This window comes from Vigna angularis, chromosome 5, assembly GCF_016808095.1.
Source record: "Vigna angularis cultivar LongXiaoDou No.4 chromosome 5, ASM1680809v1, whole genome shotgun sequence".
Lineage (NCBI taxonomy): Eukaryota > Viridiplantae > Streptophyta > Magnoliopsida > Fabales > Fabaceae > Vigna > Vigna angularis.
The window spans coordinates 16,445,493-16,517,581 of record NC_068974.1 but is presented as its reverse complement, the minus strand read 5'-3'; the positions used below and the strand labels follow the sequence as shown (position 1 = coordinate 16,517,581).

The 72,089-nt window shown below is 35.5% G+C and overlaps 2 protein-coding genes across 3 annotated transcripts in view; both read right to left on the bottom strand.

The window, feature by feature from the left end:
• Positions 1-30,720: 30,720 nt before the first annotated feature.
• Positions 30,721-56,604, bottom strand: LOC108319562 (uncharacterized). Of its 2 annotated transcripts, XM_017550725.2 has the most exons (11): positions 56,255-56,604; positions 47,679-47,867; positions 47,482-47,535; positions 46,918-47,028; positions 46,611-46,673; positions 46,264-46,518; positions 32,906-33,052; positions 32,735-32,762; positions 32,325-32,395; positions 31,873-31,932; positions 30,721-31,140 (listed from the first exon to the last, which is right to left on the bottom strand). In XM_017550725.2, exons 1-11 carry the CDS (start codon positions 56,465-56,467, stop codon positions 31,072-31,074), a joined length of 1,260 nt encoding a protein of 419 aa, XP_017406214.1. In that variant the 5' UTR covers positions 56,468-56,604; the 3' UTR covers positions 30,721-31,071. The 2 variants fall into 2 exon arrangements, with proteins under 2 accessions (XP_017406214.1, XP_017406215.1); XM_017550726.2 differs by lacking the exon at positions 47,679-47,867.
• Positions 56,605-68,991: 12,387 nt separating this feature from the next.
• Positions 68,992-72,089, bottom strand: part of LOC108319561 (protein PAT1 homolog) — a 13,721-nt gene continuing 10,623 nt past the window's right edge. The window contains exon 5 of the mRNA XM_017550723.2: positions 68,992-71,874. Within this exon, the coding sequence (XP_017406212.1) occupies positions 69,572-71,874 (2,303 nt within the window). The 3' untranslated portion in view covers positions 68,992-69,571. The remainder of the gene's footprint in view (positions 71,875-72,089) is intronic.

Below are 72,089 nucleotides of genomic sequence, written 5' to 3'. Positions count from 1 at the left end.
TTGGTGCATGACATGGATACTCCAAGATAACATTTAAGATAAGAAGAGTCAGTATTCTGACATGTATTTAAAATGTGCTATTTCGCAAAGATGTTTTTGTTTCTATGTTCTAAATATCTTTATGGTTTCATCAAATATAGAAACTGGGAGCCATGACATTAATGTCCCACAGGAATGGACCCTTGACTAGGCTCTCTGTCTTGTGTGGCAGATGCTTAAGGTTGTCCCAAAACATCTCACTTTCTTTATTTCTGACTTTAGGGCCTTCTTTGTTTTTGGTTTCAATTAGAACACTGTAATTGTTCCAACCAAAGATGGTAGGAGTAAACAATGGGTTGCAGTAGTTCAATAATTATTTCATTGTTCAACTTGCAGGCACAACTCATCCAAAGCTTACGCTAACACTAAATTTTGTCCAGTTCTAAAACCCATATCTAAATGGTTCTTTGTCTTTTAACATTATTTATACTTTTCAATATTTGAAGCATAAAGATAGGCTTAATTACTTAATTTTAGTGAACCATGTATGAGATCAAATGTTTGCTCTATGCTGTGAAGTATCATTTTAATCAATGAAAGCTCAACTTCTTGAAAAGTAGTATATCTCTTCATTTAACTATTTGAGATAACAAATATCCATCTTCACCTTATGCTAAATTCAATGAAAGCCTTCAAGATTTAAATTCTAATAAGTAACTAGTTGACTATTCAAATTGTGTCGAAAATCTTGTATCAATTAGATATTTTATAAGTTGATTTGATAAAAGTGAATTAAATTTAAAGTTCACTTATTAATTAAGATGGTATTAGAGTTATAAGAATTTACCTTAGTTGAAATTTGGATCTATATAATTTTCTCGATTCTCACCTTCGAGTAAAGAGGTATGTTGGAGAAAAATCTTACTTTACAAAACTAATTTTATGAAAATGAGTTAAGTTTAAACCTTTATCTTAATAAGTTGTTTATATGATTATGCAGATTGGATTTAGTTATCTCTTGGTAACTTCAACTTTAAATGAAGATAAAGATATTTACAGTTTCTTCCCTATCAACACAAGATGATGCACTTCCCTTAACAATAAAACATGAGCATCCTCTACAATTTGTGATGACAACCAAATGGTTTCACTTGTTTTAGATTCTTTAAAAAATGTAAGAATTCCCAACTGATTTCATCTTACATAATGCATAGAAAGCTTCACAAATTAGATATTGATTAAAGACATGTAAAGAATACTTGGTTTAATTTATAATTGGCACAAGAATAGGTGCAAAATGCATAATCAATTAGGTGGATAAAGGTATAGTTGCCAGGTAAGTTTCACATAACAGAACAAGTTTATGAATGACAGAAGCAATGGAATTTATGATAGGAAGCATTTTGAAATGGAGTCAAAGAAGTAATGAGATAAGTGGGACACCTTTGGTGTAATCCATGGCTTTCCACATTTGGTATCTAGTTGATATTGAGCCAGCTAAGGATTGACACAACACAAATACAACAAAGGTTTTATCATTATCAAATATCTTCAACAATAGAAAATCTCTCTCTCAAGGAACTTCAATTTAAACACCAATAATTTATGTAGATTTCCAACTCATTATTGATTAAAAACTTCTAAGGTACTAATAATCCTTATGCAAGTTGCCACAAATTTTTCAATTATTGATGTTTCTTGCTTTTTCCCAATTTTTAGAATACTTTTTTTTTCTTTTTTTTTTATATATAAAGTTGTGTTAGACCCATCTAATCTAAGTCCAGTCAAGTGGAATTGTTTAAAATGTTTATTTCTTTTTTCTTATTAGATTCTCAATTTCATATTAAGGATAAAAAAAACTCACGTAGGGTACAAGTAGCAATTATCTCATATTTATCTTGTGAGGAAAAATATATATGTCTTATTATTTCTTTTATTTGTCTGTTTACTTGTGAGGTAGGTACCTATGAATTGTTTTATACTATGGATATTTATAAATCATTTTAAATTTTTTATTTTAAATAATATTTTTTAAATTTTTCTTTAAAATACAAATGTAAATAGTTTTTTGTTTATCCTAAAATATAATCCAAATAAAATAGCATCATAAAATACTGGTGTAAATAAATTTTTCCTTTCTACGAAAAATAAATAAAAAAAAGTTATATATACAACAAAGTATGAAGTTAAATGAAATTAATCTCTTTAAAAACAATTTTGATTCAATAAATCTAGATAAAAATATGAATCTATAAAGTTAAATTCTAAACAATTTTTCAGTTGCTAATATTTTTTTCTTATAAATAACTTTATTACGATAGTTCGATTTAACAAAATTCAAATAAAAATTATTAACTACTTCATTGTTAAGATTAAAATTAATAATAAATAAGATTTTATTAGTTGATATAAAATGAAAATTATAAATAAATATATATGGGTGAGTATTTGTGAGTATGGATAAACACAACTTGTGTCTACCTTATCAAAAGATAATTAAAATAGTCATAGAGATGTGCTATTAATGGATATCCATTATAAATATCTACTTTTATATTTATTGTGAAGTCTACGTGCAAATAACAACAAGAATGATTTTTTGTTGTTGTGATCTCTACTTGAGATCTTGTTTAAAGAAAATCAAACTCAAAGAAATACTAATATTTTTAAAAATAATTTATTTCCTTGAGATTTTATATGGTTCAATGAACTATGCTTTTTGATGGTTAGATGTGTCATTTTGACTGAAATGTTTGGTCAAAAAAGAGAGAAAGAAAGCTGTAAATTTCTTGCAATCGTTTTCTAGCAAGAAAATGTACTGAAATGTTCTCTATGATTGCACCATGAAAATGATATCTCATCTTTAGTTTGATGCACAAAAACTATCACATGACAATCCAAAATGACAAGAAGATGATACATTAATTTCCTTTCAAACAAGTTATTTTTCACCCTTTTAGTCCAACCACTTAATTTGTTAGTAATCTAACACAAACTTGTTCTATTCAAGTCAATGAAAAATACAAAATTTTTAGCTTAAAATCTTCCTTCAAACTAGTGCCTTATATTGCACACTAAATCACTATAATTGATGAAGTTTATGCTTTAAAGTTTGGACAAAAATTGAACATGTGTACCACACTCAACTCATTTCAGAAAATTGAAGCTTAATTAGAAATGTTTTGGTACACTCATTATTATGACCCTCATTTGTGCCAAACCATTTCAATTCTTTTGTTAGCATAAGAAACAACATGGAGAAGTAGGGTCAATTAGTATTAATAGTTTACCTAATCATCATCTTTAGATAATGATTAAGAAGTCCATCACTAACGACTTAATAATAAACAAATATTAAAAGTCACTTGCTGGTGACTATATATTTTTTAATAATTTTCCCTTGTTTGTAACTCCTTACTAATGGTTCTTAAGTTAATATTTTATTATGTTATAAATTTGGGTTTGGAGAGTTTTCAAATTGTGATGAAAAAAAATTTTAATTATTTTTTGGAAAATCATATTTGGTTCTCAAGTGTAATGTGTGTTTTTTTATCAAATTAAATCAAGATTTTTCTCTCTTGATCGATTATTCGTAAAAGGATCCTTTTTTATTAATACTTAATTTTTTCAAAGATAAAATATAATAAGATATTTATAACTGTTATCACTAAAATTATGATTTCACTAACTGCATAATTTGAAGAAGAAGAAAAATTAAATCCCTATAAACATCACTCCATTTAGTTTAAATGTTAAAAACTCATATAGCTTTAAATCCTTGATCTTTTTCAAATATTTTTTTAAATCGTCATCTTTAATTATAGTGAATTTTAACACTTCAAATAAAAAAAATTAAAAGTTTAAATTTAAACAATTATATTTTATATTTATATTAAAAATTAATTATCAAACAATATCATATTTTAGTTATAGTATATATGATGGATCTTTGATTTTAATTTCAAAATTAAAATAAAGTAAAAATTAATAAAATATGTTTTATTGAAGTTGTAAGAACCTAAAAAATAGAGTATTATAGTAGATAGGTGTATTAAAATAATGAGACCGAGTATTTTATTATAAAATAATCTTATAATAGAAATAGGATTTTCTAGAGCTCGGTTCATTATCTAAAATACCTCTATCTCTCTAAAACATTATCTTCTTCATTTTCTCTCACTTCTCTCTAACCTTTCTCACTCTTGGATCATCGGTTCAATGATCAGGAGGTGTCTAAATGATCCTTACGTCAAGGGCTACCAATCTGACTGATCAATTTGTTGAGTCGAGCAGGTAAGCGGTAAATCCCTTTCTTTGGTGTTTAAGATTATTGATACTGTGAAGAAGTTCTGTTTGCATGGATCAAGAGTTTCTCTTCTTCAATTCTTGACTCAATTTAGGTTCTAAGATTTCTCTTCTATCACCATTTGGTGATTTGTAGGTTTTTCTAGATTTTCCTTCTGGTACAAGCAACTATCAGGGTTTCTTTAAGCTGTACAAATTTTAGTTGAGGTAAGGGAAGCTAGATTCTTACTTTGATTGGTGATTGATTGTGTATGTGTGAAGACTATGTGACTATTATATGTATTGAAGTGAAATTAGGTTTTTGATGGTAGACGTAATGTATGCAATTGTGGTTGTTTGGAGTGTGAATGGATGAACCTTGAGTATGAACTGCACTGAATGATGTTTGGACTGTTTTGGATTATAGAATGTGATAAATCTGTGTTAACATTGGATGGGTGTGAATAGATGCAAATTGTCTTGGTTTAGGGCTATTTTAGATGAAGTGGATAATGAAAATTTGATTTAGAAGTTGGGTACTGAATTGGTCAGTTGGGGTAGGCTAGGTAGGTCATTTGAGACTTGTTAGGGTCCTTAAGTTTCTTAAAAATGTGCCAAAAGTGATAGAATTCAAATTGGGTTCATAGGTTGAGATTTGTTAGTTTTAGAAGCATAAATTAGTCATTAAACACTTTAGAATGAAGTTAACAGGGTTTAAACACTCTTGGTTGAGTATAATTAGGTGTATAACACAATCTAGGAAGGTTAGAAGTTGGGAAAAATTAATTACAATTGATCATTTTTTAGTGCATGTTCATAATTCTGCAGTTAGTGCTATAGAATTATGCAGACTCGTTGAGCGAGAGGAGTCGCTCAACGAGTGGCTAAGAGGTGCGACACACTATATGAACATTCACACAACGAGTAGAGTCGTTGAGCGAGAGATTAAAGTTTGGGAGCATTGTGTGTTTTATTCGATCAGCGAATGGGTTCGCTGAGTGAGTGAGTTAGGGGTCTGGACCACTGTCTCAGATCCCGATCAGCGAGATGGGTCGCTGAGCGAGGGTTTGGAGAGTTTGAACTACTGTTTGGAGGATTCGCCTTGCGAGTTGTGTTGTTGAGCGAGAGGTTGAAGTCTGGGAGCACTGTGAGTTTTATTCGATCAACAAATTAGGTCGCTGAGTGAGTGGTTTGGAGTCTGGAGATACCAGTTGTGGATTCACACAACAAGCACAATCGTTGAGCGAGAGAAATTTGGGGTCACTTAGCAAGGGTTCACTGAGAGACTAGTCCAGGTTTTAGTTTAGTCTTTTCTGTTTTATTTTTTTTATTGATGTGAGAGGTGTTTTGATTCAATTGAGAATGATGTATGAGTATATTTATTATTTAATATATTAAGTAATTCTTGTGAGTTAATATTTCTTTACTTATGAAACATGATTAGTGAACGTAACTCCATGGCTCAAGGTGAGATTTCATGGTAGTACCTTGGTTAATGATGTTGTTGTTGTATGAATTTATGGAGCTTTGAAATGGTGGTCTATTCCGACACTCTAATGATCATTCATTCTCAAGTAGAGAGGAATGATGCATGTGGTGAGAGTAGCGGGAGGTTCTTGTCTTTAGGCTTTGAGTTTAGCCTTGGCAATTGAAATGGACTAACCTTGTATGGTGTTGGGGAGTGCCAACTGTACCATACAAGTGAACAGACTACCAATAGTTCGACATTCATATAAAATCCATATGAGTTAGGTTGAGTATAAAAAGAATGGAGTGATTGGTGTGTATTGTATCCTCTTGAATTGAGGTTTGCATTGTGTATATAATTATATAAATATGAATCTCTCTTGTTGATCTAGCTTACCCTTCTGTTTGTTGTTTTATTTGTATGCTCTTATACTATTTTCTTAGTTATGATCATCTGGTGGGTATGGACAGAAAATAAATATGAATCTATTAGTGACTTATAATAGGAATCATGGATAAATCTTCAAATATTTAAACTTAATCATGATAAAATATGGTGATTTATGTGAGTATAATTTGCACACTTAGAGATCATAATTTTCCATATCAATTTTCTATATAAATATGCAGGCATTCAACTTTTCTCTTTACTTCTTTATTTCATAAGACAAAACCTTCTCTCCCATGAAAAATAAGTCCTTTTCTCATGAAGAGTTATTTTTTGTCTTCAGTTCAATGTAGTAAGACACACATGTGAAAGTTTGCATCTATGAATAGAACAAAAATAAAGGAACTTTAACAACACAAAATGAATAAGGAAATAATAAAGTACACAAAAGGAATGAGAAGAGTTAGGAGATGAAGAATGGCGTGAAACTTGAAGAAGACAACGAAAATTCTATATTTCCAAGAAAAGTTCAAAGTGAAGAATCAACACAAAACTCTTAAGAATCAAGACAAGATTAAAAAAACTTCCTTCACACATTGTCCAAAATTCTCTTTCAAAATCCAATATGTCAAAAAGTTCGTTTACAAATAATAGAGTGAGCTATTTATAACCTTTATGTTATGAAATTCTAAGTTTAAGTGAACTATAAAGGTGTTAAAATAACAACTAAATTCAAATTTAAAAACCTACTCTAGTTGACTAAAAATTGAAAAGGTAGAAAGATGGGAGAACTTGAATTTTAAAAATTCAAATATATCTTTAGATCAATGACTTATATTAGTCCATGCTTGAGTCACACTTTCCAAGATTATTTTGCATTTGTCATGTATAAATTTCTTGACTTTTCTATTTTGGTCAAAATTCACAATAGGCTTGTGAAGAATGGTTTGTTAAAATCTTGATCCAAGGTTTCTACTCATTGAGGAATTTAAAATCTCAACAATCTCCATTTAAAGGGTGAGTCCTTCTACATTGATACACTTTTAATCATAAGTACTTTTTTTATATTGTTAACAATATTTTTGATCTCCAGAAACGAAACCAAAAACTTGTTGATGGATCGACAAGTGTACCGAATCGCACAAGTAATATAAAATGGTAAGACCAAGTATTGTATCCCTGAAGACTCTCGGCACTAAATAGTTGTGTGATAACTCAATTAATTAAGACTTAAATAAAAAGAGATCATTGGTTTCAAATGCAAAGACAGAAAATTAAATATGAATGCAATTGATCAATAGTAGAGTAACACAGAGATGGACGGAGGTTGTTTATAAAATGAGATGATTATGTTGTTAGGGTTTGATTTCGCCAAGTTTACTCTCATGTATATAAGAATTCTTCTTTTTACATTAATATTAACGTCACTCACTAAATTACTTAGAACCCGATCCCTCGGCGCAATAAGTCTGCCTTAATTCCTAGTTCGTGCAATTCCTAGCGTTCCTAGAAAATTAAGTCTAAAGATCAAGAGCTTAAGACGACCAAGTACTCATACCCTCATCCTTGAGAAATATTACCCTTAGGAGAATTCAACAAGAACCTGAATTGTAAGGAACTTTCCGACACTCATGCAATTCATAAATCATGCTACTAAATGAGTTAAATAGAGCAAGCATTGAAACAGATGAATTCCCTAATAATTAATGAAAAAGTATATAAATTAAGAATCAATTCAAATACATGAGAGTTCACTAGGTTACATCATTCCCCAACAACAAATAGAGTTTAGTTCCCCATAGACATGGAGAAACTATATGAATAACGGAAAAGCATGAGATAGTGAAACCCTAAGAGTAGAAGAGGAAGCTTTCACCTCCAGATCCGCCTTCAAAGAGTAGAAGAGTGTGCTATTGTGTTGCTCCAGCTAGAGACACAAAACCTAGAGCGCCTGGGTCCTTTAAATAAAGTTTGAAAAGAGTAGAAATAGGGCCTGGTCCAAAAGAGTCGAAACAGAGCAAAAATTGGGTCGGATCAGCAACGCGCGACGCTCGGGTGGCCAATTTGGCCGCTCGGGCAATGGACGTCGATTTCCGTAGGGCTTGAGCCTTCAATTTCGCCCGAGCTTCGGGGGTCCGACGCTTGGGCAGCCTAGCCAGCCCGGGCGGCGGACGTCGATTTTTCCACGCCCAAGCCTCCTGCAGGTCGCCCAAGCTTCGTGCGGTTCCCTCTTCTGGTGCTTTTCTAGGCCTTTTTGAGCTCTATATCCTTAGCACTTCATCTCTGCTTCCTGTATTAACTCATTTTCTATCAAAACAAAGAGAATTAGTCATAAAATCATCAAATTCAACCTCAACTCTCTTATTCACACAACTTAATGAAAAAGCATAAGTCCAAGCAAGTTTCTAAGTCAAAAAGAGTGTATTTAGTATCAAAATTACATCATAGATAACGGTATTTTAAATCGTTATCATGTACCATCATTCATCTTAATCACTTTTAACCCAAAACATTAAGGTAATGATTTTATGGGCTTTCTACCTTATATATTGCTTAACTTTCTCTTTTTTACTTAATGTGAGACTTGAACTCACTTGGATTTCTAACAATCTCTTCCTCAAAGGTGAGTTTCTCATATATTGGTACACTCCCCTCGTAAGTATTCCCAACCACTGATCACTAAGATTAATCAAGCTTTGATACCATTTATGGATCTACCGAAGGAGGAGATTCACTAGAGACAAACAACACAAATGAAACATAAGTTCAATCACATAAAGAAATGATATCACTTTCAACCCAAAACTTTAAGACAATAGATTTATAAATCTTCCTTCTTATAAAGTTCTCAATTTTCTCATCACTATCTAACGTGAAACTTAGATTCACACTTAGAATCTCATCACTCCAAAAACTAAAAACCAGATCTTTTATTTTCTTCAAATATTTCGTTCAAATTGGCAAATTGTTTTTGAAAAGAAAAAATGTATTAAGATATAAATATTTTTAATATTTTCAAGAGATAGAAAATTCAAAAAAAAAACTGAAATTGTTTTTTAAACAAGGAGTTAATAGTAGGTTTGAACTGCTTTAAATTGATTATTTATTCTATCACTTTCATCGTTTATTTGATTTAGAAATATTTGTATCGTTATATATAAAGGGATATATTATTTAATAACTTTTTTGGTGTTATATTTTAAAGCGATAATTTTACTTTTTAATAAATAACAAATAATTTCTTTATTTAATAAAATAATTTATTGAATATATATATATATATATATATATATATATATATATATTAAATTGTATTATTTTAATATCATTGTCAAAATTATATATATTTTAAATTATAGGGTAAATTTAAATTATATGTTTACTTATCTTTCTTTAATTATTAAACATATTCACTTAAATGAAAGCTCGAAACTATTAAATTATTGAAAGACTAATTTATATATGTTTAAACATATAATAAAATAATTTATTGAATATATATATATATATTAACATGAACTTTTTTTTATTCTGATAATATCATAAGTTAAGTAATCTTTTGAATATATAATAGGTTTAATCCTTTTCGACATCCCTATTTATGTACGAATGTCTCAATTGGGTCCTCGTTTTTTAAAGTGTATCAAAATGGTCCCTAATTTTGAAATTTGATATCAATTGAGTCCTTTCCGTTAAGTTGGCTGGACGGCGTTAAAAAAATTGATGAGTGGATGCTGAGATGACGAACGAACGCTCGTCCACCAGCGAACGAACGCTCGTCCACCAGAGAACGAACGCTCGTCGACCTCTTATTGCTGGACGACCGTTCGTTCCACAATGGACGACCGTTCGTTCGGTGGTCGACGAGCGTTCGTTCGCTGATGGACGAGCGTTCGTTCGCTGGTGGACGAGCGTTCGTTCGCTGGTGGACGAGCGTTCGTTCGCTGGTGGACGAGCGTTCATTCGTCATCTCAGCATCCACTCATCAATTTTTTTAACGCCGTCCAGCCAACTTAACGGAAAGGACTCAATTGATATCATTTTTCAAAATTAGGGACCATTTTGATACACTTTAAAAAATGAGGACCCAATTGAGACATTCGTACATAAATAAGGATGTCGAAAAAGATTAAACCTATATAATAAAACAAATTGATCAAACATCATATAGGCTAGGTCATACATTAAAAAAGTTACGACATTTAGATTTTTTTTAAGGAAAGTTAGATGCAAACCTTCTAAACTTTGCCTACTTCCACCCCTCTTCTCAATAACTATAGAAAAAAAAAAGACACTTTTAGCCACCATTAATACCAGATACCTAAATTATGTCACCGCTTTTCTTAATCTTAGAAAGAAAAAAGCCGTAATTGTTCATGTAAAGTTGTTATAATGATAGATAATTATCCTTATTAATGTTGACATAAAACATGGAAACATAATCTGATGTTTAAGCATGAAGACACACAGAAATACCTTTGATTTTAAGTACGCATGGCTTTCTCTTTGATGGCATACAATGATACTGGTAATAGATCATTAGTGTCACAAGTTTGTTTATCTTTACACAAAGGTGTTATACCAAGTTGGATTGGATTTGTCTTTTTATTTTATCATCACTTCAACTTTCTGATATATGTTGACGATTGACGATATTTGTTTAATTAGTTTTTAATTTTTTTTTTAAAAATAATATATTTATTTAAAGATAAATATACATTTATTTATTATTTAAATTTAGGAAATCAAAATGGAGAGATATTGAAAATATTTTATATTCTATCACATGTTGCTTTAGATACAGAGTACATCAATGAAATAGAATGACAAGTTCTTCCTTATAACATATATTTATAATTTATTATATTTATGATATTTTCAAAAATCTTGAAAATTCAACCATGGTATTAAGAATTCACTACAAGAAATGCAGTAATTACCGAAGGATAAATACCGAAGACTTTTGACCGTCGGTAATATCGATTTACAGAAGGCTTTACCGAAGAGTATGTGAGGTGGTAATTACCGAATGATTGTGACCATTGATAATGGCTGAGTGATTTTACCGAAGGCTTACGACCGTCGGTATAAGCATCGACTTAATGAAATACGAATTTGGGATTTCCCTCTCCCATTCTCTCGAATTGTTTTCGCACAAGTCTTCCTTTCTCCCTTTACCCGAACTTTCTTTCTTCGAGCACTACTCCCTTTCTTCATTCGCCAATCCATTTGAGTCCGAGAAAATTGTTTCTCCTTTGCTCCCAATCAACATTGGCTTCCTTCTTCGGTTGGTGGTGGTGAGGTGAGGCTTGGAGTTGGTTTGGTGTTGTCGCTACGAGAGGTTGGGTGGTGCGTTTCTCTCATCTTCGTTAGGGGTTTTCGTTGACGGCTATTCTACGGTAGAGGCTTACTTGCTGTCTTTTTGTGCCTCTGTCGAGGAGGCTATGTCAGAGGGAGGGTGTGCACAATCCCTGTGGTGGAGGTTTTGTGTTGCGTGAGTGAGGTTGTCTAAAGCATATTGGTGGAGGTTTTGTGTTGTGTTACTTCCCCTACCGTCAAGGTAAGTAGGTTTCTTATTGAACCTGAATGTGTTGAGCCCCTATTCTTCGTAAGAGGGTGTTTGATGATTAATATTTGTTGGTGTTACGTTTTGCTAATGTAATTTGTCCATTATTCTACAAGATTTTAGGGTTTCGATAAGGGGCTGAGTCACAGAATGTGTGGAAGGTTCCAACACAATGGGTTAAAGCTGGTTGCAAAAGGGCTGTACTCAAGTGTCCAACAGTTCATCATTTTCAGGTAGGTAAAGTTCATCCTGTTGTGTTTTCCATGCTCATTGTGTTGTGTTAATTGCCTTATGAACTGAGAGCGAATTATAATTGAATTTGGATTGTAAAGTTTGCAATTTGAGCAATTTGAGCATGTATGAATTGTCTATTTTAATGATAGCCTTGATGGGAAATAAATTGTGCAATTTGAGGATAGAAACTTATGTTGTTGTTGTTTTAGTTTGCTGCTGATTGATCTATCTAAAAGACTATAGCCTTGATGGGAATCAGCCTTTTTCCCTAAACCTAAACTTAAAATAACTCACAAAATTGAATAACAGTACACAATGAGCATATAGTAGGAGAGGTTTATTGTTTGGTTACGTCTAAATCTTCTGACCTCATAAAGTATATTTGAACATTTCATGACTTTAGAAGCTAACATCTCCTCCTTAAACTTGCATTGCATAAATAACCATGTTGCCCCTCTTTTTGACCAGTACACACTTGTTAAGTAACCCTACCATTCAACCTTTCCAAAATAACTTTCTATCAAAGTTATTCACTATTTCCCCCTGAAATTCCCTTCCATAATACTCCCACATCTGAAATAAGGAAAGAGTGAGTAGTGGAACTGCACATTATTGCAATTTAGATGTCGTGATTGCACCTGCTCAATGATAGAAGTGAATGTTAATGAGCCTATTTGGAAATAGAAGCCCAGCCTATAAATATGGCAACCTCATTAAATTCATACACACAGATCTTACCTTCTATCTCTCTCTTTCTTCTCTCTTATGTGCTCTTTGTTTCATATTGATCTTATATATAACCTCTAGACCTTCTTCCCCACTCTTCCACCCCAAATGGCCTCTTTGAAGAAGACTATCACAACACTCATCCAAAAAGCTTGCACTTTTTTCAACCACCAGCTGCTAAGGAATCAAATTAAGTCTCAACTCGATCTATCTTCAACCTTTTTCATAATATACATAATTCTTTCCTTACTTTCTATCTTCTGATATAATTCCCGTTCTCATTCTTCTTTGTTTGTGTCATTTGTAGCTTTATTTTTTTAGTTTCAGTTCTGTCTTAGTCATGTGCATTTGTTGATGCAGTGTTAGCTTTATTAATTATTACTAATGTATTCAACTATGCTTAGTTCGGTTTGTGTGAGTTTAAGGTGCTAGAAAAGCTATATATCTACCAATAAAGGAAATAAGAACTTGTTCTAGCCTTGGTGATGATACAAGCTGAAGCACTAGTTTTCAACTCTAATTTCATTTTTGTTTTAATGCTGTTGTAGAATTTTTATTCTGGTTTCAAATTGTTAAATCTGTTTTAGTTATTTTCCTTTGATTCTGAAGCTTTGTACAACATTTTTTAGTGTTGTTGAAGGTTGCTTAAGGTGTAGCCAACCATAATAAGCAATGGAATGCAATATGCATAGCTTGGTTGTTCAAAATCCTTACCATTTCACTGTTTCAGAATTTAATTGTAGCTTTTCACCTTGCTCAACTTCTTTGAATTGTTCATTCTGAGTTTGGTCATGCTAAGCCTTTTAATTGTAGCTTAGTTTAGTACAATTACACTTTCTTGAGTCAATTAAATTGTTGTCCAACCTTTGCTTCTCTGGAAATCTGATTTTGGTGTTATAATGGTGTAATTTACTGCATAAATTGGCTATGGTAGGGGTGATTTTCGAATTTTGTTGTTTTTATGGTATTGGAAAGCTTGAACAAGCTTAAATTGGTGTTATAAAGTTGATAGTACTGTTCAATTGGTCATATTTTAGGTTATATGCCGATTTGGTCTTTACACCATCACTTTTTGAGTTAAAATGGAAGTGGAGTGGTGATTTTGAATTGGAAGTTGTTTATAACTCATTTCAGAGTTTAAACACAATTAAAATAATCAAATAAAGTTGGTTGAACTATCAGTTGAGTGTTTATCATGCTTTGTGATTGTGTGTTTTGTTAAACTGCAATGTTTATGATGTTGGTATTTAAAGATTATTATATGTTGCAAATGTTGGCTTTTGGAGGAAGACCCAGTATAGCAGACCTATAATTTGAGTCTTAGGTTCATCTTTTTGCATGAACTTTGTTCGTTTCTTTGTATGAAAATGGTTTTTAATTTCTGCCTCTAGGTTCCTCTCTTGTGTTGGTTGGTTCCATACCCTTTGTTGAGCTAGGATTGTCTGTAATAGCCCTCCTTAATAAACTTTCAAAAACAGAGTGTGTGTGAGACCCAATGACAATGCTCCAAATCTGAACAAGCTCTCTCCCTCTCTATCCAACATCCAAGCACATATAAAATAAGTCTTATTGTTTGACCAAAAAACACATAATACTAAAGTAGCCTAAGAAACTCCAAAGACACTGTTCTAACAAGTTTAGAACGGTAAAATCTAGCTAATAAAAAAATGACACTACAAAAAGTACCTAAAACTCAAAATATGACAACCTAGAACCTAAAACTAAGTAGAATAGGCTAAAAGTGCTAACAATGAAAATTGTTTTGAAATACTTATTGAAACTTTCAAATAACTATCTAAACACGTATTAAAAGATAAAAGAAAGATAAATATGAAGTCTAATTAAGAGGTAAGAAATTGGCAATTCACCTAAAGTAGACGAACAATAAGTAATGTTAATATCCTAACAAGTCTAAAGTAGTGAAATTAAGGTAGGAAACTACTCTAATTAGAACAACTATCTTAAACTCAATGTTCGAGTACTTATATTCTAAAAAAGTGTACTAAAACCTCAAAAGGTCTACTAAAAATGCAGAAGAATGGTCAAATTTTGCAAACTGCACTAAACTAGCCTAAGAAACTTCAAACAAACTGTCCTAACAAGTTTAGAATGGTAAAACAATGCTAATTAGAAATACACACTACAAAAACAACTTGGAACTCAAAATATGACACCCTAGAACATAAAACTAGTTAGTAGAATACACTAAAAGTGGTCATAATGCATATTGTATTAATGTAGTAACCAAAACAGTAAAACAACTATCTACACAAGTTTTAAACATAAAAGAAAGATAGAAATTGAGGGCACAATTCGAAAATACAAAGAAATACAAGATTTGACTATTTATGGACCTAAAATTACACTACACCATGGTAAATTTGGTAAGAATGATGATGTGCAATCTGTAAAAGACGCCTAAAAGTGTCTACACAAGTTGTTACCTCCTAGAAATGACTAAGAATGGACTCAAGAATTGATTCCTAACACACTTTCTTGAAATCACTACTAAAACCTCAAAAGGTCTACTAGAAATGCACTAGAAATGTCAAATTTTGATGATTGCACTAAACTAGCCTAAGAAACTTAAAAAAAAATTGTCCTAACAAGTTTAGGATGGTAAAACAATGCTAATTAGAAACTTACACTACAAAAACAACTTAGAACTCAAAATATGACACCCTAGAACCTAAAACTAGTTAGTAGAATACGCTAAAAGTGGTCATAATGCATAGTGTATTAAAGTACTAACCAAAATAGTAAAACAAATATGTATACAAGTTTTAAAATATAAAAGAAAGATAGAAATGAGGGCACAATTCGAAAATACAAAGAAATACAAGATTTTACTATTTATGGACCTAAAATTACACTACACCATGATAAATGTGATAAGAATGATGATGTGCAATCTGTAAAAGACGCCTAAAAGTGTGTACACAAGTTGTTACCTCCTAGAAATGACTAGGAATGGACTCAAGAATTGATTCCTAACACACTTTCTTGAAATCACTACTAAAACCTCAAAAGGTCTACTAGAAATGCACTAGAATGGTCAAATTTTGATGACTGCACTAAACTAGCCTAAGAATCTTCAAACAAATTGTCCTAACAAGTTTGAGATGGTAAAACAATGCTAATTAGAAACTCACACTACAAAAACAACTTAGAACTCAGAATATGACACCCTAGAACCTAAAACTAGTTAGTAGAATACGCTAAAAGTGATCATAATGCATAGTGTATTAAAGTACTAACCAAAATAGTAAAACAAATATGTATACAAGTTTTAAAATATAAAAGAAAGATAGAAATGAGGGCACAATTCGAAAATACAAAGAAATACAAGATTTTACTATTTATGGACCTAAAATTACACTACACCATGATAAATGTGATAAGAATGATGATGTGCAATCTGTAAAATACGCCTAAAAGTGTGTACACAAGTTGTTACCTCCTAGAAATGACTAGGAATGGACTCAAGAATTGATTCCTAACACACTTTCTTGAAATCACTACTAAAACCTCAAAAGGTCTACTAGAAATGCACTAGAATGGTCAAATTTTGATGACTGCACTAAACTAGCCTAAGAATCTTCAAACAAACTGTCCTAACAAGTTTGAGATGGTAAAACAATGCTAATTAGAAACTCACACTACAAAAACAACTTAGAACTCAAAATATGACACCCTAGAACCTAAAACTAGTTAGTAGAATACGCTAAAAGTGGTAATAATGCATAGTGCATTAAAGTAGTAACCAAAACAGTAAAACAAATATGTACACAAGTTTTAAAACATAAAAGAAAGATAGAAATAAGGGCACAATTCGAAAATACAAAGTGTACAAAATCAAACAGCACTAAAAATGAAAACTACACTAGAAAAATGGCTTTAAAAGTATGCTTTCAAACCCATAAATGAGTGGCAGTGTTTCTAAAGCTTAAGTGATGATTTAAGAAACTTTATATCATCAATTTAAAGGTGTTTAAACATTGAAACAACAACGAATCACACTACACTTGAAAATCACTAATTCACTTCCAAATTTAAGCAAAATTGATGGTTTAGGAAGTGATTCTGCATGTAGGCTCAAATTTGACCAAATGAACAGTGCACACAGGTTTGAAATGGTAAAATAAACTTGTTCAAACATTCACAATGCACAGAAACAACCAGATGCTTCAAATCACACCTGTTATAGCCAATTATGCAGCACTTTTAAACCAAAATTAGCACTACAAGTTTGAGTATTTAGTACCTAAAAAGTGTACTTCTAAGGTGAAAAATTGTCATTTCACCTAATATAGACTTATTCGAAGGTATGTAAACATCCTAACAAGTCTAACTTAGTGAAATCAAGGTAGGAAAGTAGTGAAAAACAAAGAATAACCTAAAACTAAAAGTTTTAGTATTTACCACCTAAAAAGTGTGTTCAAAGGGTGAAAATTGCAAATAGACCTAATGTAGACTAAATTTAAGTAATGTGAACATCCTAACATGTCTAAAGTAGAGAAATGAACCTAGGAAACTATTCAAAAGCAAAGAATTAGGTACAACTCAAATTTTGAGTAGTTGGAAGCTATAAAAGTGTGCTTAAAAGGTGAGAATTTGCAACCAAACCTAATGTACACTTATGTTAAGTAATGTGAACATCCTACCATGTCTAAACTACTGGAATGAAGTTAGGAAACTTGTCAAAAGCAAAGAATTACCTCAAACTCAAAGTTTGAGTATTTAGAACCTAAAACGTTTGAGTATTTTAACTAATGTGATTGTCAGTAGATACTTTTATAGCTATTTGATTGCCTAAATTATGTTAATATGTATTATATATCCATGCTTTTATAGATATTCGATTTCCTAAATTATGTTGATCTATATATTGTATGTTCATGTATATTGTATTTCATATATTAGGCTACAACTTGATTAAGTTAAGTAGTCATTTAAAATCCTATGATACTACACACATTCTCAATGCAATGAGAAGGGTAAAAATACTATAAACACTTAGAACCTACAAAATATTTGGAAGTACTCTATACAAGAGAACTTCAGTAGTAATACGTTGTCTCCTCCAACTTTAATACACAACTCCTTAGGATGTCTAAGGCATTTCAATACTGAGGACTTCTCTTTGCATGCCCTTATTGAATGCCTATGACAATAGTGTTCAAATTTCCTTCCATGTTCGACTTGAGTAGTAATAGGTTTATTACTTATGTCACATGGAGTGTTGTTGTTTTGGCTAAGTTTTTATTTGTTTGGCTTGTCACAGAACATGGCCCATTTTCCCAATCATCGTGGATGGATGTACGACCGTTGTTATAGTGGAAGGAGAGGTTTGAAGGAATCTTTTTTCATCGGAGTTGAAGAGTTTGTGGAGACAGTCCGACGATATCAATATTATGCCCTTGATGGAGGGATTCGATGTCCATGCATCAAGTGCGAATGTACAAGGATTTTGAAAGATGAAGTCGTCAAACTTCACCTTTACCAAAAAGGGTTCATGCCTAATTACACGGTTTGGACATATCATGGTGAAGAAATTCCTTCGACCTCCACTGCAGCTGAAAATCGGCTTGCATCAGGTTCGAATACTATTGTACATACATCTAAGATAGATCAATTTGCCTATATGCAAGAGATGGTCGATAATGTTCTTCGTCGTCATGCTGAACAAGAAGCAAACGATAGTCATGATGAAGAGTCTCCAAATGAAACCACTCAGAGGTTTTACAATTTACTGACAGAGGCAAATCTACCTGTATTTGAAGGTTCATCTGAGTCAAAATTGTCAGTGTGCATTAGACTCATGGCTGGCAAATCTAATTGGAACGTTCCCATTCAAGTAGTGAACTTCTATACAAAATTGATGTTAGATTTGACACCACCAAACAATTTTATGCCGAAGAATTATTACCAAGCCCAAAAATGTGTTTCAAAGTTGGGATTGGAAGTCAAGAAGATTGATTGTTGTGTTAATGGATGTATGTTATTCTATGACAATGATAGTGGCAAAAATGATGCATTGTTGGTTGAATGCAAGTTTTGTGGCTCACCTCGATATCATACGATGCATGCTGGACGGAGGCAAAAAAAACCAATTCCCTTAAAGTCCATGTTCTACTTTCCTATAATTCCAAGACTACAAAGAATGTTTACTTCAATGCAAACATCAGAACACATGACATGGCATGATGGTAACAAAACTGAAGGATTTTTGCGTCATCCTTCTGATGGTGAAGCTTAGAAGCACTTCAATCGTAAACATCCATCCTTTGCTAGTGAACCGCGTAACGCCAGACTTGGTCTATGCTCTAATGGGTTTACCCCGTACATTCAGGCGTCTGGATCACCATATTCATGCTGGCCCGTGATAGTTACCCCATACAATCTACCACCTGAGATGTGTATGACAAAGCCTTATATGTTTTTATCGTGTATAATACCAGGTCCATCTAATCCCAAATCATTGATTGATGTTTATTTGGAGCCTTTGATTGATGATTTGAAGAAGTTCTGGAATGGTGTTTGGACGTATGACGTTTCAAGGAAGCAAAATTTCCTTATGAGGGCAGCCTTGATGTGGACTATTAATGACTTCCCAGCGTATGGCATGTTATCTGGTTGGAGCACGCATGGTCGATTAGCTTGTCCACATTGCATGGAACATACAAAGTCATTCCAATTGAGTTATGGTCGGAAAAGTAGTTGGTTTGACTGCCATCGACGGTTCTTGCCCATTGATCACCCCTTTAGAAGAAACAAAAAGGCATTTCGCAAAGGGTAAGTTGAAAGGATATGCCCTCGCCGAAGTTAACTGGATCACACGTTTGGAGAAGAGTGAAAGACTATCCAAAAGTCACTGAATCTGGTCAGAATAGGATAGAAGGGTTTGAAGAATGGCATAATTGGACTAAAAGAAGCATATTTTGGGAACTTCCCTATTGGAAAGACAACTTGCTAAGACACAACCTCGATGTCATGCACACAGAAAAAAATTTCTTTGATAATGTCTTCAACACAGTTATGAATGTTATAGGTAAGACAAAAGATAATGAGAAAACAAGAAAAGATTTACCTTTGTATTATGGACGAAAAGACTTAGAGTTGAAGGCGCAAGGTAACGGCCGATTATTTAAACCAAAAGCAAATTATACCGTGTCAAAAGACGAGGCAAGAATAGTGTGTGGATGGATCAAGGAGCTTAGAATGCCAGATGGATATGCCTCTAACTTGTCCAGATGTGCCAATGTTCAGAACGGTACTATTCAAGGGTTGAAGAGTCATGATTGTCATGTATTCATGGAGACTTTCATCCCTCTTGCGTTTAGTTGTTTGCCAATGCACATGTTAAATCCACTGATAGAAATCAGTAACTTATTTAAAGATTTGTGTTGCACGACACTAAACGAGAATTCCCATAAAAAGATGGATGAAAATATCCCAATTATTCTCTGCAAATTAGAAAGAATATTCCCTCCTGCATTCTTTGATTCAATGGAGCATATTCCAATTCATCTTGCATATGAAGCTTGGCTTGGGGGACCTGTGCAATATAGGTGGATGTATCCATTTGAAAGGTTTATGGGAGAATCCAAACGTTTAGTTAAAAATAAAGCTAGAGTAGAAGGCTCAATTTGTGCAACTTACTTGCACAGAGAGACAACGTATTTTTGTTCACATTATTTCAAAAACTTCATGTTGTCCCCCCCTCATGTCAGAAATGAAATGCAATGGCAAGTTGAACCACGTGAAGGTGCATTATAAGTTTTCCAACAATCAGGCCGTCACGCAGGGAAAGAATTCACTCATTGGTTAACTGATGCTGAATTCAACTCTGCTCATGTCCATGTCTTAATCAATTGTAGTGAAGTAAAGTCGTACCTTGAGTATGTCATCATCCATCTCTTATCTTTCCAACGGTACAATTGTTATACACTAATGAATTTCATTTGTACCAGCTCATTTGTTGTGGCTGAGCAAGTTGCAGAAGGAAATACTTCTGCTAGAATACACTCAGAGTTTCCTCATTGGTTTAGAAATCAGGTCCGTACTTTTTCCTATGTTTAGAGCAAGGTTAATTTGACTCTTGCTTTTATAATTTTTTTAGTATCTTTGTAGGTTTTTAATCAGGCATTAACTCCCATGGTTCAAGAGTTAAGACATCTCTCGAATTGGCCAATGAGATGTGTCAAAGAATGGCACACTTACTTCACCAATGGTTACAAATTCCATACACATGAATGGTATAAAGGAAAGAAAACATCAAATTGTGGTGTGTATGTCAAGGGCCTAACAGAGGGTTGTTATGATGATTTCTACGGCATCATTCATAAAATATATGAGCTAGAGTACAACAACATTACTTCTCGAAACAGAGTAGTACTTTTTTATTGTGAATGGTTTGATCCTTCTAGAGCTAGTACTAGAGTGGATCCACACTTTAATATTGTCAAACTCAACTAGAGATTGAGATATAGACCGTTTGATCCTTTCATTCTACCAACTAATGTCAGACAGGTTTATTATGTGCCATTTCCACCATTCCGCAATATTGACAAGCGTGGTTGGGTCGTAGCAATACAAACCAAGCCTAGAGGTCGCATTGACTCAAATGAGGTTGAGGAAGATGTTGCCTACCAACTTGACCAAAATTCACAACCACAAGAAATTATTGAAGTTGAACGTATAACCGCATTGGTCGACCCTGATGGTGATGGAGATGAATTAGAAGTAGCAATACAAGGTGATGATGAAGAAGAAGAAGATGATGATGATGATGATGATGACGAAGAAGAAGAAGAAGAAGAAGAAGAAGAAGAAGAAGAAGAAGAAGAAGAAGAAGAAGAAGAAGAAGATGATGATGATGATGATGATGACGACGAAGAAGAAGAAGAAGATGATGATGATAATAACGATGATGAAGAAGAAGAAGATGAAGATGAAGATCATGATGACGACGATTGAATGTTGGACATCTATTGTAGCAAATTGAACTATCATTTGAATAGAGTTATCTATAATACCATCTTAAAAGTTGTATGCAATTATTTATACATTGACTTTAAAAACCATTGATCCTTCCTTATTCATTTCTATTTTTTCGCTTTGTTTGTAACCATTTCAATGCAGTAATGACAGGACAAGGTTCAGAACGTCCTGATAAAGGAAAGGAGGTAGCAAGGCCTAAAAAGAGGCAACGGCAGACACCAAAGTATGTACTTAGGGTGCCTGCTAAACTACCTACCATTGCTGCCCGCAGTACATCATATGTGGGGTCTCCTCCTACCCCTACAATACAGCCTCCTACCCCTGTAGTAGACCCTACTCCTAGCTCTGCAATACACCCTTATCCTACCCCTGCAGTACACCCTTCTCCTACCCTTGCAGCACACCCTTCTACTACCCCTGCAACACACCCTTCTACTACCCCTACAGCATACCCTCTTCCTCCTCATGTGATTATAAACCCCACTCCTCCCCCTATGGTTATTACCCCCACTTCTCTCCCTGACCCTACTTCTATACCTTCCTCATCTTGTATATCGCCTTCTGAGACTGTCACACCATCTGCTGATCCAGATTCAAGTGGTGATGGTGAAGGTCTTGACCCGCCCCTCCATGATCGACCATGGATTGAGCCGTATGGTAAAGGGTAAGATTTTAATCCCTTGTTTAACCATTTTGATGTTTAAACCCTACTGTAATTCAAATGACTTTTATTATGCAGGTTTATTCCATCTAGGGTTGCTTCCCAGGCCATCACACATTCAATTAAGCAACAGTTTTTAAGTCCATGACCTACTTGGGGAGCAATACCTGATGACGACAAAAAACCATTCTGGGAGCGCTTTCAGGTGAACAATCCATTAAACTAATTGTCCCTTTTATTTTAGTATGTTCATTAATCAATGTTTGTTCTGTTTAATGTCACAGATGAAGGTGCAGTGGAAACATGAACATGAAACACAGATACAAAGAAATTTCCACATGAAAGCATCTCATCGGTTGTCAGAGATGTTTAAGGATGCACGCAATGCAGGAGAACGCCCTTACTGGCTGGGCGAACAAATTTGGAACTCTTTACTAGCTCATTGGAATACAGTAGAGTTTCGCAATAAGTGTGCCAAAGCCCAGAGGAACAGAGCATCTGAAAAGGGTGGCACCCTGCATACTGGTGGGTCGATAACCATTCATGAGCATGTCATTCGTATGGTAAAATTTCATTACATAACTTTTTCTTTCATATATAAGTTATGTATTTTCTATTTAATATGTACACTTTTAATTCTAAATTATGTTACAGGCACAAGCTTTGGGACGGGCGATCCATATTGATGAGGTCTTTGCACAAACTCATGTAAGAAAGGGCACTAATCAATTCGTTGATGAAAGATCTCGAAAGACTCATGTAAGCAAATAACACTATTACTATTACTAATTTTTCATTTATGTTATTCTATCATTCCCTAACATTGTTTTTAATGTTTCAACAGGAAGAAATTTCTACGAGACTTTCACAGGTTAGATCTGAACATGCGTCAGCTCCTACACCTGATGATGTGAGTAATGTAGAAGACGACATCCGTAGGACACAGTGCTGGGTCGACATCGTTGGTGGGAAGAAAAAGGGACGAGTGTACGGTGTAGGACAACTTGCTGCAAACTATACAACATCGAGAGGAGGTACTCTGAAGCACCAACCTTCTTCTTCCACCACTACTGCTGACGAGGTCGTTCTTCGCCTCACGCAGGCACTGGAGCAACGTGACTAGGAAATCACTGATTTGAGAGCAGAGTTTACAAACTTTAAGACCCTGGTCATGAGAGTGTTGCCTGAAACTTCATAGGATGAATTCAATATCCCTCCGACCCAACCACGACCCTCCTCGTCACCCGCTGTCCCTCAGCAGCCCACATCAGTCGAACCCTCATCAGTCCAACCCACACTAGTCCAGCCATCTATAGAGGAGCAGGATGATGAAGATCATTCTGATGATAACTATGTACATTATTAGTTTCATTTTGTTATGAGTTGTTATAGAAACATTTGGATATTAGAACATTTGGAGTTTAGATCATTTGGATGTTAGATTAATTGGATGATTTGGATGTTAGAACATCATTATGTTACATTGTTTTATGTTTTAAATATAAATACATGTTATATGGATTAATGATGATTCAAAGGTTATATTGTTTTTTTATCAATGATTGCATCATTGAGATGCACATTATGCAGGTCTGTATGTGCTTGGAAAATGTTATGCAGGTCTGTTTATGTTGTGAACAATTTGGTTTAATAAGAAATACAATTGTGCCTTAGATCTGCCTCCAACTTACCGAAGGCTTTTACCCTTCAGTAACTACCCACGTTAGGTAATTACCGAAGGCTTTTGCCCTTCGATAATTACCGAAGGGCGGAAGTCCTCGGTAAATGTTAGCGACAAGAGATTTACCGAGGGCTCTTTGGTCGTTGATAAGCCGTCTGTAATTACCTTTTACCGACGGTTTCGGGCTGTTTCTGAGGGCTCCTGGCCTTCGGTAATGCCCTTCTTTTTTGTAGTGATTATTGTTCTTACTAGACCTATAAAATGGAATGAGAATGAAATTTTTCATAAGTCACTATTATGTTATTTGATGGTGAAAGTTATGATATATGTACGATAAGAAAACATTATTTTTCCTGAAAATACCACATGACCAAAATCAAAATCAAAATGCAAAAGAGGAGAAAAAAATACAAAGACGACAAAGTCATGATTTACAAATGATCCTCACCAAGATAATAGTCACCAAAGAAATTTGAGATTATTTAAAAGAAGAATATGAAAGAATATTCAAGGCATGAAAATGCCAAATTTTATAAGCGATTGAGTTGCAAAGAATGAAAAAGTCTAAAACAATTAAGTAATATTCAAATAAATTGTTGGGTATTGGTAACAAGATAAAATTACTGAGTAAGGAGTTTGCAAATTCTAGATTCATTGAGAAAATTCTAGTAAGTGTTAGAGAAATACAAAGTATATATTGTTTTGTTGGAACAACATAAAAGATCTACTTATAATTACTCTAAGAAAAGTGATACATGTCTCGCAAGCACAAGAGCAATGAAGATTAATGAGAGAAAATCATGTAGACACTTTACTTCTTACATAGTGCTTTCAAAGTCAAGAATTGAAAAAGGAGTAAATGCAATCAAACCAACAACACACAATTTTTCATCTTATCCCTATTGTAAGAAAAATAATCACTAACACATCAAGTGTTGGTAGGGACCAAATGCAAAGTGTCACAAATGTAGTCAATTGAGACATGTAGAAAAGATATTTAAATCTCAACATCCCCAAGAAGATGTCATTTTGTAGAGGACAAATCAAAAGATGAATTACTTCTTGCAACATCATGTGTTACAACCAACAAATCTTTCAAAGTGTTCAATGAATTTGACATTTCTTAAGTAAGAATTGAGAATGGAAAACAACTTGTTGTGAAAGATATAAAAATAGTTGTAATTATAATTCATTTAGGTGTCAAATTAATTTTTTATGTCTTATAGATTCATGAGATTAATAAAAAAAATTTAAGTATTACTTCAACTTTTAGAGAAAGGTTATAAAGTGTCTTTTGAAAACAAACATTTTGTGATTAAAGATGTAAACCTATAAATGTTCAAAGTTCACATGAAAAATAAAAGCTTCGCTTTGGATTTTGATAAAAGAGGAGTTGGTTACAAATGAAGAAAATATAAAAAAAAATATCAGTATCAAAAGAAGATGGATATCTATGGAAGAAGCTTGATGTTTAAGAGGAGAAAATAGATAAATAATCACATCCTAACACTCATCTAATGTTACTTCCATAAATTATGCAATTGATAAAAAAAATATTGATAGAAAAAAAATACATTTATAAATAAAGTCGAATGAATAAAGATATGATTTCATAGGAAAAAGAACAAGACAAGAATAACAAGTAAAAAAAAATAAGAAAATCAAGCGCAAAATCAAATTTGAAATTTAAAAAAATAAATATCAAGACAATGAATAATGTTGAGAAAATTTTGTTAATATCTTTTTTATTTAAAATAGTTTTTAGAAAAAATTTCAGTCTTTAATAAATGTGATAAAATTATGTTTTATTTATTATTTATATTCAGAAAATCAAGATTGAGTTACTGTAAGGATTTAATATTTTATCACATTTTACTCTATATATAGAATTCAGCAATCAAATAATGTGACCAACTCCTTCATACAAACAACAATAATGATAAAATTATATATAGTTTGTACAATAATAAAGAACAAACATTCATATGAAATTGTATTTTATCCATAATGAAAAATAATGATAAAATTATAACATATTATTTGAACAATAATACTAAAATTAGAGCATTTTATTTTGGAGACAAAAGTACAAAACTTAAATTATGAACATAAAATTAATATTAAAAAAAGATTTTACGGGTGTATATATATAAGTAACTTAAAATTGTAAAATAATTAATTCCTAATCTTAAATATAAGATTGATTATTGAATCAAATATTTATTGCTGAATTAAAATATGTAACTTAGATTTAAGATAAGACTCTTTTTACCTAAGGACAAAAGTATAAACATCACAATTATGTAACTTAGATTTAAGATAAGACTCTTTTTACTTAAAGGATAAAACTATAAACATCACAATTATGTAACTTATATTTAAGATAAGACTCTTTAAACTTAAAGGATTAAAGTACATAATTCCATTATAATTTAATCTTTTATTTTATTTTTTTTTCCACTAAATTTCAGTATTTTTTTGTCCACTAAATTTCAGAACTATTCATGAGTTTTTAGTTTAAGAAAAGTAAAAAGCAAAATAAAATGAGAAATGAAAAGATAAAAAAAGTAAATAATAATAAATAAACCTTACAAGCTTTTTAACTATTTGTTTTGCTCTTTTTACATATTCCTAGAAAAAAAAATCATTCATATCTTCTTTTCCAACTCATTTATTCTTTACCAAACAAAGATTTTAAGAATAAAGGAAATTTCTTTCAATTGATAGTGTTAGTGTCATATTATGTTACATGGTTGAGTGTATATTTTCAAACTTTTTTCTATGAATACCTTTTATTTGTTGTTTTTGTATGTAGAGTCGAGCGATTACTTATAGAGGTATGTTGTGTATTATTTCATGTCTACGTGGTCTAATGTTAGGGTTCTTGTTCATCTCAATAATCGAAGGTAAAAACCAAAGATACTCTAATGTCAAAGTCAGTTTAAGTCTGAATGCAAGGATAATAAATGTTATAATTAATGTGTGGTCAATCAATTTACCTAGACCTTGTATTTATAAATTTCTTGATTGGCTTTTGCTAGGGTCAATCTAATTACAACTCAAACCTGCTTAATCTTGATTATTAACCTATTGTAATAAGTGGCTTTGATATTTATTTAACCGTGTTGATCATTCCAACCATCTCGTCTCACTTGTGGTTGACTGTGTCCAATCGATAAAAGGGGATTGAGAATAAAGTTGGTAAAGATGAGAGATATTTGGTTGACTGGACGACCAATGTTTGACCGATCGATCTATACTATACACTTGCAACAATATATGTGAAAGTTATTTTGCGTGGTTCGATTTGGATTTGTGAAAAGGAACGATGGTTGATGAAGGCAAATTTGTGGGTTGTGGTCGTGATTCGCCATGGTTGATGGTGATGAAGTTTCACGATTGTTCTGACTTCAATGGGTGACAGTGGTGTTGTGACCAATGGTTGTGTCACGGTGGCTAACGACATGCTAGAGGCCATGATAGTTGCCTAGGATTTTTGCATGTGTTAGGAAGAAAATGATGATGTAGCAATATCACATTGGTCATATTTGTGTGTGGTGGATAGATACAACTGATAGTTTTCTATTGGCCTTATTCATGAGTGGAGGATTGCCACATTTTGTGAAAAAGATCTTATTTTATAACTAGTAAAGAGGTGATAATAGAAAAATCAGGAGGTGTGGAACAAATTTTGTGTGGCTCATTTGGAAAATTGAGTGTATAAGTAAAACCTATGTAGGACAATTTTTTTCCAGAATTGCTGATTTTGGCCTTATTATAAAACTTGAAACAATTTATTTTCACATTTTTAATGAATCAAATTTAACTTCAACTGCATCAACAAACATTAGAATATCTAAAAGTAATTTATGCAACTAAAAATTTCTTTTTAAGACATATTATTCCATAAACTTGATAAGTCTAATTATCAAAAACCTTATTTAAATCAATATTTTTAATATAAAAGTTCCATTAAAATTTTAAAATTAAACAGAAAATGAGAGCATAAATATGTATTCATCATTCATATCATTTGCTTTATGGTTATGTTTGGATTGGGAGCATGATACACCATATGATAATTTAATTTTTACATGAGAAAATAAATGTAAAATAATAATCCAACATGTATATTGTTTTATTAAGTTATATTTTTTAATGAATTATACTTAATGCCTATATTAATTTTATTTTATATATTTTTATATTAAAACATATGTCCTATTATCAGTCATTCAAAAAGTAAAAATGATATAATAATTATTTTAGTTTAAAAAAATAATAATTTAAAGAGTAAAATTAAAAAAAAATTGTATACACAAAAAAAAATTCCTTTATCTAATGATATATATAAATAATGGTAACATTACATGTCCTAACGTATTTTTTTACGATGATAAATAATAAAAATAATTAAAAATAAATATTATAATAATTACTAAAATAAAATAAATAGTACTAAAATTTATGTTTAAAATTTTAAAAAGTAAAATATGAAAAAAAAAAATTTCATAACTACATAATACGTGAAAGTAATATTTATTTGTCATAGTTTTGAATATAATAAAATAAATTGTGTTTATAAAGTAAAATAGATGGCATAATATATACACTATAAAACGATTAAAAAATACTTTATATTTAAAACACATGGGCCTATTTTACTATGTGAATTTTTTAAGCTTGAAAGCCTTACCTCCATTTTCTTTTTTTATCAAAATAATGTCATTTATCACTGTGGAATGAGATGTATCAACAATCACTTCTTCAAAATGTTTTAAACAAAGAGCTTTTTGCAGCCAATTTTGTCACTTTCTTTGATACAATCTTGTTGAAGTGCACTTTATGTTTTTTTTCTCCTCAAACTCTAAAACATAAGCATTAAAACTAAGATTGTAACAATTTAATTATTGATAATGTCTTTCTCTTTATTTCATTATACCATGCAAAGAGTGTTTTTTTTCTACTACATGTCATGAATTTGAATTATCAGCTTTTGGTTTGGTGTTGTCTCTGTACTGAATCATTAAAATATATTAATAAATATTAATTTTGATGTTTTAAAATATATTTAAAAATTAATATGCTAATATAAATGTATTTTAAAGACTCAGTAAAAGGATAATATTAAAAATTCAGCTGAGAATCTGCACTATATATTATACTGTGACTGTTCTTTGCAAGATGAATACTAGTTTGTCATGCACATGATTTTGCTTCAAAGCAAATGAAAATCTTCTGTACTTTTTCATCATGCTTCATATACCTTCATTTTCTTTCCTTCTTTGCTTAATTAAAAAATACTTATGACTTAGAAGCTAAGCTGAAATAAATTTTAAATTATATATTACATGCCTAAGCAAGATTAGCTGGTGGATGGGTGTTGTCCAATCATTGGTAACAATCACTTATGATGATCAAGCTCAAATATAATTGTTTCCTTACCTCACAAGAATATACTTATCAATGTTTAAACTTTGATGTCCTTTAATTTTGATTATTCTAGGGTTTTCTTCAAGCATTCATGATACCTGGGATTTTTTATTCAGAATAAATTGAAACACATTTGGTAATGCTAACCAAAACGAACAGAACTTTTTCTTTCTGCACCCCCATTATTACTAATTGCAAGAGAAAAAGAATGTGTCATCTATGTCACACCTCTGTTCTCCACTATAGAGGAAGAAGAAGAGAGTTCATTCTATGAAAAGATCGTTCGGGAATACATTATATATATATATATATATATATATATATATATATATATATATATATATTTATTTATTTATTTATTTCAAAAAGCATATTCTGATAAGCTCGTTTCAAAAAGCTCCTTCCAAAAACCTTATTATGCAGAATATTATGTATGTTTTAGAAAACTTTTTCCAGAAATTATGTTCCAAAATGCTTATGCTTAAATACATTTAATATGGTCCAAAAATCTAATTTTAAAAATTCTATTCCAGAAATTTTGTTCTAAAAATCATCTTTCAGAAATCTTGAAAAACTTATTCTGAATTTCAGAACAAGTAATCCGAAAGTCACTTTTAAAAAAACACTAATTATTTTGAAAATTATGGAGGTAAAGTTGGAAATTATGGAGTGCATGAAAAAAAAAATAATCAATGAACCCTAAAAATTAGTTACTTGACCCAATTTGATTCCTAAAGGAAAAAAAAATCTTAGAAACTAGGTAAATCCGTTATAAACTTTAAATCCTAAACTTTAAAATGATAAATATGTTATAAACCCTCAGTCCTAAACTTTAAATCTAAAATCTTAAACAAATTTAGCATTAGACTCTAAAAGTAAGTGGCGGTTTAAGTTGGTCCTTGAAAGTATTATTAATTGAAATGGATGAAGGATTAAAATGTTCCACATTTCGTAATCTTGATGGACGATTTGTTGACCTATTTTTCTTCAGGAACTAAATTGGATACAGTAATTTTTATGTAATGAAAATGGTTATTCAGTCAGTATTACCAATATCCTACTTGAGCCTTGTCAGAAAAATTTGCCAAACAGTGTTTCTGTGTTCCTGTATCATTTATCTTACACCCAGCAGTCATTTTTCTTTATCATAGTCCAGCACTTTTTTTCTGACAAATTTTAGTAATTTTCTTAAACCTGTGAAATCTGCTTAAGTCACTAATGCCAACTCTAGTATGGTTTGTGCTTTACTTAATGAAGCCGAATGCTATAATTAAAAAAAATGCATGCAAAGGGTGAGAGACTTTTAACCCTTATTATTATATTATAAATATTCAAGAACATTATTGTATGCTATGAAAAAATTAAAAAAAAAAACAGTATAACAAAACAATATCTCTTAAAATTTTAACAAGAAATTGGCTGCCAAAAATATTGACTTCTAGCCATCAATTTTGCCAAAATTTTCTGACCTGTAGTCATAAATTGTTTCTCAATTTCCTCACTTTCTCCTAGAAGGGGAGCATTTATCAATTGACACTATAAACAAACAATGCTTATCTATGATCACTAATTGGCTGAAAATAAAAATTCTGACCTTGGTCAAAAATACATCTCAACTTCTCCACTGTCTGGTACAGTAGTAAATTCTGCTAAACATTGAACCGAAACAACATGACATCTCCTTCTTGTACAACATAGTCTTTTCCTTCAGATCTCAACTGCAAACAACATAATAGAGGGAACTAATTTCATGAATTACATGAGAGGCAATAGACAACATCTCGTTTCAGCTTATACAGATTATATACGAATACATGCTCTGCTCCCTTCCTTAGCCTAATATCATTCCACTATTGACAAGTAAACTTATATGTATTCACAATGTATTTATAATGTATAAAATAAATCTTAGAACAGTAGTTCTAACATCATAGGTATAAAGATGTATTCACGATGTATAAAATAAATCTGCCATGTTTTACTGTTTTCATATAATAATGGCCCTCACAATAGAATTATCAGAAACATATCTCTTAATAGTTGAAATAACTAGTTAAGCCTTAAGGATACAAACTTTACAAAAATTTGTTGAGTCTTGTAATATTTATAACATCAGTTGTTTTTTTTTTTAATTTCTTTTTACTCTTTCATGATAGTAGTGTCTAGAAAATGTTTAACTAAGAATAGGTGTCCGTTCACTCTTTTTGTCCATACTCAAACCACGACCAGGAAGTGTCCAAGATGTTTCTCAATTGAAAAATAAATAAATTTTTAGTTGTGACATGGTTGGAGTGTCAGACATGTGTGGATGGAGTGCCATGTCCAAAAAATGTTGGACTTGTTGACACTACTCTACAGAGGTGCTTCTTGGTTTACAGATGCTAAAATAATATACATGAACATGAAATAAAACATGGTTTATTGGGAGTAAAATGATATAAGCCACTTACAACTCCTTTCTCTCGTGCTGCAGCAAGTGAACCAGCAGCAACAAAATCATCATAAGACACCTAATTTAAAACAACGTCTTTGATCAAGATCAATGAATACATTAAGCAAACTTCAGCCTGTTTGAAATAAACACAATAGTATAACTAATAAAAATATATAATATTTTAGGGTCTCACTTGATTCAGTTGCCCAAATTGAGTCAGAACTAGCTTTCTTTTTTGTCTATACTGGAGTGTTATGACATATTTTTCACATATTAACATAAACTTTGGAGAAAAAACCATCAATTATTGCATCAAAGTTTCTCAGATATATGGCCCCCACATTATCCGGAAAATAGAATAGCAATCATCACCTGTTTCTTTCTGCATTTAATTTTTACAATATCTTCTATGCAAAGTCATATGCTAATATATATTACAGATAGGAGTTCAAAGTTATAGATGCTTACTGTCTCTGCTCGAATGAAACCTTTCTCAAAGTCAGAGTGAATAACTCCAGCAGCTTGAGGTGCAGTCATTCCTAGTACAAGAGCCTTAATATTAGTGGAGTGATCCAACCTAAGTACAATTCTTATAATATTATTATTTCAATTGGTTAACCGGTCAGTTACCTATTCCAAAGAAAAATGGACAATCAATCTTTTAAACAAATATTATTAATTCAACTTGGTTAATCGATCAGGTTAGTTATTCCATAGAAAAAATGGGCAATCAATCTTTTAAAAGAAAGGTGAACGTATTCATTTATCAGCAGTTAAAGAGCAAAAGCAAACTATATTTAAAAGCCTGTTTATAGTCAAATATAGTCAATGTTATAGTATTGTGCAATGTAAAAGTCTCATCCAGGGAAAAATCCAACCTGCAAGTATTGTCCACGCTTTTGTCTCCTGTGTACTCAGTAGAAAACAAAATCAGTTTTGAACATGAAATAATTAATAATTATTATAGTAAATTACCTTGCCACGACATACATGTTTAACAGGATATTTTAAAATGTATTCTCTCTAAAACATTTCCGGTTTTCCCTAACCTTTTCACCAGAAGTAAAATAAGTTCTCAGACCCAAAAGGTCATAAGTTGCCCTGATTAAGTTTCCAAGACCACTTTCACTAACACCAAGAGATTGCAAATATTCTTGTCGTTCTTCAATAGGTAGCTCAGTAAGCTCTGCCTCAACCTGCAAGGACAAACATCCCCATCCTTATTTGCTGTGGTGACTTGAACAAAAATATCAAAAATTATTCTCTTAATATTCAGAGATTATGATATACAGACAAGTAACAGTTTTAGAAAAAGTTCATATCACACAACTTCCTGTGAACGCTTTATGACTTCGTAAAGCTTCATTAATGACAAGGTGCAGTTGTGAACATTACATGGTATAAGAATCAAATGAAGAAATGAATCATCAGTGACCAAAATTGAAATTTTCTGCTTTTCTAAGGACCAAATACATATTTAATCCTTTGTTCTGCCTACATCTAATGGTTGGCATATCACTTTTCTTAACCATTTCTGTTAGGACATAGGATGTTAGGATAGATTGGGTTATGGACTGAGCGGTTAAGGGTGTGAGGGTATCGGTTGTAAATGGGGAGCGGGTCAGAGCTGCTATAAATAGAGCTCTTGTAACTCTATAGAGGGCATTGAGTATTCTTTTGTAAAGTCTAGACTTTTACTAGAAGAGGGAGGTTATGCTCCCAACCAGGGAGGTTATGCTCCCAACCATTCTTTGTAAAGAGATTTCTATCACTATCAATAATAGAACTGTTGGAAGTCCTACATCGACTAGAGATAAGGCCAATTCATAGTTTATAAGTGAGTGCAAATGTTAGGAATCCGAGAATAATTTCCTAACCGTCTACCTCACTCACTGATCTGTTAGGAATCTAGGTAAGAATCCTAACTTTCTACCTCACTCGCACACTCCAGTAAAACTCACAACAAGAAATGGTAATGAATTGAACTGTATTCACATCAAAGAATCAAGAATACAACTGGGAAAACCAGGAGCTTAACCTCCTTCACTCGATTTGAACCGGTCTACAAACTCAAAGGTAAAAACTGTCTACCCATAACTACAAAAGAGGTCCTTTTTATAGACCTTTTCCCGCCCCCTTAACTGCTCAACAGTTAAGTACTCATCTTTATTTCTCTACTATCTTTCTCCTTTCATAAACCATCCATGTCCTAACATACGCACTCTCACACAACAGAAAGAATCAAATAATGGGTATATTATTCACTGTAACGAATAAAGAGAACACATGTAAGACGAGGGCCTAACCCCTCTCACCAGGTCCTAAAACCGGTCTATACAAATCATATCATTTTCTCTGCCCACCACAGTATAATGCGTTATTTCTTTTATACCCATACTTCTCGCCTTTTCCTAACTGCCTACTCTCTTTTCTTTCTTCTCTCATAAACTATCCAACTCCTAACACCAAACCTCACCCTACAAGCCGGTTTTGTGAGGGGTTGAGTTAGGCTTAAAGTCCACTTCTAACATGGTATCAGAGCCATGGTTAGAGCCTATCCTAGCGATATTTGTTGTTTGCTGGGCATATTGATCCACCCGCTATCGGGCTGCTATCGGACCACCCATTAAAAATGTCTAATCCCATGCTCGAGATGTATATACCTCGGCGTGAGGGGAGTGTGTTGGAAGTCCCACATCGACTAGAGACAAGACCAATTCATAGTTTATAAGTGGGTGCAAACCTCACCCTACAAGCCGGTTTTGTGGGGTTGAAGGCTTAAAGTCCACTTCTAACAAGAACCCGTTCTTTCTTTACTGTTTCTACCTACTGTTAGTGTTCATAGTTAGGTTTCCAACCCAGGTACCTAACAAATTGGTCCGACCTGCCGTTTCGAGAAGCGGTCAGATCATCCAAAGCACTGCCGTATAACTGGGAGAACTTGCAGTTATCCTTAGGAGAGGGCTACCAGATCAAGAAGCTATCGGATCAAGAAGTTGCCAGATCGAAGTGGGGGGTGAAGGATCAAGAAGTAATCAAAGATACTACCGGATCGAGAAGTTGTCGGATATCCTTAGGAGAGGGGTGCCGGATCAAGAAGGGGTCAAGAACGGATCAAGAAGTGATCAAGAAAGGGGGGAAGCATGGAAGGAAGAGACAATTCTTGGGAAAGGAGGATCAGCGAACAGAAAAGGGAGCTAGCAGAATGGAGAAGAAATATACAAGAAATGTGGCAGGAAACTAGAGAACTCTTGTGAGTTCTTGGAGGAAGGGTGTGGAACCAAGAAAAGGGATTAGAAGGTAGTCCAGGGTCTGTAGATGAAGATCAACATTCTGTTAACAAGAATCAGAGAAGGAAAAGGGAATGCTCGGAGGAGGAAGACCGAAGAGACGCCCAACCTAATTGGGGAAAAATGGTAGAACTACCCACTTTCGAAGGGTTTGATCCGTTGGGGTGGGTCTCTAAGGCAGAGAAGTTCTTCGAGTTGCAAGGTGTGGTAGAGGAGGGTAAGGTGCGCCTAGTTGACATCGGTATGGAGGGGAGCGCTGGCTACTGGTTCAGAGCCTGGAAGTTGAAAGCCAAGAATCGTTCTTGGGAAGGTCTGAAGGGGGCAGTGGTGGTGCGATTTGGAGAACAAAACGGGGGTACCATCTTTGAAAGGGTGGCGGCCAGTAAGCAGTCGGAAATCGCGGAAGAATACGTCCCAGCATCGAACGTGAGAGAATTGCTAGAACCGAACGGGCTAAGACTACAGGAGGTGAACCTGAGAGGACTACAGGAACTGAACGACAGAGGACTGTTGGATCCGAACGTGAGAGGACGACCGGAACCGAACATGAGGAAACTGTCGGAACCGAACGGTCAAGGATTACTGGATCCGAATTTGAAAGGACGGGCGGAACCTAACGGGAAAGGACTGCCCGAGCCGAACGTAAGAGGATGGTCGGAACCAAACAGGCTAGCACTATAGGATGCGAACCGGAGAGGACTACAGGAACCGAACGGTAGATGACTACCAGAACCGAACGAGAGAGGACTGCCCGAGCCGAACGTGACAGGGCGGCCGGAACCAAACGGGCTAGGACTACAGGCTATGAACCCGAGAGGAGTGCAGGAACCGAACGGTCGAGGACTACTAGAACCGAACGGGAGAGGATGTTGGGAAGCGAACATGAGAGGAATGTCGGATCCGCACAGGAGAGGACTGCCGGACCCGAACGGAAGAGGACGGCAGGAACCAAACGGTCTAGGAGGGATGAATCAGTGGGAGAGAAGCGTGATGGAAGAAGGAATGAAGGCTTCGGAGGGAAGAGTGGATGGAAGAATCAATGCCCGGGAGAGAAGAATGGATTCTGTGAGGAGGTGGGCCAGCGAATAGAAAAGGGGACTTGTAGTTTTTGATACACCGACAAAGGGGAGAGAGTGGCTTAAAGCAACGGAAGACATCGAAGACCATTCTCTCAAGGCCTGCGATTCTGGAAAAAAGGTGACCAGAATGCTGCAAGCTAATAGAATCCAGGAAGAAGGGAAGTTATTGGAGGAGGAATTGCCACCACCCAAGCCTCTAGACCTGAATTGGAGGGCAGTAGCCAGTGGGTTCACTTCATATGATAACAAGATGATGAAGAGGAGCCAAGAAACCAAGCTTTTCAGTTTCAACCTTGAGGGGTGTAATGTTAGGATCTAGGATGTTAGGATAGATTGGGTTGAGGACTGAGCGGTTAAGGGTGTGAGGTTGTCGGTTGTAAATTGGGAGCGGGTCAGAGCTGCTATAAATAGAGCTCTTGTAACTCTGTAGAGGGCATCTAGTATTCTTTTACCAGAAGAGGGAGGTTATGCTCCCAACCATTCTTTGTAGAGTGATGATTCTACAATGTGAATAAGAGAATTCTTTCTTTCATCTCTTTTATCTGCATCGAGTGTTATTGTTAGGTTCCAAACCCAGATACCTAACAACCTCCCTCACAAAACAAGGATAGTTGGGAGCATAACCTCCCTCACAGGACTGTAGCCGCCTGTTAACAAACTCAATAATCAAAACATAACCCTAACAATAGCATCTAGCTTTATTTATATTAAACATTTCCCTAGAATATAGCTCTATTTACTATAATTATCTTATACTGAATATTTCCCTAGGATATAGCTCTATTTACTATAATTATTACTAAATATTTCCCGCCCATCCTAACTGCTACAACAGTTAGGATAGTAACTCTTCAACCGATCAGCTCCAGTTCTTCACCTCTTTCTACCGTTCGGCTTGAGCCCTCACCGCCTTCAGCAATTCGGCTCGATTCCTCACTGCCTTCCATCGTTCGGCTTGACCTCTCCCCGCCTTCCCCCGTTCGGTGCCCTTCTTCTTCTCCCTCATCGCCTTCCACCATTTGGCTTGACCTCTCCCCGCCTTCAACCGTTCGGTGCCCTTCTTCTTCTCCCTCACCGCCTTCCACCGCTCGGCTCGACCTCTCCCCACCTTCCACCGTTCGGTGCCCTTCTTCTCTCATACTTTCTTCTTCTCTCGTATACCTTCCAACCCCTAACAACATTTGTTACCTTATATCGTATCAGTTATGGTCAATTTTTCATTAACCAAATCCAAGTACATATAGAATACTCGTTAATAAGGTAACAAAATATTTAGAAGTAGAAGTCGCAAAACGAGAAGGACCAGTAATATTAGAGTTAACTAGAAAAAGGAGATGAAGCTCATTTATTGAGACTATTAGAAAAATAATGACAAATATGTCTTCCTAATTAACACAACTCACAATCCAAACTAGAAAAATGATTTAAACATGACACCATCTTTTGCAAATTTGTCAACCCAAGACATCCTACATGTGCATCAATCATCATTGAAGAGATCACATGCAAATACTGACAGTGATAGAAAGATATAGTACAGGCCATGGGACTCACATCTGATGTCAATCATCCTTCGTGATATTTGATCATACAAAGTAATATTATTTTTAGTAAAGGTGGAGATAGTGTCATTGTATTGGATCAATCAGATTGCAGAAAGTAGATTAAATGGACAGGAAAGGGCACAAAAGTTAGAGTCAACAATAAGAAATGGGAGGGGCTACATAGTGTCAATGCCACAAGCTTTTGTTTTTGAACCATTGGCAAAGTGGTAGAAGGCAAATTATCAATAGTAGTAGTAGTATTAGAAAGTAAAGAAAGAGAAAAGAGAATGATTATCAGATATATGGTGAATTACACCACAGTCAATGACCCAAGGACCAAGGAAAGGAGAATCAGATAGACAAGCAGAAGAATTACCAATGTATGCTATCAAGGAAGTTTAATAGTACATTGGAAAGTCTCTGTTAGGATATAGGATAAGAGGATATAATGGGTAATAGGTTTAGGATAGAAGGTGGAGAAATTGTATAAATAAGACCCGGTTATGTTGTTAGGGGCATCATTGAGTATTATTTTGTAAATTTGGACTTTGGCCAGAAGAGGGGGATTAGGCCTCCATTAGCGCTATCAGTGTACATCGTTCTCAATTTCAATACAGAAACTCATTCTTTCATTGTTCTTTCTATCTTCTAAGTGTGTTCTTGTTAGGTTCCAAACAAAGGTACCTAACAAATTGGTCTGAGGCTTCATATGTTGTCAAAGTGTTATACGAGGCTGATCAGCTGGTATTTTGGAGCAATAGCTGACTTGACAATAGATGCCTAAGCATTATGAAGTAAATGAGAGGGTTTCACAGGCAGCTTCCAACACTTATCAATCTTATGTGTAATGCACGAACAACGCTTGCATTTTGGAAACAAGAATACGCTAGAGATAAGCAGAGATAGGACCTTCAAATTGTCATGGAAAGAAGTGTCAAGAGATATTGGCATACATCATATAAGTGGTGTGTTTCATTTGTATAAAGGGCACAAGCCTCGCTCCAACCTGATGCACATGTCTCATGGGCACAGAAAAATAGGTTTGACTGAGATGTCGATATAGTAGATTTGATAACACAACACAATTGAGCTTCAATCTTTATCCATTGTTTATGTTCTTCTAGTTGAGACAAATAAAACAGACTATATTTAAGAGTAAATTGAGAGCTTGAAAACTCCCTCATATGTTCTCATATTTATATTCATAGGATTCTGATACAATGTGTAAAGGGAAAAATCAGAGATCAATCATAGATACTTAGGTAAAAAGATAGGTATGGTAATAGGTACTAGTATTTTTCCAATACAATTACTTCTTAACTACATTTAATGCTTATTCTAACATTCTCCCTCAAGTTGAAGTATACAAATTGTATGTACCAAGCTTGGAACAAATAAAATCAATTAGAGGTCCCTTTAATGATTTTGTTAATACATCTGCAAGTTGAATATTGGATCCAACAAACTCAGTACAAATTTCTTAGGAAAGCAACTTTTCCCGTACGAAGTGCACTCAATCTCAATGTGTTTAGTTATTTCATGGAAAACTCGATTGGAAGCAATGTGAAGGGCAGCCTGGTTGTCACAATACATCTTCATTTGTTGAATCTCATAAAAGTTAAGTTTTTGAAGGAATTATTTCACCCATATAAGTTCACAAGAGACATCATTGCCCTATATTCAACTTTAGTTGTTGATTGAGTGACAACATTTTGTTTCTTACTTTTCCAAGACATAATATTTCCTCCAGAAGAAAACACAATATACCGTAGTATAACACCTACCCGTAGGGGATCCTACCCAGTCAACATCATAATACCCAGATATTTGGGTATTTCTTTTATCTTAATATAACAAACCTTGTCCTAGATCCTTTTTCAAGTATCTTAGGATACGCATGACGACATTCCAATGGCCAATGCAAGGAGCTTGTATAAACTGACTAACTACACCAACTACAAAGGATAAATCAGGTCTAGTGATAGTAAGATAAATAAGCTTTCCAACCAGTCTTCTATATCTTTCTAGATCAGAGAAAGATCCATCTTGTTCTGTCATTAATTTTTGATTTAGGTCCATAGGACTTCTACGGTCAAGCATGTTTGTCTCTTTCAAGATGTGTAGGGCATACTTCCTTTGAGAGATTACAACACCGTGTTTTGACTAGGCTACATCAATACCCAAGAAGTATTTGAGGCTCCTAAGATCCTTAGTTTGAAAATGTTTACAAAAGTATTCCTTCAGTTGAGATATTCAAGTAGCATCATTCCCTATAATGATTATATTACGATTAACATATACTATTAAGTAAACACATTTCCCATGAGGTATGACAATAAAAAGCTGAATGATTCGCTTCAATATGTTTCAGGGCAAAATTTTGAATAATTGAACTAAATTTTCCAAACCAAGCACGTGGAGATTGCTTGAGACCATAGAAAGTGCAGCGCAACTTATAAATCAAGCTAAACTCCCCTCGAGCAACAAATCCAGTAGGTTGCTCCATGCAGACTTCCTCTTCTAGATCTCCATGGAGAAAAGCATTTTTAATATCCAATACATGAAGTGGTCAATGACGAATAGCTACCATGGCAAAGAAACGACGAATAGTAGTCCTTTTGGTCATGAGAGAAAAAGTATCATTGTAGTCAAGTTCATACAATCACTAACAATTATTAAAATATTTGGCTATTATTACCTGCTACAGTGACACTTTTTCTTCATTTTGGCCTTGACTACAGTCATACAATGATCGTACAATGATAATTAAGACCATTTACATGACTCACATTTTAATTTTGACACGTGTGGATGTCCCTTACCATCATGCAAAAGCTTAGTAGATAGAGAAGCAAAACAAGACACACATAGACTAGTTCTAAATTAGTACAAAACTCCATATTCATATCCTCCTCTAATCAGTCGTCCTGTACCACATTCCTGTATAACAAAGGATTTGGCATCAAAGGTTATTCAACCGTTAAAAGACTTGGTTAGTTGACTCAGAAATAAGATTGCAAGGACAAGGGAAAAAAAGAACTAATTTTAGATAAGAAGAAAGTGAAACCTGACCAACCTTGGAAGGAGATTTTAGAGCCATTGCCTAGGGTGATGAAATAAGGATTTTATGGAAAGGAAAGGGATGAGAACAAGGAGGTAGTACCAAAAATATGGTTAGAAGCACCTGAGTCAATTATCCATGGGCTTTTGACCTTCCATGGATTATGAGATGCAAGTTGTTGAGAAGTTGTGATTTATGGATAATTGTGCCAAGCTATTAGATTTCAACCACAATATTCTTGGTATTCTTCATCAAAGAATTTTGGTTTAACAATTTCAGCAATAGAGTGGAGAAGAAGAAAACAGCTAAGGTGGATGAGAATCCTAGGGTGACCTCCAACTAGGATAACTCTTGACCACATTGGTGGCGCGACAAAGAGTTTCGACTGAGACCTATGATGGTGGAGCGACAAAGTTCCAGCGAGAGGAAGGCGGCGCGTGGGTGACACGCGCCTAACAGCAACAAACAGATATTGAGTGTGTGGCAACACGTGTAGAAGAATCAGCTTCCGGAATTGCCGAGGTTGGTCGTTGCTCAGAAAGACGCTCCAAATCTAGTGGTCGCCAGAGAAAACTGGGAAACAGTGGCGACTGGCAGCAACGGATGGTGAATGTGGTGAAAACTGCTCCGAAGAAGATTGAGACCAACAAAACATAATCGACCTGCTCTAATACCAAACTAAGATAAATAAAAAAGAATATACTTAAGAGTAAATTGAGAGAGCTTGAGAACTCCCCTCAGATGTTCTCATATTTATATTGATAGGATTCTGATACAATGTGTATAGGGAAGATCAAAGATCAATCATAGAATTCAATAGTGGGCAGTAATACGAGATTTGTGCCCAACCCACTTAGCCATAAACTAATTTCAGAAGCTCAATTTGAATAGTTAGCCTCGTCCATCGTCTCAATACCAACAATATGGTTAGAAAATATGTGAGAGTTTATTATAGATGTTAATTAGGTGATGGAAAACATTTTCTAAATCTAGAAAAAAAATAATAAAATAATCCAAGATAGAAAATTAATTGAACTGCCAAACAAACTCCGAATGAGCCACCACCACAGGGGTTAGGATTTCATAGAGGAGGCTACCAAGGCGTAAGTTGGCTGGCCTTTAGCCACTGCTGCGTGCACCGCCATGCGCCAACGGGAGTTGTGGGCTACGAGAAATATGACGCGCATGGATCTGTGGTTTGCCTCAATGTATGTCTTGTTGGATAATCAGCTCAATGTCATCCCAACCCTGTGCTCCCCAAACAAAACAAAGGTCGTCGAAAACAACATTGAAACCATGCATGCAAACTTGGGAGCAAGGTTCGCCAAACAAAATCTTTTAGATATAATGGGTCTATCTTGATAAACATGTAGAACTATAATATATTTCGATACTTATTATTACAACATACTAATGTATTTATAGGAGTAAAAGTTAGGCACCTCCTTAAGTTAGGCACCTCTAAGTTAGGCACCTCCTATGTTAGGCACCCCTAAGTTAGGCACCTCATACCTAAATAATTATAGAAAAATACTTAGTAAGTTTTTCTCTAATTACAACACTTCCCCTCAAGTTGGTAAATGAATATCAATCATTCCCAACTTGCTTACAAGATCCTGAAATCTTCCCTGAGGTAGCCCTTTTGTAAAAATATCTGCTAGCTGAAGACCTGTTGGAACATGAGTTCTAATCATAAAGCCTCTGTCTAGATTATCTTTTATAAAGTGTCTGTCAATCTCAATGTGCTTTGTCCTGTCATGTTGTACTGGATTATGAGCAATGCTTATGGCAGACTTATTGTCACAGTATAGTTGCACAGGACTGTCTATCTTAATTTTAAGATCATCCAAAATGATTTTCATCCAAAGTCCTTCACACATTCCTTGAGCAAGGGCTCGAAATTCAGCTTCTGCACTAGAGCGAGATACTCTATCTTGCTTTTTGCTCCTCCATGTTACCAGACTATTTCCAAGAAACATATAATACCCAGAAGTAGATTTTCTATCAGTAATAGACCCTGCATAGTCAGCATCAGTATATATTTTCATACCTAATGTGTCTTCCCTTCTAAACAACAATCCCTTCCCTGGACTTGACTTCAAGTACTGGAGAATTTTATCAACTGCTTGCATGTGTCTCTTTCTTGGATCATGCATGAATTGGCTTACTACACTAACTGCATAGGCAATGTCTGGTCTTGTGTGTGATAGATAGATCAGTTTTCCTACCAATCTTTGATACTGGGTCTTCTCTACAGGAGCACTTTCTTCACTTCCAATTCTATGATTCTGTTCTATAGGAATTGTTGAAGTTCGACATCCCAGTTTTCCAGTTTCTTTGAGGAGATCAAGTACATATTTCCTTTGGGAGATGAATATTCCTTCCTTGGAGTAAGCAACCTCTATTCCAAGAAAGTATTTAAGTTTTCCTAGGTCTTTCATTTCAAATTGAGCTGCCAGTTTTTCTTTTAATGCCAACTTTTCTGCTTCGTCATCTCCTGCAATAATCATGTCATCCACATAGACAAGCAATAGGGTAAGTTTACCTGTAGATGAATGTTTTATGAACAGAGTGTGGTCTCCTTGGCTTTGTCTGTATCCCAAGGAAATCATTGCTTTTGTAAATCTTCCAAACCATGCTCTAGGGGATTGCTTAAGACCATACAATGCTTTCTTTAGCAGACAAACCTTGTTTTGTTCATTTTTCACTTCAAACCCTGGGGGAATATCCATGTAAACTTCCTCTTCCAGATCTCCATGAAGAAAGGCATTCTTTACATCCAACTGGTGTAAGTCCCATCTAAAATGAGCCGCCAAAGCAAGAATAACTCGAACTGTATTCATCTTTGCCACAGGAGCAAATGTCTCCTCATAGCCAATCCCATAGGTTTGAGTATAGCCTTTTGCCACCAGTCTCGCTTTATATCTTTCTATTGTTCCATCCGCCTTATGTTTCACTGTGAATAGCCATCTACATCCTACTGCCTTCTTGTCTCTTGCCTTGTCAACAATTTCCCAAGTTGAATTTCTTTCTAATGCATTCATCTCTTCTTTCATGGCTTGAGTCCAATGTTCAAGTTTCATGGCTTCTTGGATTGAGGTAGGAATTTTTGTTGTATCAATGGCAGCAATAAAACTTCTATGCTTATCAGAGAGATTGTTAGTGCAAACATGTTCAGAAATGGGATATTTAGCGCATGATCTCCTTTCTTTTCTCAATGCAATGGGCAAGTCATCAGTAATACTTACCTCTTCGATGTTGTCTTCAGGGATTCTCACCTCCAGATTAGACAATTTTTCTTGCTCTAGAGTCGAAGTGGGTTGTTTTCTTCTTTCATATTTTTGACTGTTGAATATAGTGAAAAACTATATTTAGATTAATCTCCCTTGTGTTAGATACGCACATAGGGTTCTCTATTTATAATAGAAGAAATATAGGCTAAGCCCAAAATACAAATGAGAAATAATAACAAACTAACTAAAAAATAAAAGATATAATATATCTAACACTCCCCCTCAAGCTGGAGCATACAAATTGTATGAACTAAGCTTGGAATAGATGAACTCAGTGTTGAACTAGATGATTTGTATTCAAGAGTGTGAGGCAAACATAGATGGACTAACATCAGCTTGTGAAACTTCAACTTCAAAAGTGGATGAAGGAAAGCAGTGGTGAACAATGACAAACTGCAAGGACTGATTTCCAATCAATGATGGATGAGTGACGGGATCAACAGTGGTAGCTGAAAGCTAAGAGCTACAAAACTGCAGGGACTACACTAAATCCTCATCAATGATGGCTGGGTGACGGGATCAACAGTAGTAGTTGAAATCTACAAAACTGCAGGGACTACACCCATATATATGTGACTTGCAGTGTCTTGGAAGCGTACTCCCCCTTAGTGTGAAGGGCGGAAATGTGGAATATCACAGTTGCTGGACCACTAAAACAGAAACAAAATACTAAGCTATAATGCTGAAATAAAGGCATCAAAGATCCAAAGACATGTTGGAGGTCCAAAATTCTTTGCTGGACAACTCCCAAGTGGTGATACTTAGCCGTGTATCACAAGAAGATCGGGCTAAACTCTAGCCCAAGAAGAACTGACGCAGTTGCGTCTGTCTGAGGCGGTAGCGACTGTAGCGGCGGTTGACTGCTATAAAACTATAGGGACTAAATTGCCATCACTGACTGATGGGGCCTGTAGTGGCTGGAAGCGACAAAACTACAGGGACTGCCATCACTAACTGACGAGGTGATGAGGGCCTACAGTGGTTGGAAGCATACGGTGCCTGGACAGCGGCAAACGGCGCCTGGACAGCGGCAAACGGCGCAGGACAGCGGCAAACGGCGCAGGACAGCGGCAAACGGCGCGGGACAGCGATAGCAGCGACGGCAGCGGAAAGCGGTGCCTGGTCAACGGCTGAGGCGACTGGCTGCACTGAGAAGAAGAGAAAATGGACTGCCGACTGAAACTGTAGGGGTTGCCGGCGGCCATGGCAAAACTACAAGAAATAAAGAGGCATTGGGCTGAACCGTGCAATTTTTAGACAGCATGAAACTTTATTTATATTGACAAAACTAAATCAGTAAATAGAGGAGATATGGTATCCTCTAATAATTAAGATATGATGCGAGAATAAATAAAAATTTTCCTAATAGTACATGTATAATCTAGATATGCCTAATTATAAAAGATATGCACCTAAGCTAAGGCCTTGTAAACCCCATACCAAAATCTCATGCTTCCACCATGGGTCCTCAAATCTTGTAACTTTCAACTGGAGTTTGACATCTTCTCTCTAGAAGTAGAAGCACGTCTGGTGGCAATCTTTTGGATCCAAACCAGTCATAACCTTCTAAGACTCCTTAAGGAAGAACCACAAAAATGATTAAGAACTTGGAGGCCAGAACAGTTGGGCAGGTCACTATCACTTTGTATCGTAAATGTTAAAATTTTAAGAAATATCTAAAAAATACTTAGAATATTTGTAAGTATATTAGATTATCTCTTACCATTTATTCTTCTTTAATATTTGAGTTGTTCCCTTATTTACTAAGGATCTTTATTATTATAGGAATATCTAATTAGAATCAAATTTAGTAGAATATGATTTATAGGCATATCATATCACGTATTTTATTGTCATTACCTAACAATGGCAAGTATGAGTTTAATGGTCACCACATACAGTGGGTGTAGATGCCACTACCCTCCCACGCGCCACCCCCTACAGATACCATGTGAAACTAGAAGGGAAAGGAGAAACCATTGAAGAGGGGAAGTGTGATCTGCCATTACTTCTGACACTTTTATCAAAGCAAGAAAACTTGTTCAAGAAGCTTAAATAAATTGTACAAACATTTAAAAAAGGAGGCTAACATCACTATTGATCTAACAGTGTAATGAACTTCAAAAGCCTTATAAAATACCTGTGCTGAAATTGTTACAATTCTGGACTGCAACTCAGATGCAACATTTGTAACATCCTTGACAAAATTATTGTCTGCAGGATCTGCAAGATCGGTTTCTGCAACATTTGCCACATATATAATAGGTTTCATGGTGAGTAAGCAGAGATGTTTTACAGCATCCCTTTCAAAATCTGTTAAGGTCACAGATCGTGCAGGCTTTCCATCCATAAGCGCCCGTTGAACCTTTTCCAATGCAGACTTTTCTGCCTCTTCCTAGAATCAAAATTTTCAAAACCAAGTTGAAGGATTTATTTCAACAAATAAACACAAGTTTAAGACATGTGGTAGCAGTTAAAGACTATAACCTTGAGTTTAGATTGTGAATCCTTTGCCTTGCCCTTCTTTAGCTTATCAATTCTTTTTTCAATCTGCATTGCTTAAAAAAGGAATATCTTAGCTTATCAGTGATGTTTGTTATAATTTCATAGCAAGTGTTTCTGCATGCACAGGTAGAGTTCAAAAACCCAAAAGCACGAGGAAGAAAAATAATATAATATCATCCAAACTATGTAATAGATCATGACATATTATAAAAAGCCAAATGTGCTACCAACATATTTAGAATGATAAATAAGCAATAAAATGGTGTGGAGTGATAGTTAGTAAGCTGACCTGGTCCAAATCTGAGAAAACGAGCTCCAAATTGATAACATCGATATCAGACTTGGGGTCAACCTTCCCATTCACATGAACAATGTCGTTGTCTTCAAAACATCGTACAACCTAATTTGATTATCGAAAACCAACAGATCCACAGAAATTTTAAATAAATAAAGGGAATGAAAACTACCCTGTATTTCGTACCACATACAAACGATTCCAAACTCTAATTTAAGATTCACACTATGTACATAGCGCTACTAAATTGGTTCATAAAACTTGAGATTAAACAGAAAATATATTTCTAGAGGACTTAGTTGATCCCTCTCACAATCCTCTATTTATAATAAAGAACAAATACAAAAGTACATGGAAGATTAAGAGACTTCCCTAGACATATAAGTACAGAACTAGGTACTACTATAGATACAACTCATAAAAGCTAGCACACTACGATGATATGTAGATGTAATTATTCTAGCAACAAAAAAAGGGAACAACTGCAGAGAACAAAAAGATTAGATAGCTGTAATCATCTAAGATCGTGATAACAAATAAATGACGATAGATACACACCTGAAGTATAGAATCCACCTCACGAATATGCGACAAAAACTTGTTACCCAAACCCTGCAATAGTTGAAAAGAGAATAGAGATCAATGCAATGAAAATGCATACTTACTACCGCCAAACATAAAAGAATTTATCAAAAATAAGATAAAAACAAGTTCTTGTTGAGACAAGAATCAGAGAGAAGAGAAATTAAAAAAACCTCGCCTTGACTTGCACCCTTGACAAGCCCAGCAATATCCACAAATTCTATTGATGCTGGAACAGAACGCTGAGATTTGCTGAGATCCGAGAGTACAGGGAGACGAGAATCGGGAACAGCAACAATCCCTACATTTGGCTCTATTGTACAAAATGGAAAATTAGCAGCTTGGGCCTTTCCATTTTCCACCTAGACATACAAAACCATTATTTAATTAATATCTGATACATTATGTTAGGAGGTTAAGAGTGTATGAAAGAAGAAAGAAACATTAGCTGGCCTAACTGCCTTGGCAGTTAGGAAAGGCGGGAAGGGGTTGTTTAAATAAACATTGTATTTTGTTTAGGGGGGACTTTTGGAGAATTATAGTTCAACAGGAATTCTTTAATTCTTGTAAGGGGGAGGTTAAGCTCTCATCACTAGTGTACTTTGTATTCTTGATAGTTGATAATACAAAGAGAGGTTATACAGCATTCTTTGAAGTTTTGGGAAGTGTGTTGTGTGCGTTTCAATAGGTTCCTACACCAGAAACCTATCAATTTGGTCCGACCTGCCGGATTAAATTGGGTTGACGGAGAAAGCCATGGAAGGAAGAATGGAGACACTGGAAATTACAATGGAGGGGATGAAGGTGGAAGCGGCCGCGGTGAGACGAGATATACAGCAGATGATGCAGATGATGGGGGTGAGAACGAATAATCACGAAGGAAACTCTGAAGGGAGTGACAGTTCGGTGAATGATAATGGGGGAAGACTTGATCATGGGGGGATACCACACAATTGGCGAAAACGGGTGGATCTACCATCGTTCGAAGGGGGAGAACCTCACAGCTGGATTAATCGGGCAGAACGTTTCTTCCACATTCAAAAAGTGGCGGAGGAGGATAAGGTGGAGCTGGCGTATATTAGTATGGAGGGCAGCGCGAGTTACTGGTTTAATGTTTGGAAGGAAAAAGCCAAGATTCGTTCTTGGACGGCCCTAAAAATGGCGTTAGTAAATCGGTTTGGAGGGGGATCCAGAGGATCGGTGTTTGAACAGCTTGCGACAATGCGGCAAGAGGGATCAGTGGAGGAGTACATCCGGAGCTTTGAAATATTAATAGGTCAGACTCGGGGGTTATCGGAGGAGCTGGTGATGGGGTTTTTTCTCGCTGGACTGCGAGAAGACATCAAGGGACAAGTCCGCATTCAAGATCCTCAAGAATTCATGGTTGCGATCAGGATCGCGCGGGACGTAGAAGATGCGATAATGAGGGCGAAAGGAGGGGGCTGGAACGGGATGAAAATTAACCCATCGGGGTCGCGCATGGTAGGTTCGGTAGTACGTGGCGAAACCGAATGCCAGTCCACAAACCGGACAGGGGGAACGGAAGGCAATGGATCAACTAGGAGAGAGGGAGCGATGCCGGCGAGCAGCTCGAGAGGGAGTGTGACCGGAGGCGCCGATAATCGGGGACGGACGGTGCGAAACTTACCGTATCCAGAATTTCTTAAAAGGAGAGAAGAGGGTCGTTGTTTCCGGTTCGGAGGCCCCTTTGCTCCTGGCCACCGCTGCTCGGAGAAGAGTCTGCGAGTTTTGCTGTTGGCGGAGGATGAGGATGACGAAGCGGAAGAAGGGATAGATCAAAATTCAAAACCTATGGAGCTATCGGCGTGTTCCGCCGGAGGGTTAACCCAACCGAAGACGATGAAATTGAGGGGGAAGATTGGGCACAGGGAGGTGCTAGTCCTCATCGACAGCGGGGCCAGCCACAACTTTGTTAGTCGGAGACTGGCGGAAGAGCTGAAGTTACCCATAAATGATACGCCCCCTTATCAGGTGAGTTTGGGGGATGGACAGCGGAAAGAGACGAGAGGGTGTTGTGAGCAGGTAGAGATCAGATTGGCGGAGGCCGTGGTTGAGGAGAAGCTCCATTTATTCGAACTGGGCGGAGTAGACATCATATTGGGGGTTGAATGGCTAGCTAAACTGGGGGAGGTGATGATAAATTGGAAGGAAATGACAATGGGGTATATCGTGGAAGGTAAGAAGGTGAAGATACAAGGAGACCCAGTGTTAGCCCGACAGCTGGTGAAGCCTCAATCTTTATTAAAATTGACAGATGCTGAGTCATGGGTCATAGCTTGGGATATGGGCCGAGTGGAGAAAGAGGTGGACGGTGAGGGGCAAGTGGATTTGACGGAGGGGCAGAAAGCAGAATTGGAAACCGTGTTGCAGGCGCACTACCACGTTTTTCAGGAAATGCAGGGATTACCACCATCTAGGGATATGGAGCACCGAATTCCACTGAAAGAAGGAGAGGATCCAGTAAATGTGCGTCCCTACAGATACCCACACCTGTTAAAAGGAGAAATTGAGAGACAAGTGGCGGACATGCTGGAAGCCGGACTGATCAGACCAAGCACAAGCCCTTTTTCTAGTCCGGTTATATTAGTAAAGAAAAAGGACCACAGTTGGCGGTTCTGTGTGGATTACAGAGCTCTAAATAGAGCCAGAATACCGGATAAATTTCCGATACCTGTAATCGAAGAGCTCTTAGATGAATTGAGAGGAGCGACCTATTTTTCGAAGATCGACTTAAAAGCGGGCTATCATCAGATTAGGATGGGGAAAGAAGATATCCAGAAGACAGCTTTCTGCACACACCAGGGCCATTACGAGTTTTTAGTGATGCCCTTTGGCCTCACAAATGCGCCATCCACGTTCCAGAGCGCGATGAATGGGCTCTTGCAGCAGTATCTAAGGAAGTTTGTACTGGTTTTCTTTGATGACATTTTGGTATACAGTACAAGTTAGGAGGAGCATCTTGGGCATGTGGATTTGGTACTGGGCAGATTAGAACGAGATGGTTGGGTCGCTAATAGAAAGAAGTGCGACTTCGGAAAAAGGCAGATAGGATACCTTGGACATAAAATCTCAGAGAAAGGAGTGGAGATGGACACGGAGAAGATCAAAGCTGTTTTACAATGGGACGAACCAAAAAACCTGAAAGCATTGAGGGGTTTCCTCGGTTTAACAGGGTACTACAGGAGATTTGTGCAGGGATATGGGAAGCTTGCAAAGCCTTTAACAGAATTGTTAAAGAAAGGTAAATTTGTGTGGTCGGAGCAGGCTGGAGCAGCGATGGAGGCACTGAAAGCTGCTGTCACGTCGGCGCCAGTCTTGACTTTGCCAGATTTTACGCAGGTATTCCATGTGGAATGCGATGCTTCTGGAGGAGGGTTGGGTGCCGTGCTTACTCAGAACAGGAAACCTATTGCCTATTTCAGCAAAGCACTATCGGAGGGATCCCTGAGTAAATCTATCTATGAAAAAGAGTTAATGGCGGTGGTCTTGGCAGTTCAACATTGGAGACCCTATTTGCTAGGAAGGAGGTTTGTGGTGCATACTGACCAACGCAGTCTGAAATACCTATTGGAGCAGAGGATTACAACTTACAGTCAACAAAATTGGATAGCCAAGTTAATGGGCTATGACTTTGAAATTGTATATAGGACAGGGAGTTCAAATAAAGTGGCAGACGCCCTATCCAGAAAAGAGGAAGGCGGTATGGAGGAAGCGGCATTGCAGGTACTATCCCGATCATATTGGCAAGACTTCCAAGAAGTGCTGCGAGAAGTCGAAGAAGATGAAGCGTTGGGCAGAATAATAAGAGATATTAAGAAGGTTCCAAACTGTCATCTAGCGTACACATTGGAGAATGACAGATTGCACTACAAGGGGAGGCTCGTAATATCCACCAAATCGGCTTGGATCCCCAAATTATTAGCTGAGTTCCATGTGACCAGCACAGGAGGCCATTCTGGGGTGTTTCGCACATATAGGAAGATCGCCCAAGCTTTATATTGGGTAGGCATGAAGAAAGCAGTCACGGATTTTGTGGCAGGGTGTGTGGTGTGTCAGCAGCACAAATACATGGCTGCATCACCTCAAGGGTTATTACAACCCTTACCAATACCCCAAGCAGTGTGGGAGGAGGTCAGCATGGACTTTATTGTGAAGCTACCCAAATCTCAGGGCTATGATGCCGTATTGGTGGTGGTAGATCGATTGAGTAAATATGCCCATTTCATGGCACTAAAACATCCCTATTCGGCAAGAACAGTGGCAGAGGTGTTCATTAAAGAAGTTGTCAGGTTGCATGGGATTCCAGTTTCGATTATTAGTGATAGAGATCCCCTATTCTTAAGCCTATTTTGGAAGGAGCTTTTTAAGATGCAGGGAACCCAGCTCAAGATGAGCACAGCATACCACCCGCAGACAGATGGGCAAACGGAGGTGGTGAATAGAATTGTGGAAGGATATTTGAGGTGCTTTTGCTCGGAACAACCTAAAAGCTGGAATGCAATGCTACCGTGGGCAGAATACTGGTATAATACCAGTTACCAAGGGGCTGCTCGATGCACACCTTTTGAAACGGTGTATGGTCGGGCTCCTCCATCTTTGAGCCGGTTTGTTCCAGGGGAGACGTCAGTGGAAGCTGTAGCCCAAGATCTGATGACACGGGACGAGGCATTGAAGCAATTAAAAGTCCATTTAAATCGGGCCCAAGATTTAATGACACAGCAGGCAAACAAAAGGAGGACAGAGGCGGATATTAAGGTGGATGACTGGGTCTATCTGAAGATTAGACCCCATCGACAATCTACCATGCCTACTCGGTTGCATCCAAAACTTGCAGCTCGTTATTATGGACCGTTTCAGGTGATTCAGCAGGTGGGAAAAGTGGCATACAGATTGCAGTTGCCTGAATCAGCTAGGATACATTCAGTCTTTCATGTATCACAGTTGAAGAAAGTTGTGGGGGAAAAACAAGTAGAGAAGGATCTACCAGCTGAGTTGCAAGCAGATGGACCAACTTATTGGCCAGTGAGAGTTCTGGGGGTTAGACAAAGGCAGCAAGGAAACGATATAATACAACAAATTTTGGTAGAGTGGCAGGAAGGAGGCAGAGAAGGAGCAACCTGGGAGGATAGGGTGACTATCCAAGATCAGTACCCTGAATTCAACCTTGAGGACAAGGTTGTTGAAGGGGAGGGAGGTAATGTTAGGAGGTTAAGAGTGTATGAAAGAAGAAAGAAACATTAGCTGGCCTAACTGCCTTGGCAGTTAGGAAAGGCGGGAAGGGGTTGTTTAAATAAACATTGTATTTTGTTTAGGGGGGACTTTTGGAGAATTATAGTTCAACAGGAATTCTTTAATTCTTGTAAGGGGGAGGTTAAGCTCTCATCACTAGTGTACTTTGTATTCTTGATAGTTGATAATACAAAGAGAGGTTATACAGCATTCTTTGAAGTTTTGGGAAGTGTGTTGTGTGCGTTTCAATAGGTTCCTACACCAGAAACCTATCACATTATGATAAATTTGGGAACTATTAGGGCTATGCACAAAAACATCAATAAAACAATCAGCACAAACATTGAACAGAAATTAAACAAACTAGATAAAATAATCCTCACAATATTTTGCTAGTTAGTTGATTACAAAAAGAGGCAAAAGTAGTTAATGCAAACTTAATTCTAATATAATAGTGACATTTGCATTTTTGAAAAGTAGCCCTTCACAAGTTTCTATTTGTCCATTGCTATTTCATAGATAAAACTTAAGAATTGATTCAAGGGTTGACTATCTACTTACCAGGAATAAAATCCAAGCCGTCATTTCAAAAACTGTAAATTTCAAAATCTTATAACATGTATTCTACTGTTTGGTATGATTAAATCATTTTGAAATACAAGTCACCCAACCACAAAAAGCCTACTCTGAAGCATGTTAAGACTCATGAAACAGCACAGATTTAACCTCAGTGTCAACTTTTCAAATTTCTAAGGGATCTACTAATCAATTCCACAAAAAGCTGTCGCACACTGATAGTGAACTGTACATTTTGTGTACATGTTTAAAAGGATTCTTTGACATTTATAGATTACTTTGGTACTCAACAAATATGTGGACAATTAGAAAGAAGTTTAAACAAATATACACATCTATTTCCCTTCGTAATAGCTACAGTTAAGCGCATCTTCACTATTTAATATTCATGAGCAGAGAATTCATGCAAAATGTTTACCAAGTATATGCAGTCTATTTTTGCCATGGAAAGTATGAATCTCTAGTCATGAATCAAGCCAAGTGGCAATTTCTGATCCTTGTAGCCAACCTCATTGGGATAAGGCTTTTGTTTTTGTTGTTGTAAAGTACAAAATTCAAAATATCAAGGAAAGCTTGGAATTCTTACACATTGAGCACTTCTCATCAACTTTAGTCAAACATTGTTGCATTCTTACACAAAATAGTTCTTCTTCTTTCATGGTTAAAACAGTAATGCAATACCAGATGCTTAATTTGTTTATTACTAAGAATAATAATCTTCATGTCCTCCCCCCTCCCCTGCGACCAAAAACTAACAATCGAAAACTTATTGAACTCAATTCTAGATATGTTTCTTAGAAAAGTTTGTGATAGATACTAGAAATAAGGAAGCACACAATAGCTGAATAGTCACTTTATTATTAAAGAAAAACAGAGTGCATATCCCAGAAAGAGAATACAGATCTGTAAAAGCAAGAAAAAAGGTATTTCTAGACAGTTAGAGAGTGTCTAGTCTCTCCCGATTCCCAGCCAATTCCAGCCCCCCTTCCCCCCACTCTCTTTCCACCCCTTATACCCCAAACAACATAATTACTCATTTCCTACTGTGCCAGCTCAGCAGTTTGTTATATGGAAAGATTCTTCTCATTCTCTCTCTGACCATTTTGATTCCCTACTTTGCCATTCCTTCTTTGTCTAACATACACCTTAGATATTTTAGGTTTGGGCCTAACTATTTCTGGGTTCCTATCAGTTTGTAAGTTGCGAACTATGTTTTAACAAATGATAAAATCAAAACTTGACCATTGAATGATCCCTGATAACCAAATTTAATGTTTGCCATCAATATGGCAAAATCCCATTTTCCAAAACATCAATATTTTATTTGAATAATGTTCTCTTTTTAACTATACCAAAAACTTTTGCCTTCTTGTCTTCACCTTCAATTTATTTTGGGACTTAAGCAACTAAAATAATGATGTTTTCACTGGCAAAGAAGAATCTATTACATTTTGTTTTTGTTGTTGTAAAGTACAAAATTCAAAATATCAAGGAAAGCTTGGAATTCTTACACATTGAGCACTTCTCATCAACTTTAGTCAAACATTGTTGCATTCTTACACAAAATAGTTCTTCTTCTTTCATGGTTAAAACAGTAATGCAATACCAGATGCTTAATTTGTTCATTACTAAGAATAATAATCTTCATGTCCTCCCCCCTCCCCTGCGACCAAAAACTGAAAATCGAAAACTTATCGAACTCAATTCTAGATATGTTTCTTAGAAAAGTTTGTAATTTGCGAACTATGTTTTACCAAATGATAAAACCAAAACTTGACCATTGAATGATCCCTGATAACCAAATTTAATGTTCGCCATCTTGTCTTCACCAATATGGCAAAATCCCATTTTCCAAAACATCAATATTTTATTTGAATAATGTTCTCTTTTTAACTATACCAAAAACTTTTGCCTTCTTGTCTTCACCTTCAATTTATTTGGGACTTAAGCAACTAAAAGAATAATGTTTTCACTGGAAAAGAAGAATCTATTACATAGGAACTAGAACTAGAATATATGAACAGAAATTTAACAAACGCCGGATACATAATTGCATTTGGAAAATACAAAGGTATCACTCTCTCTCCCTAAACACATTCATTCAAACCCAAGAAACAAATAAGCCTAAAATTGATAGTAAATTTGAATCAGGGAACATGTACAAGTTTCAGAAACCACGAATCAACATCAAGCTTTCCCTCTACAAACGACATCAAACAAGGACAGCTCACATTATTAGAGAAAACCATCCATCAAAAGCAAAAACTTACTACTCAAATAGAGCCATTCAAATTCCCAAAGATGTTCACCGAAGCAACTCAACTTGCATACCCAAAATACATACCCATCAAAGTGTCTATGACCAATGCCTAAACCGCCAAAATACTCAAACTGCGGGAATGAAAAACAATGACAAGAAAGACCCTTCATTTTCCAACTGTAATTGAGTCTAGTGGAAGGAACTAGCCCCTTAGAATTTGGTTAAAAAACGTTCGAATTTCCAAAATATGTGTCTTGCAGTACATTGGAATAATCCCATAAACTCAACTTATTAAAAGCATACTCAAATAAAGACCCATCAATGTTAAAAGCTTGTAAAACAAGTTTTAAATCTACTTATATACGCGGTAAAATAGTCTTATCACTAGTTGATAGAGACTCCCAATGATCACAGAACATTGAAACCCACAAAAAAGAAATACATGGATGAAAAAACAAACAGCATAAAAACCCTTCATTTGTCAACTACAATTTGGTCCAGCAGAAGGGGCTAGTCAGTGTGGCAAACTAAGGTTCAAAATCCGGCTTTAAAAAGTATCCACATTTAGTGTTCCACAATGCCTCAAATAGGATCACAGGACACGTATGAGGGGGAAAATTCATTTCAAGGAATACCCAGAGAGAGATAGAGGGAGAGGCTTACAACGGCATTGAAGAGAGTGGATTTGCCAACGTTGGGAAGGCCAACGATACCAGCCCTGAGGCTCATGCTTATCTTGGATGAAGAGAACCTTCGCTGAATGTCATAGAAGCGAGTGCGTGTGGTGGAGAGAGTGTTATTTGTGAAGAGGGTCGACTTCAATGGATGAACTAAACTGGGAACCAAGTGAAGATGGTTGCAAGCTGCTCTGGCCATTTACTTCACGACGAACACACACGCAGAGAAGATAGAACAATGATTCTGTTATCTGTTCTTTTGCTGCATTGTATTATAAAACTCTTGTGAACGTTTTTTCCACTTGGGTGCTTCTATGCCCCCCGTTTCTGATTAGGTTTTTTTCTGCCAATTTCTAAAGCCTTGTTTAGGCTAAAGTTTTCTGTTATTATTTATGTTTTATTATCTGGAATTTTGAAGGAATCTTGTTTTAATGTATTATTATTTCTGTTTTATACTTTGGAATTTTGAAGGAATCTAGTTTTAATGTATGAACTAGTTTTAAAACCATGTTTGTGTGTGTTTATTAAAAGAGGATTAGAGATTAAGAAAAAATAATAAATATTTTTAAGTTTATAATTCAGTTTTGAATAAAATCAATCTCCAAAATAATTTATAGGTTTAGAAAGTTAGTATGTTTTTAAAAATATAAAGAGTAAACTTTGAAAAATATAAAAGATAAAAGGTTATGCAAAAATAAAGTAGATTTTCTAAAAATATAAAATATATGCAGAAATATGTAGAATTGACTCACTAAAATTATAAATTAGTGTATGAATATATTGATGTAATGTAAATGGTTAGACTCGTAATCAATCTATTGACAAACTCGTTCAATATGTGTTATTAAACTTGTCTAATAAGTATATGAACACGTTCTTCTTATGTGTATTGTTAGACTCAACTAATTACTATAGGGACAAACTTGTATAATGTATATTGAAAAACTCGTCTAATCATAAAATGGATAGAGTAGTCCAAAGTGTATTAATATATTCATATGTGTATGAACATACCTGTCTAACCTATATTGTTAAATTGGTGTAATTAGTGTTTAGACACACTCGTCTAATGTATGTTACAAGACTTGTCTTATTAGTGCATAGACATACTCGTCTAATATGTATTCTTATACTCATCTAATTAATGCATGAAATAACTCATCCAATATTTTTTTTCTATACTCATCTAATTAATAAATCAATAGACTTGTCTAATATGTATTGCAAGATTCATCTAAACAGTAAATTAACATACTTGTATAATGTTTATTAATAAACACGTCTAATTTATGTGTTGAAAGACTTATATAATGTATATTGTTAGAATCATCTAATAAATATATGAATGACTCATCTAAGGTATATTGCTAGACTCATTAAATCAATACATCGACAATCTCAGCTAATGTTTTTTTTATTTTGCTCATCTAATCAATGTATTCTTAGACTTATCTAATAAATTTTGTTATACTCGTATAATTAACGTATGAAATGACTTGTCAAATATTGTTTGTTATACTCATCTAATTATTTTATGGATAATCTCGTGTAATTTATTTGCTATATTTTTCTAATCAATGTATGGAAAGGCTCGTCTAATGTGTATTGTTAGACTCATTTAATCAATACATAGATAAATTCACCTAATATGTATTGCTAGACTTGCTTAATCAGTGTATAGACACACTCCAATAACGTGTATTGATAGACTTGTTTAATAAGTGTATATTCAGACTCGTGTAAAATGTATTGCAAGACTTAATTAGTGAGTAGACAAACTCGTCTAATGTGTATTAATAAACATGTCTAATTTGTGTATATACAAACTTATCTAATGTATACTATTAGAGTTGTTTAATCAATGTATAGACATATTTGTCTAGTTTTGTTTCTAAAATCATTTAATTAGTGTATGGACATAGTCGTCCAAATCAATGTATCTACAAACTCATTTAATTGTATTGCAAGACTTGTTTAACTGGTGAATGGACAAACTCGTCTCATGTGTATCAATAAACTTGTATAATTCGCGTATGAAGAAACAAACTTGTAATGTAAGATCCAAGAAAATAGGGGTATTAAAAATAAGGTGGTCTTATGACTTTGGTGTTTTTGTTTGGTAATTAGTGTTATTGAGTGTACACCTTTGTTAGAATATAATTGTTATGTTATTTCTTTGATTATATTTATATTTTGGCCTAGGAACAAAAGGGTCTTTTACCTTTTATTAATTAGATGTAGAAATTAAAATAGGGGGTGTAGAAAGATAACACATGCAAATTAAATAATCTCGAAATTTAATAAAAAGATATTACGTAAATCTTTTAAAGATTAAGTTGTTTTTATTTTAAAAAGTAGTTGAAAGAAAATAGGAGATATAATTTTGGTAGGTTTAGAGATTAAAAGAGATATTATTATTAGAAAAGGATTTTATTAGATATTCTAAAAGATATTCTTGGATATTGTTATATAGTTACAAATTAAAATATATCTTGAGATATTATTAATTAAAAGATATTGTTAAGACCTCGGCAAGTGTACCGAATCGTATCAAGTAATAATAAATGATCAGACCAAGTATCATTTCCCAAGAGACTCACGACACTAAAAAGTCATGTAATTACTTAACTAATTAAGACTTTGAAGAACAATTTAGGGTTTTTAAATGCAAAAACAAGAAAGTAAATATGAATGTAATTTTGATCAATTGAAGAGAAACGCAAAAGTAGAGCTGTCAAAATGGGTCACAACCCGCGGACCAACCTGGGCCACCACGGGTTTGAGCCGGGTTGAGTTTGAAAAAATTGTATTTTTTTTATGCGGGTCAGATTTCAACCGGCTCATTTAAACCTGGCTCATGCGGGTTGAACCTATGGTGGGGCCGGGTTGGCCCACCAACCCACCTACCTAATTTTATTTTATTAAAATTTAATTTTAATTTTATAAAAAATATTTATTATTTTGTTTTTGCTTGAAAAAATTATTTAAGTTCCCTATTTTCAAAATTAATTAAACACCCATGTAGGGAGTGACATTTGGGACTGAAATTTGTTTAGATTTAAATTATAAAAATTTTGTAATTTTTTTTATTTAAAAAAAAGTTGTAATTAAGTGAGCCAATGAGCCAACCCGTGGTGGGTCGGGCTGGGCTCAAATTTTTTTGGCTCGTTAATAAATGAGTCGAGTTGGGTTGGCTCACTAAGTGACCAACAGCCAACCCATGGTAGGCCAGGCCGGGTCGGGCCGGGTAGCCCGTTTTGACAGCTCTATGCAAAAGTGAATGATGATGTTGGTATTATAAGATGAAGATGTTGTTGGGATTTAGATTTCACCTAATCACTCTCATGCATATAAGAATTCTTCTTCAATGGTGCATAGTAAGAGAAGGGAGAGAATGGAGAAGGGCTGTCGCGGCTGGAAGGAAAGCACTACACGGTGCACATCTGGAGGGATAGTCCCGACGAGAACCCATTGTTTCTTCAATGATGGATCCAGCTTGGAGAGAATGGAGAATGGAGGGCAGTGGTCCTCAAAGAAGCAGCTCACGTCCATGAAGAAAGACACTACACATGCATGATGAAGGAGCATCCAGAGGTTGGAGAAGAAGCACAGCTGCTGCATGATGAAGGACTCACGGTCCAGCTTACACACGGTGTGCAGCAGTACATCACAAATCACAGCTGGAAGCATTGCATGCAAGCATGAAAGGTGTAGCCGCCACCTGGAAGGAATGCACACCATGTTTTCATAAGAGCTTGGGAGATGAGGAACGAAGGAGAGGAGTTCACGGTTTCTCTGGAATTGTAGAAAGGTTGGCAAACATCACGACCCACATGAAAAGAGAAGTTTTGGAGTTTAAATTGGTAAATGGAGTGTTGATTCACGGACATGGCAGTAGAGGAAGTGGAAAGCTAGAAGGGAATTCACGTGAATCTTGGGCTGGAAACGGACACCACAAAATGGAGGTCCCACTTGCTCATTAATTGAGTAAAAATGTTCTGAGTTTGGGCTATAAAACAGCATCAGTAGACAGTAGGAGTAGGTAGTCTGGCTTTTGTTTTTCCCCCTCCCCCTTGGGAGGTTTTGGGGTTTGTTTTCCATTTCCTGTGATAGTGTTTACTGTAATTTCCAGTGTTAGAATTCTGGCTTTTGCACCAAAGTAGGCAAATATGCCTTCTTTATTACCAAAATAGGCAAAATTTGACCGAAAGTGAAGTCGTGGGGGGCCAAAACGACTTCAAAAGAAGAAGTCGTGCCCCCCTGCACGACTTCACACTGTTCATAGGTACAATGTTGAAGTCGTGCACCCCAAAAACGACTTATGGGTCCTGTAATCGATTACATTGATTTGGTAGTAATCGATTACGACATTTCGGTAATCGATTACCAGCTTGATTGTGTAGCAAGAAGCACTCTGCGCTCTGAGCGAGTAGTGGACGCTCGTCAAGCGAGCAGAAGAGGACGCTCGTCCAGCAAAGACGCGTGCAGTGGACGCTCGTCCTGCAAGCAGAAGTGGACGCTCGTCCAGCGAAGACGCACGAGAGGACGCTTGTCCAGCGAGAAGAGAACGCTATCCCTATGGACGCAAGAGAGGATGCTCGTCCAGCTAAAAGAGGGGCGTCGGGCGCCAGTTTTTGCGAGAAGCTCGTGCCCGGGCGTTGTGTAGGGTGGTCGATTTCAACACTCTGTAATCGATTACCGTTACGTTGTAATCGATTACCGTTGTCAGAAGTCGTTTTTGGGGTGCACGACTTCAATACTGTTCATATCAACAGTGTGAAGTCGTGCAGGGGGGGCACGACTTCTTCAATTGAAGTCGTTTGGGCCCCCCACAACTTCCCCATTTTCGTAATATGGTTTGAATTTGCCCATTTTGGTAATATTAGAGGCATATTTGCCTACTTTGGTGCAAAAGCCTAGAATTCTCGTCTGATGTGTACTGTAATTTCTTGTTTTCTGTAATGGACTTCAGTTAATTTTCCAGTTCAAATTTCCACTGCTCAAATTCCAGGTCTGATTTCTGTTTCTGTTTAATTCCTGCTTCAAGTTTAAATTTTGGCTGTGTTTAATTTTTGCCATTAAATTTCATGTGCGATTTAATTTTTACTGCTGCTGTTATTTCTTTTGTTGTTGTTGATGAATTTCGTTTTCTGCATTCTGCCATAAAATTCACGTTTCTTTTTTTACTGTTTTCGAATCTACTGCTTTCTGAATTTACATTTTGTGCAACTATTTTATGAATTCACTGTTTTCTGCTTTGAATTTACTGCTTTGAATTTACTGCTTTGAATTTACTGCTTCTATTTTCATTACTGCTGAAATTTCGTTTTATTATTTTATTGTTTTTTGTTTTACTGTCTTCTGTATTTCTAATTTACTGTATTTTCGTTTCTGTTTACATTTTTACTATTTGAAATTTATTTTTACTGTAATTTAATTTTCTGTCCCAAAACAACCTTCAAACCCCCCCCCCCTTTTTTGTGTAAAGATCTAAAACTGAACCGCGCATAAATTGGTCCTTGAGAGACGACCTAGGAGTCACTTCCTAGTAAAATATACTGCATAAATTTTCGTGCAAACAACTTTTTGCGAGAGGCGCGACCCTCTTATCACTCAACAACAATATCATCAACATCATCCATTCTTTCTTGTGTTTAACCTCAATTGATCAAATTGCATTCATGTTTATTTTGTCGCATTTGCATTCAAAACCCAAAAATATGTTCTTTAGAGTCTTAATTAGTTGAGTAATCACAAAACTGTTTAGTGCCGTGAGTCTCTTGGGAAACGATACTTGGTCTTACCATTTTTTATTACTTGATAGGATTTGGTACACTTGCCGAGGGTTAACAAGTTTTTGACTCTGTTTTCGGGGATTGAAAATTTGTTCATCAATACACGAACACAAATATCTATCGTTATACATATATCATGCGTCCAGAATCGACAAACACAAACACATATATCATACGTAAGAGATATTCAAGGAAAAAAAGCAAACTTGAAATGGTGTCACTAGAGAAGATGACGAAGTTCGCTAACAACGAACAAACACAAATATCATACGTTGAAGAAAAATAAAACTATCATAGTATCGTTATACATATAGATATCATACATCCAGAATCGACAAACACAACACAAACACGACCACATACATCATACGTAAGAGTATTTTAAGAAAAAAAAAACTTCAAATGGTGTCACTGTAAGACCCTGAAAAATAGAGGAAAAAGTAAGTCTTGGGTCATTAGAAGATTAAGAAACCCAAAATGTATCAAGTTGTAATAAAAGTTTAAGTTAATATGTAAAATACAATGCTGTTAACTTTGACATAGTTTGGTATTTTAATTATAACTAATTTTACAAATTAGATATTGAGTTGATTATTTTTCCATTAGAAAGTAGACTCGAATAGCTTCGATTCGAGTACTCATACGCGTAATTCCGGCATCGGGAAGGGGTTTAACAGGACTGACAAAGTTGTCCCAGTAAGTGAATGCGTTTTTGACGCGTTTTGAACGCGTTTTTGACTGGGTAAACGCGTTTTTACTGTTTAAACGCGTTTTTACTATTTATACACGTTTTTATGGTTATTTAAGAGTGTTTTGGGGCTGAGAGAAGTTCCTAAGTTGAACCGGAGGTCAGAGCACGGAGGTTTTGAAGCAGAGAGACTTTGGAGTTCTGTTTTGAGTCGGGGGAACGTTCGCAAAGAGTTTTTGGAAGATTAGCTAAGGAGAAAACCGTAAGGGGAGCTAACCTTAAGTCTTTTTGTTTCTGTATGATCTTAAAATAGGTATATGTTTAGGATTTTGATTCTCTTTATGATTTTAGAGTGAAATGCTGCTTCTATTGTATCTTTTGAATCAATGTACGGTTTGGAATTGGGATATGCTTCTGTTTGGACGATTTTGAATAGATCTGTTTGTATTAAGTATTTTGAATCGGTGGAAGTTTTTTTTTAGGTATACATATAGTTTGAAGATTTTAAATCTGTTTATGGATCTAAAAGGAGATTAGGTTTTTGATATGAAATTTTGAGTTATACTATTTATCCGCTGTCTTTTATTTATATGTTGAGTTTAGATGTTTATAAGATTTGGATGAAAATGGGTTGTTGATAGAAGATGAGTTTTTGGATGTCTAGAAAGTCCGTATGATGAAAGGAATAGTCGGTATAGCTGAAAAGTAAATGTTTGTGATTTTGGAATAGTAATTTCGTTGGAGCGAGTTATGTGTGACTGATTTAGTGATTTTGGTGTTTTTGATGTTTTGGGAGTTCTGGATGTCCGTTTTGGACGTTCTTTAGGTCGTTCTGGGGGTTTTTGAACCTTTCGGAGCCATTGGTGAGGGTATCCAATATGTTTGACATACTTAAGGGTTCGAAGTAATAGACCATAAAGAATTATGTGTAAATAAGTGATATTAGCGTTCGGTCGTTGGTGTAGGTTAAACCTTGATTTATATCGTTCGGTTGATATTTGATTGGATAGTTTTCGATTAAGTATTAATCTTGTTCTTTTTGTATGGTGAGGTATTATTTGCGGTTAAGGTTTCTATTCATCCCAGTATGATAATTTAAAGGAATTATTCTATGTTGTTTTAAGGGTATATGTATGTCTTATCATGTTGGTATTAAAGTAAAAAGGTATGTGATTCAAAGTAATGGAAAGGGTGGTTTTACAAGTAAGTTTAATGGACGTAATTCCATGGTCTTCAAGGAGAAGATACATGGTGGTGCCCTTATTGTGTGTAGAATGATTTGCATGGGAGCTCAGTCTTGGGGGTTATCCTGAAACTCCAATGGTCTGTCATTCTCAATTAGAGAGGATTGATTCATGTGGTGAGGAGTAGCAGGAGGTCCTAGTCTTGGAGGCTTCCAGTATGCTCCAAGGTGAGTAATAACGGACTAACCTCGTGAGTGTGGTAGGGTGAAACCCATTGGCAATGGCTTTGCAAAGCAGTAGAGGCCACCACGAGTGCACGACCCACCATAGCTCGGCAATCATTCAAGTCCGGACGAGTCAAGTGTCAAGTGTATTAGGTCAAGTGTAAAAGGGTAACAAGTCATGTGAATAGTTGAATTCATTTGTATGTAATTGCATGTTGTATGGGATTGTGATAATCTGCATCTTGTATATGATTTGATAATATGATTTTTGTATATCTAGCTTACCCTTGCTTGTGTGTTTGTGTTTGCTTGGGTATGCTTTTTCTTTTGCGATGATCATCCACTTGGATGGGAGCAGATGGCGAGGATGTTCGTGTGGAGACAGCTTTGGAAGGAGCTAGCGATGCTACTGTTTAGTCTTCATAGGACTTTCTTAATAATTCCATGTATTTCGGAATACCTTTCCTTTCACGTTTCCAACTTAAACTATTAGTGTGTTTAAGTTTTAAATTCTGACTCTGTTTGGGATGATTGTAATCCTAATTACTCTAAACTGCTTTCACATATTATGCATGATAACGTCTTATTTTATATGCATGACGTATATAATTTCGGACGTTACAGTCACAAGAGAAGATGATGAAGTTCGCTGACCCCGTACGAAAAAAAGCCTAAAGATAAACGAAAAACATTTTGGTCAACCTTAGAAATGACAACCTAATGACATTACAAAGACAAAAACGACTTAAAAATAACCTTCTTTCTTTATCGCAGTCGTCCACCAAGAAGAAAGTTCAAGCAGAAATAGAACCGCGAACAAACAGTGAGACTGTGTTTTGTTTTTACATTCAATAAAAAACTTTCACGTCGCATACAACAAAAATTTGACGTTATGTTTAAAAACAACGTCCAAGTCACAAACCATACGACGTTTTCTCTTAAAACAGTACGCCTTTTTTATTAATTTTTTCTTATAAATTGCAAAGGTTACGTCGAACTTAAAGGGGCTTATACGTAGTATTGGAAGAATCATCATTTAAAATTGTATGATTCTTTTTTAAATTGTCCATAAGTTGCACTTTGTTAACGTTGTCTGTTTTGTTATGGGATGTTGAACGTTGACGTTATACGCGAGTACACGTCAAAGCCAAATCCCCACATAATTTGACTTGATATATGGCTTCCTCCGCTTAATAAAACATCGAAGCCACAAGTACAAGGACGTTTTTTTGTTTGGTTTAGAAGAAAAAATTAAAAACATAATTTCTGGAAAATACAATGTCCAACGCGAAGAAGAATTCGACATTATGTGATTGGTTAAAAAGAAAAAGAAAAAATAATAAAAAAGGAACTAAATAACAAAATGTCGGAGACAGTATAAAACCGACATTTTATGGGTTGATTTAAACAAAAAGTAAACAAATAACTACAAGCTGTAATATACAATGTCCTTCTTTTGTTACGGTTGACGCCATATTAATTAAATCAATATTTAGTATTTATTTATTTTGTATTGGACGCCGGCTGCTTCCTTAGGGACGTTATGTGATTACGACCAGCACGTCAAACCCCAACTTGTACGACGTTCTGTATTGTTTTAAACGTCGATCCCATAAAGTGTGGGACGTTCTGTTTGGTTTATAAGAGAAAAGAAATAAAGAATAAAAAAGGGATTTACTCTTTGGCTTCATGCTGGCATATAAAACATCCAATATTTGTCATTGTTGACGTCAAATGTGGGGGTATGAGTAATACTGCTGGAAGCAAACCACTATTTCGTTATTGTTTTAATATAAATTGCACGTCAGATGTTTCTTAAGTTGACGTTATGTGATTCTAAGGTCATTGTTTTACGTCGATCTAGGCCTTATTTGACATTAATACATTTTAGATTACGTCGATAAGCTTCTTGTTTGACGTTAACACATTTTAGACGATGCACTATTTTAGTATTTGACGTGGAGCGATTCAATTTATTTACGAAAATGCCACCAGTCATTTTTAAAGTTGGATATTGAGTGCTACAACGTTGAACGCGTGATGTTATACGCTGTTTTTCCACTAGTGACATGATAAAATTCCACACGAGAAAAGATAAGTTATCTGATACCGCCCACCACCACAAAAGCTTGCCCAATGCTAATAGTCCAAAGGTGCCTCTGGAAGGCTATCGCCCGCCAACCAAAATGGCACCTAATGCCACTTTCACGTGCAGTTAGCCCAAGACTCGCCCAACAAAACCACCACTGGAACTCCCAGGATTTAAATCCTAAAACTGCTACCCAACAATAAGAACTGGCACCCAACGACAAGCCAAACAGAAAACCCATGCATAAATGGCACCCAACGATCATGTTTAGCTTTTAGTGGCACCACGTCAGTAAGCTCTCTAACTGTGGTTTCACTCAACGAGAGGAACCCTCACCCAGTAACAACCAACACAAAGAAACCATTGTTTCAATGATGCCCAACGCCATATCAATGCACTAAAAATCCCCTTTTTGAGTTTGATTTGTGTAATTTGACATTCCTTGAGTTACTTTACAATATTAAACACTTTAACAATTATAAAATTAGTGTTCTTAGCTCAACCAATATCAAATTATTCAAATCAAATCTCACAAAGCTAATTTTCCAACAAAAATCAGTTCACAGATTTCACTCATACCTCAATTCAAATACACTAACAGAATTTCACAGATTCAACAAGAACTATATGTAAACATAACTTATCTATGCTGAAATTCAAACTTAAATCAATGATATGCACAACACCAATCAAATCATAAACATGAAATTTTTAGCTTCGCTCCCACCTGACAAAACAACTTTAGACAACTCTAAAACAACAAACACACCTCTAAGCTCACAAGATACTCTATCTATACATAAAAACATTACAAACATAATCGAATTATACTATTTGGATCATTAATCAATAGATATTATATAGAAGATTAAAACCCGACATACAAACAAGAGAAAGGTCACATACAAGCCATGACAGATTTGACTAAAAGGAAAAGAGCATAATTTCAACCTACACAAGTAAAAAAAATGTTCACACAAAAGGAAGGAGTTGGCCAAGATGATGATCCTAGCGATTTTCAATCTTCAAATAGACAACTAGAAATGAGAAAACTTTAGAAAAATAATTTCTAAAAAAATATAGTAATTTAAAGTAATGAAACTTATTTATAAAATATATATTAAAATAATAAAATCTTACTATTTTAAACGTACAGTTCTAAAATATCATTTTCTACTTTTGTACAGAAGAAAGTTTTTTCTTTGAATTTTTTTGTGATTTTTTATTTATTTTTGGCATATAATAGTCGGAGTTTTTTTTCCAGCATAACACACTATGCGCAGTATTCATATGGATGACATTACTTTATTTTTGTTATCATCTGAGAGTTAAATTCTAACATTAAATGTGGTCAACCACACGATCATGTCTTATAAGCCTTCGTTGCTCTTCGACATAAAGGCATGTAACCCTTTTGTCAAAGTCATCTTGGATTGATACTGTGTTTTCTATGATGATTATGGATGCCTGATATTGCAAGGGTTTTTTCAACAATTTTACATTTAAAAACATTAGTATCTAGTAATCATACCTTGTAATAAATGTCAAATAATTTATCTTAGTACTCTTTAATTTTCTTAGACTCTTTCATCTTTTGGAATTCAAATTCGTTCATCAAGTTCAATACTTGCATGTCTTGAATTCTTCATTTCCTGCATATTCTTCCTTTAGATAATCTCATATTGTTATTTTTTTCTCTTTTTAAAGTCGTGATTCTAGTGAATATGGTTATTGAAAGACCAATTTTGCTTTTGTTTTTTAGGTATTTTTCTCTTTATGTCTTTTTTATATAGGTCATCTGGGATTGTTGGGCAACGGAAGTACTTCATAATCCTCTTCAACAACTTCTCAAATATCCAAATCCTTCAGCTAAGCTTCCACTTTTACGGGCCAAAGTTCGTAGTTTTCCTCATCAAAGACTAGAGATGTTACTTGAGACAAATTTGATTCAAAGTAAGACAACAGCAATACCAAATTGTTGGAGTTATGAAAAAAAAATTATCCAAGGAGCAAATTACAGAACATCTTGGATTTGTGCATGGAAGAACATCCTCTACTTCTAGTTTCATGACTTCTAACTATAGATGAATCCTTCACCCAGTATCGAATCTCAAATTATGTTGGTGTATTTGTTTAATACCATTTCTATTCCCAGAGACATAAAAATGGAGTTTACATTAGGTAACTATGAAAAAATATTTTTCAAAATTTGTATTTGCAGAAAAATGACCAATTTACAATTTAAAATATTTCTATCCCCATGAGAAGGAATTAGAAGTCTAAGGTTCGCATAAGAACGGAAAGTATTAAGTATAATGACTACCTATTTGCACTACTACCTCCTTACTTTTTTTTTTTCTTTAATTTTAAAATTAAATACTCTCTTTAAAGAAAAGTATCAAACACCAATCAAACAAGTCTATAGAAAAATTATTCCTGAGAATATAAAATGGTACTGAAAAACAAAAGCCTCTTCGCCTTTCACGAGACAGCGTCCAGCTACTATACAAAAACCTAACAAAATCTTACCGGAATTCGCTGAATTGAAAGGTGTACCTTTCTTATCTTGTTATAAATCGGAATCAGCATAAATAGTCACATTCCTCAAAATTGGCTTAGCAACATGTAAAGAAAGCAACAGGAGCATATAGCGAAGCTCCAAATTTCCAAAGAAACTTGAACCAAAATCAAGAAATCGGAAATTCAATGGCTCTAGTAAATCATATATAATTGAGGGAAGCTATAAGAAAACATATCCTCAAGTTAAATTAGGAAATGATGAGATAAAATTATGCATCAACATAATTTATTCTACATTAGTTCCTATGTTCTTCAGTACACCAACTTTTAAACATGTTTTCCCAGTTAAGTTCATGGCAACCAGAGCCACTTCCAGCACAATGGTGACCTATTATCACAAGTAAATTAGAATACACCCCACCCCACGCCTTGTATATATAATAATAGAAAGGGAACATGGGAATCAAATGTGCCTAAACTGTACAGGCTAACCACTAAAAGTTTATACCAGCCACACAGTAACAAAGTAAGCTCCCCTGCCATGAGAAAAAGAAAAGACGAGGGAACAGATCAAGCTGAATATATCATGATACACGGAGAGCCTGATTGCAGATATATCACAATGCTACCACATTGTTATGGCATTATGATAAATATACAGAAGGGGCAGAGAATTTGCCACAGAAGCAACTTCCACTTCAGATTGCTCCATATATACTCAACAAGTACAGACGCAAGGTTGTACAGTTGATGAGACCTTCAGCACAACTATTATATTTGGAGAACTTTTCTCCAATCATCTATCAACTAAGCACAGTCTCTGAGTTCACATGACCCCCACTGCTCCCAGTATAATTGTTAATTCCAACCACAGGCACAGACCGCTGAGCAAAATCTAGTAATAATTTTCTCTGATTATCATTGGTGTGAGGAAGACTTACACGCAAGAGTTCAACAGGCATTTCCCTACTAATTGCTTTAGCAGCATCTGATCCAATACCTGACACATTTGGCGTCCCTTGTACAAGCAGTGATTGCATGATACTCTGGTACTTATTCATGCAATACATTGTGAGAAGGCCAAAAAATTCATCAAATGAGGCCTGCCAAAATGAACGATTAGCTATATAGCTGCAAGCACCATGGGGATCAGTAAGAAGTTCAGTGGCCCTCTCAAGAACAGATACTAAAATAAGGGAGGCACCATCTCCAGCTGTACTTCCAAGGGGGCGTAAAGGAGGTTGCTCTGTGGAACAAACTACAGCTGCAAGACAAGCACCTAGGGCACCAAGATCCATTCCCCGAACACACTTACAAACAACCTTAGCAAGGTTACTTGTACTCAAGGCAGCTTCAGGTTCGGATGGTAGACTACCAAATAAAAATCTCAAATGACGAAAGATGGTCATGCAGACTATCCGCATAAGCTCACTACCAGAACCAAGTAGCTGAAGATACTTTGACAAGAGTTTCCGCCCTTTGGGAATAGACACTAACAGTAAGAAAACTACATCATCCTTAGCACCAAGCCCAACTTTGCTTCCATTCTTTCCCAGTGGATCAACGAGTTGGAGAGATGATGCTAGTCCTTCCATAAGGACCTTCCGTCTTCGTCTTAATTGAGTCCCACCATCTTGTAGTTGATTACACTGTAAAAAACGATCAATGTCCTCTACATCAAGAAGAAGATAAAGACCATCCTCAATTGCGACTCTGGCTGCAAACAGAGGCTCCTGTTCAAGGGGCTTCTCTGAAATATTTCGCTCAGAACTACCACTAGTGGAAGAGTTTAATGGATCAACTTCAAAAAGAGCATGAGGTTGACGATTAGCAAGGAATGAAACCCTCCCTAAAGTATCAACCTGAACAAAACCAGGGGAGTCCAGATTGGCACGGATTCGTGCAGGAACATCCTTTAGTTGTGTTGGGCTAAATGAATGTTTCAACTTAGCCCCATCTTTTTTAGCAAGACAAGCTTGGTGATAATAGTCATCATGATAGGGGTCGTTGCAATGAGTCACAGCTTGCTGCATTCTAAGAATACTCTCAATTTCATCACTAGTCATATACTTTGACCTAAACTGTAGTGAACCACTTTCATTCTTCTGGCTACTGGCATCAGAACCTTGTTGCAAAAAACGATGACTCTGTTTACCCTTATGAGTTGATTTTGGCCTGTGTTCTCTGGTATCAGCAAGACCAAGCATATGATCATATTTGCTAACCATGGATGATCCAGAAGAAAGCTGAGGGTTAAATAAATGGGATTGGAAACCTGACATGTAGCGTCCTGGTTTCTGAATGGGATGAAGATGTCTATGCTGCTGCAATTGGGTCAATAAATGAGGTGATAATGATCCACTCTGATGGTGTAATTGTTGCTGCAACATATTACTGAGGAGGTTTGGATGATCTCCAGAATACAACCCAGATTGGTTGACCCAGGGATTCTGCATTCGATAATTTAGAGGTGAGCCAGTAGTAAATGGGTGCACATTTCCACTGAAATGTGACTCATGTTTTGGTCCACTCAACTGTAGCACAGAATTGAAATAATGAGAACGATTTTGTGACGGTAAAGCCACCTGAGCTCCACCAGTATGAAAAGGAATGTTCAAATGACCTGTACTGTGATTTGGGGAAGACTGTTGGGACCTACCACCAGGTGGAGGATACGATGTAAATGAGGATTTTGGTGCCAAAATAGGTTCACTAGAAAACCGAGTAAGCTCGGGCCGCTTGTCAGGATACGAAGATGTTCTATACAAGGTTTTTGATTCTTGTAATTGGGCAGTGGAGGAATGTGGCTGTGATGACCACCGCTTTCCGTCCTCAGTATTTTCACTATCATAAAAAGCCTGATCAAACCAGTTAGGAACGGGTTCACTAGAGCAATGTTGGAGTTGGTGTTGCAGCTGTCGCTGCTGCTCGGGATATGAAGATGTTCTGTACAAGGGCCTTGAGTCATATAACTGAGTTAGAGAAGAATGGGGGTGTGATGACCATCTATTGCCATCCTGAGATCCTTGCCCTTCACTGTCATAGCTTTGCTGATCAAACCAGTGTGGAATGTCATCCCTTTGTGACCATTCAGAAGCAGAGGAATCTGTCAAATATAGGAAAAGAAATAATTCAGTCAATTGAAAAAATGATTGATGAGAAATGGAGGACAGATCCATCATAGACCAAAAATATTTCACTCAAAATAGTAAATCTGCATCATCTCATGGAAGTGAAAAAATTGTAAAGCTACCACCAAATACATTCTCAAGAACCTTACTGATGCTTTGCTTTGGGTTTTTACACCAATGTCAAAATGCA

Bases quoted from the DNA above. Each gene is read 5' to 3' on its own strand.
- LOC108319562 (XM_017550725.2), bottom strand. From the start codon at position 56,467: ATGGCCAGAGCAGCTTGCAACCATCTTCACTTGGTTCCCAGTTTAGTT. The intron at 46,674-46,917 runs GTCAGCTTACTA...TAAGCAATGCAG, and splicing joins TTTTCTCAGATTTGGACCAG to ATTGAAAAAAGAATTGATAA. The intron at 31,933-32,324 runs GTAAGCATCTAT...GTTTTAAATTAG, and splicing joins GTTTCATTCGAGCAGAGACA to GTGTCTTATGATGATTTTGT.